The following is a 72,089-nucleotide window of genomic DNA, read 5'->3' as shown; positions in this document are numbered from 1 at the left end:
AGCGGTCCTTTGTTCTCTGACCGCTCCCCATCTTTCTCTTGATATTCCAGTCTGCTCGAGCCAAGGAGAGACCTTCCAGATCCTTTTACAAAATTCTCGGAGGTCGTTTAACTCTATAGTGACCCCCGCCTCCCTGCATTCCCTGTAAAGTATCTCAGCCCAGACCTCCTGTTCCTCTGGCTTTATTACTGGCAATTGATTCCCCATCCCTGCCCTTTTCCCATGGGTGTGGGAAGCTACTCACTCTTTCTCTCATTCTGAATCTAGGATTCAGGACTCACGTCTTTCACAGCCCCTTCCGGGTGTCCCCAACCACCCAGGATATCTGCGCTCCTGTCCCTGTTTGGATGTGCCAGCTGCCAGGCCTAGAGGCCTGAGGGCTACCCGAGTCTTACCTTACCTGTCCCAGGTCTTCGGTTGGCCAAACCGGATAAATGTATGAGAGAAAAGACTTTCCAGAGTTGAACAAGGGTTAGGCTTTATTCAGGGTCCTGGTTACATGTGCAGGGGGAGCTCTTCCTTAGGAGGGAGAGAGAAATCTCCCAAGGAGGCAAAGATCTTACAGTAAGAGATTGGAAGTAGAAGTGTAAGTGGGGAGAGAGGGGGAGGGGAGAGCGAAGAGAGGAAAAACGGAGCCTTCTGTCCTGTCAGGGCCCCTCTGCGCTAAGAGCTTTCAGGCTTTCCTGACCCTAATTAAGCTCTCCGGCCTCGTAGTTTGCACCTGAATACTGTGCCTGTTAGATAACAATAGGTGTGCCCAGATCCAGGACAGTCTCGAGGGCGGGGATGCTCCTCCCATCACGTTTCTCACGGGAAGAGGCGGAAATACACGAGATAGCTCGGTCTCACTCCTCGATTCCCTGCTGTTTTGTGGGGGGCCTCATGAGAACTCTAAGATTTAGAAGTTCCCACCTTTACCCGCCCGAGACTGTCCACATGGAATTGAGCTTCCATCCCCAACAGATATAATTGAATTAAAATTAATTGTTAGAGTTTAGAATATTTGGGGTGATAGAAAAGGCAAAGAACATGGCCCATCTTCAAATATACTTTGCTTGACTATGCATATTCATTTCAAGGGCTGTTTGTTTGTTTGTTTTTTTCCCTGAGTTTGGTGTGGAGGAGGAAAAATAAATGCTTGTTAACTGAAAACAAAATTAATTTTAAAAGAAGGCAACTAGAAAGATATGCCAGGAGGAATGCACACCCTTTACAGCTGGTTAATCTCAAATTAGACACAGAAACTGATTCCCAGAATGAGACTGCTAGTTCTCTTTCTCGAACTATCCAAGGACCCTCAAATCATCTCTGCTCTCTACCTGGGTTCTCCATGACCAGGCTGTCTAGACATAGCACTCAAGGTAAAATGGCTTTCCTAGGAATATAGAAATCTGGGATGTCTCTCACTGGGCACTGGCATTCCTCACTGTTTAACAACAAGTGAATGTTTTCTTCCCACTACATCCCTCCCATGACTTCATAATTCTCAAGCCAGTCTCCAGAATGCCAGTGGGTACTGGGGAGAGAAAGATCCTGCCTGGAGCTGGGAGAGAGGCGGCTGGAAGCAAAGCTCAAATACACCTATTATCCCTGTGGGCCTATTCAGCATGACATTCCTGGCTCTGATGAATCTGTCTGCTTTTTTCCCCTCCAGATTTATTTTTAGGATCAGCACAACAAATTGACCCTTTGTCTGCTGCCTTCTTTTGCTCATAGTTATTACTTCCCCATGAATGGCTCATCATAGCAGCAGTCATATTATAATCAGCTGGCAGCATGTTATTATTTATTATTTATAGAGCCCTTTTAAAGCTCATAAAGCTTGTCAGGCACAAGCAATGACACCATCCTTAAGATGAAGAACTTATTTTTCTGTTCGTATCCTTATCAAATGGATGAAGCTTAAGCTATCAAGGTAAGTTACCAAGAGGTAACAGCATCAGTGAAGAAGCCGCTGGTGGAATCCCAGAGCTTAAAGACTTATTTAGGACCAGAGTTTGAAGGACTCGAATAGTGGAGAAAGACGAGGAAGAAGAGGAATGTCCAGTGACCTGTCCAGGATTCTGTAGTGGAGAGTGTGATGCATGAAAGGAAAAAGGTATCTATCATGTCAGTAAAACTCCAAAAGGATGAGAGAGAGAGAGAGAGAGAGAGAGAGAGAGAGAGAGAGAGAGAGAGAGAGAGAGAGAGAATCACCCTGCCCAGGTGCCCAACACAGGAATTGACATTAATATGGAGCTGTTTATGCAGAACTAGAGGTACATGGAGGGTCATTGTCTCAGTACCTCTGGGAATAAGTACTAGATAAGAACTTGCTATCATTAAAAAGCACTGAGACATAATACTCCCAATCACTCTTGTTTCTATTTATAAGATGTGTCCTGATTGCTTGTTTTAATTAATTAATTGCTCATTAGTAAAAGTAGTAAACATTAGTAAAGAGAATTGATAAGGGACCTACAGTATGTGTAGATCACTATACTAAGCATACGGAAGAATCTAAATATTAGGGAGAAAAGTAGGATTTCTGCCCTCATGGAGTTTATAGCTTAGTACAGGGTATAAGCAATAAATACAAATGAGTATTATACAAAATTTATGTGATAAGTACATTACAGAGTGATAAACAAAGGTTTGAGATCCTAGTGTTACTAAGAGATGAAGGAAGGCTTCATGGAGATATACATGTATATGTTACTTTTGCTGTTGCTGTTTAAGGCACAAGAATGCAAACTGTGGACCAGTGAGTTTGACTTAAATGACTCATAAAATTAAATTACTCTCCTCTGCATCTGCTGATCTGCCTCGTGTCAACTACATAGAACAAAATGCATACATGCCATATTCCTCAATGGTCCTCTGTCCCATTTCCTGACTCCTTTGGAGCATTGTTTTCCCCCATAGATTGCAAAATCCTCAAGAACAGGAACTATTTTTTTATTAATTATATCTCTAGCACTTAGCACAGTGTCTGGCCCATCAGGAGCACTTTATAAATGTTTTTTGGATTAATTTGGATAAAATTCTAAGATACATTATTAAAGGGAATTTTTTTGGATATAAACAAAAAAGAGGTGACAATGACATAGAGTCAGCATGAGTTCTCTTGAACAGAACTTGCCAGACTAATGTCATTTCCTTTATTCCCCTATAGGTTAACTCAACTATTAAATCAGAAAAATGCCACAGATATAATTTGTCTGAATTTTAATGAACCATTTGAAGAAGGCTTTAATGTGCTGGTCCTGCAAAAATGTGGGCAAGATGACACCAGAGTTCAATGGATTTAGCATTGGTTCAATGGATAGGCCCAATGAGTAACCATTAGTTGTCTGATATTAACTTGGATAAGGATGTGTGCTTGGCGCTGTGTGGTGGAGTACTTTTTTAAAAAAAATTAATGATTTTGATTGAAGCCTGGTTACAATTTATATCATAAAACTTGGAGGAATAAATGATATTGAATGACAGTGATGATATGCAAAAAGATACTGACAAGCTATACCCACTGCACTGAATCTAAGAATGATCCATTCAGTCCAGATTAATAAAAAGTCTAATACTTGGGTCCAAACAATCAGCTTCAAGCAATGAGACTGGGAAGATATGGCTAAATAGATCTTTGTCAGAAAAAATATCTGAGTAGTTTATAATATTTCATTAAATGTTTGCCAATTATATGTAAACATTTTTAACATTGTTTTTTTAAAGTTTGAGCTCCATATTCTTTCCCACTCTCTGGTTGCTCCCTACTCTGTGAGAAGAAAATTTTATATTAATTATATATGTGAAATCATGAAAAACATACTTCTATATCAGCCGTGTTGCAAAAGAAAATATAGGCAAAAAGGAAAAAAAAATAAGGAAAAGAAAAACGAAAAGGAAAGTATGTTTCAGTCTACATTAAATTTCATTAGTTCTCTATCTCAGAAATAAAAAGCATTTTTCAACATAAATCCTTTGGACTTGTCTTGGGATATTGTCTTGATTAGAGTAACAAAGTCTTTCACAATTGATCATCTTTACTATATTGTTGTTATGGTGTACAATGTTTTCATGGTTCTGCTCGTTTCATTTTACTTCAGTACACGAGTCTTCCCAGGTTTTTCTGAAAGCATCTTATTCATCATTTCAAAAAATTAACTAATTAATTAATTAATTAGTTTTTAGTGTTCAACATTCACTTCTACAAGATTTTGAGTTCCAAATTTTCTCCCCATCTCTCGCCTCTTTCCACCCCAAGACAGCATGGATTCTGATTACCTCTTCCCCAATCTGCCCTCCCTTCTATCACACCTCTCCCTTCTCTTATCATTTTCCCATCTATTTTCTTGTAGGGCAAGATAGATTTCTGTACCCCATTACCTATATATCTTATTTCCCAGTTGCATGTAAAAACAATTTTTAACATTCGTTTTTAAAATTTTGCATTCCAATTCTCTCCCTTCCATCCTCCTCATGCACCCCCATTGAGAAGACAAACAATTCAACATAGTTATGCATGTGCAGTCAGGTAAAGCATTCCGTAACAGTCATGTAGTGAAAGACTAATTATAGTTTCCCTCCATCTTATCCTTATGCCCCCCCCCATTTATTCTATGCTCTCTTTTTATCCCATTCCTTCTCAAAAGTGTTTGCTTCTAATTATCCCCTTCTATCATTTTCCCTCCCTTCTATCATCCCCCTAGGCTTCATCTATCCCCTTTCCCCCTAATTTCCTTTAGCATAAGATAAATTTCCATACCAAATTGAATGTGCATGTCATTCCCTCGTTGAGCCAAATTCAATGAGAGTAAGATTCACTCTTTCTCTCTCATCTCCTCCTTCTTCCTCTCCATTGAAAAGATTTCTACTTGACTCTTTTATATGAGATAATTTGCCCCATTCTATTTCTCCCTTTCTTCTCCCAATACACCCCTCTGTCACCCCTTAATTGTGTTTTTATATAATTCATTCATATTCAACTCACCCTGTGCATTCTGTATATATATATATACACATATATATGTAATATATGTAATTCCTCCAACTACCCTAATACTGAGAAAAAGTCTCAAGAGTTACAAATATTATCTTTCCATATAGAAATGTACACAATTCAACTTTAGTAAGTCTTTTATGATTTCTCTTTCCTGTTTACCTTTTCATGCTTCTCTTGATTCTTGCATTTGAAAGTCAAATTTTCTGCTCACCTCTGGTCTTTTCATCAAGAATGCTTGAAAGTCCTCTATTTATGCAATGATGATCATTTTTTTCCCCTGAAGTATTATATTCAGTTTTCCTAGGTAGGTGATTCTTGGTTTTAGTCTTAGCTACTTTGACCTCAGGAATATCATATTCCAAGCCTTTGATCCCTTAATGTAGAAGCTGCGAGATCTTGTGTTATCATGACTGTGTTCCACAATACCCAAGTTGTTTCTTTCTGACAGCTTGCAATATTTTCTCCTTGACCTGGGAGCTCTTGAATTTGACTACAATAATCCTAAGAGTTTTCCTTTTGGCATCTTTTTCAGGAGTCAATCAGTGGCTTCTTTCAATACCTATTTTACCCTCTGGGGCAGCTAGATGGTGCAGTAGATAGAGCACCAGTGCAGGAGTCAGGAGGACCTGTGTTCAATTCTGATCTCAGACACCTGACACTCACTAGCTGTGTGACATTGGGCAAGTCACTTAACCCCAAATGCCTCATCCTGGGTCATCTCCAGTCATCCTGATGAATATCTGGTCATTGGACTCAGATGACTCTGGAGGAGAAGTGAGGTTGGTGACCTGCACAACCCACCCTCACTCAAAACAAAGCCAAGTGCAAGTCATGTCATTATTTCTCTGATGGCATGGTCTTCTTCAGCAATGAAGGATGAACACAAATTTTACCCTCTGTTTCTAGCATATCAGGGCAGTTTTCCATGATAATTTCTTGAAAAATGGTGTCTAGGCTCTTTTTTTTATCATGGCTTTCAGGTAGTCCAATTATTTTTAAATTGTCTCTCCTGGATCTGTTTTTCAAGTCAGTTATTTTTCCAATGAGATATTTCAGATTGTCTGCTATTTTTTCATTCTTTTGGTTTTGTTTTATAACTTCTTGATTTTTCATAAAGTCATCAGGTTCCATCTGCTCCATTCTAATTTTTAAGGAATTATTTTCTTCAGTGAGCTTTTGGACCTCCTTTTCCTTTTGACCAATTCTGCTTTTTAAGGCATTCTTCTCCTTGACTTTTTGAACATCTTTTGCTTTTTGGGGTAGTTTTTTTTTTTAAGTTGGTTTTTTCTTCATCATTTTGTGGGTCTTCTTTTGCAAGCAGTTGACTTGTTTTTCATGATTTTCTTACATCACTCACATTTCTCTTCCTAGGTTTTCCTCTATTTCTCTTACTTGATTTTCAAAATCCTTTTTGAGCTCTTCCATGGCCTAAGATCAATTCATATTTTTCTTGGAGGCTTTGGATTTAGGAGTTTTGACTTTGTTGTATCCTTCTGGTTGTATGTTTTAATCTGCCTTGTCACCAAGGTAAGATTCTATAGTCTGATTTTTTTTCTGGTTTTTGCTCATTTCCCCAGTCAATTACATGACTTTTGAGCTCTTTGTCAAGGTAGTTCTCTCCTTCCAATGGGGATGATGGGTGTACTGTCAGAACTCGATCCCCCCCCACAATCTGTGGACCCAGAGCTCCAGAAATAGTCATTGTCCCTACCCCTGCTGCTGCTGTGTCTGCTACAGGCTCCTTGGACTCCTCCACCCCCTCTACCAATCCTGGAACTGGGATCAGACTACTCTACTCTCTAACACAGGTCCTACAGGATTTTTCCACTGACCTTCCATTTTGTCCTCAGGCTTTTGGGGTCATCAAGTCTGGAAACTGCCACAATGGTGCCAGTGAGTCAGTCCTCCAAGGTTAGCTCATGTCCCATCTATGCAAGTGCAGGCCATGATAGACTACACTCTGTTCCCAGCCTAATGTGACAGACACTTCCTGTCAACCTTCCAGGTTGTCTTGGGTTAGAGATTTGCTCTACTCCATCATTCTGTGGGTTCTGCAACTCCAGAATTTGTTCAGAGTAATTTTTTACATGTATTTGACTGAGTTTCAGGGGAGAGCTCTAGCAAGTCTCTGTTTCTACTCCACCATCTTGGCTCCACTCTGTTCACCATTTCTTCTGGCATCATATTATTCCATCATATTCATATACCACAGCTCATTTCCAAATTGATGAGTATTTCTTTGATTTTCAATACTCTGCCACCACAAGAAGATGTACTATAAATATTTTTGTACAAATGGGCACTTTTTCCTTTTCTTTCATTTCTTTGGTATGCAAACTTAGCAGTGGTATTGCTAGGTTAAAAGGTATGCACAAAGAGTTTTATATCCCTTCAGGCATAGTTCCAGACTTTTTTCCAGAAAAAACACCAGTTCACCACTGCACTAACAGTGCATTTGTGTCTCAATTTTTCTACATCCTCTCTTTGGTCATTTTTGTTTTCAGTCATGTTAGTCAATGTGATAGGTGTGAGGTGATTCCTCAAAAGTGTTTTAATTTGCATTTCTCTAATCAGTAGTGATTTAGAACATTTTTATGTGACTATTGATAGTTTTCATTTCTTCTTCTGGAAACTGCCTATTCATATTTTTTTGACTATTTATCAACTAGCAATTACTCTTATTTTTTTTTATAAATTTGGTTATGTTCCCTATGTATTTGAGAAATGAGGCCTTTAGCAAAGAAATTTTCTGTAAAATTTCCCCTCAGTTTTATGCTTCCCTTTTAACTTTGGCTATATTAATTTCATTTGTGCAAAACACTTTTAATTTCATGTAAAGAAAATTATCCATTTTACTTTTTGTGATCCTATCTTTGTTGTTTGTTCATGAATACTTCCATTATCCAAAGGATCTAGCAGGTACAGTTTTCCAGGCTTCCATCATTTACTTATGTTGCAACCCTTTATGTTTAAATCATTATCTGTTTTAATTTTATTTTAATATATAATGTGAAATGTTGGTCTATGCCTACTTTTTGCTACATTATTTTCCAGTTTTCTCAGAAAATTTTGTCAAATGATAAATTCTTATCCCCCAAACTTGAATCTTTGGGTTTATCAAGCATTAGCTTACTTTGGTCATTTACTATGGTATATTGTGTAGCTAGTCAATTCCAATGATTTTCCACTCTATATTTTAGGCTATACTAAACTGTTTTCATGATTATTGCTATGTAATAGTTTGAAATCTGGTGCTGCTAGGCTGGTTTCCTTTATACATACATACATGCATGTGTGCATGCATGCATACACATATATACATATAGATAGATGTATACATACATATACATAGATACATGCGTATACATATATCTATGTGTATATACATGTGTGTATTGATCCCCTTGATATTCTTGACCTTTTGTTCTCCCAGATGAATTTCTTTATTTTTTCTAACTCTATAAAATGATTCTTTGGTATTTTTTTTAGTTTGCAACTTAATAAGCAAATCAACTTATGTAGAATTGATATTTTTATAACATTGTCTTCATCTACCCATAAACAACTAATATTTTTCTAATTGTTTAGATCTATCTTCATTTGTGTGGAAAATGTTTTGCATAGTTTCATATAAACCCTGTTTTGTCTTGACATGTAGACTTCCAAGTATTTCATACTGTCTACAGTCTTTTTCAATGAGATTTGTCTATCTCTTCCTTTTAGATTTTGTTGGTAATATTTAAAATTCCTAAAGATTTACGTAAATTAATATTATATCCTACAACTTTGTTAAAGTTGTTAATTGTTTCAACTTGTTTTTTTTTGTTAATTTTCTAGCATTCTCTAAGTATACCATCTTATCACATGCAAATAGTGATAGTTTTATTTCATCATTGCCTGTTTTATTTCTTCAATTTCTTCTTTTGTCTTATTGCTATAGCTAGGATTTCTAATATAATATTTAATGATGATGGTGATAATGGATATGCTTCTTTCACCCCTGATCTTATTTGGAGACCTTCTGTTTTATCCTCATTACACATAATGCTTGATCTGAGTTTTAGATAGATATTTCTTCTTATTTTAAGGAAGGTTTCATTGATTCCTGTGCCTTCTAGTATATTTTGTCAAAAGCTTAGTCTGCATTTATTGAAATAATCAAGCGATTTTTTTTGTTTTTTGTTATTGATATGGTCAATTATGCTTGTAGGTTTCCTAATATTGAACCAGTCCTATATTACTGGTACAAATCCTCCATAATTTTAGTGTGTGATCTTTTTGACATATTGCTTCAATTTGCAAAAAGGAAAAAAAATGTTTCAGTGTTCTCCTTTTGGCATTAGTATTTCGAACTCCTCCAAATCAGCCAATTAACTGAGAGAGGCAAGAAAAACTAGAAAAAAATGCTTATAATAATAAGCATAGTCAAGCAAATTAATTTATGCAATGACCATGTTCAAATATGTATGTTGCTATTTTCACCTCATAGTCATCATCTCTCTATAAGAAGGTGGGTAGCTTGTTTTATCATGGAAAAGGGAAAGGGGGAATGTAGGAAAACTCTTCTTGAATCCTTTGCCTAAGGAGAAGGCTCAGAGTAAACATCTCATCATTTCCCGCATGTGTACTCTCTGAATTTCATTATTGTCTCAAAAACTCATCTATTGCAAGATCACATCAACTGAAACTCACCTCTTCAGTATCCCCTGCCTCTCCTTCTTATTTGTGAGAATTCTTCCCAGATCTTTCGTTTAAAGAGATGAAACAAGATATCTCATCATTTCCCACCTTGGCAGAAGGAATACATCATGCCATTGAGCTTAATACCCTCATTCTCTTCCTACCTCTCTCCTCCCCTTGTTCTTTTCAGTTCCTGTTCTGTGTTTTCCTTGCCCATTACATTTGAGCTCCTTGAGAGTAGGTTTCATCTTTTGCCCTCTTTCTTTTAATATTCCCTAAATTTTATACAGTATCTGGCTCATAATAGGCAGTTAATGAATGTTTAATGACTGACTGAGAAAATTAAGGTTCAAAATGGATATTTCTTTCCCCTGTATTATACCATTAGCACTGATGATCTCCTAACTGATGAATTACATGGCCTCTTCTCTATCCTTAACCTTATTATCTATTTTATATCTAGTTAGCTCACAGTTATTTCCGTATTGTGTCCTCCATGAGATTGTGAATTCCCTGAAAGCAAGAAGTGCCTCTTTTTTTGTATCAGTTTGTCATTTAAAGTCCTTTACAGCCTAATTCCTTCTTATCTTTTTCAGTATTTTTTACAATTTACCTCCCTTCATGTACTCTGTCATCCAGAGACACTGGCTCTTTGTTGTTTCTTCAAACCAACACCATCTCCGAATTCTAGACAATGGCCTCTTTGATGTTTTCACAGGACACTGCACTATCCTTTGAAGTTGTTGCCCCTACTAGGCCTAGAATATCTACCCTCCTCACCTCAACCTCTTAGTTTCTCTAGTTTTATGAAAGTCTTATCTCAAATCCCATCTTCAGCAGGAGGCTTTTTTTGTGTTTCCTTAGCTGGTAACTCTTTCTTTTTTTTAGAGATTGCTTTTGTTTATTTTGTGTCTTGTATGTACATATTTATGTGTTTTCTCGCACATTGGAAGATGAGCTCCTTGAGGGAAGGAACAAAGAATTTTTTACCCACATTTATATCCCAAACGCTTTGCATGTTGTTTTGTCACATAGTAGTCATTTAATTGATAATTGTTAACTGATACACTGAATGATATTTTTCACAGATGATGAAAATGAGGCACAGAAAGACAAAAGAAATAAACTCTTTAGAATGTTTTAATTACTCAAGTGTATTAGATGAATTCCAAAATGAATAAACACCACTCTGATTTGGGTGACCCAGTAATTGCCCCAAAGAACATACCTAGAGATAGAAGGTCTGAACCTCTACTTTGGTGCTACAATTTAATTGTTATATAGACAGAATTTCTTCTTCAATTTAATCTGGGGCAAGAGAAATATTTCAGTCTATATGCTAGCTTGACCTATGAACTGGAGCCTGCCAGTTATGCTAGGCACTATCTGAAAATAAATCATTAATGACCAATCACAAAATGAAACTCAAATGAAAAGTGTTCACTCTACTAGTGGCTGGTGCTAAAGATTCTGAAGCTGCACTCAATCTCATTCCTAACAGATTGGTATATTATTGAAGGAGAGTGTTCACCAAGTAAACTTGAGATACTATACAAATCTTCAACTTTGAGCACCTGTGTTAATATTCTATAAACCCCACCCACTCCACTCAAATTCAAATAAAATAGCATCTGTGAATAATTCCTCTCACTTCCACAAAGTCAATGAAAGCCCAAACCAGCAGAGAAGGGACACAAATATTTCTGTGCCTTATGACGACTTCCCATACTCCCTCAAACCTAGGGCATATGTGATATTTCTGACAGAAAACAAAGCAAAATTTTAAATGCAGTATAGAGCCTATTTTAAAATACGGATACAAACAAAAACCTCCCTCCCTTCTGGGCAGTTAGGGTCAACTCAGAATGGAACAATAAAAGCCAGCAGAAGGTGCTGGAAAAATCTGAGTGGTAGTACAAATTACCAGTGGAAAAATCAATTGATACACCTCATTTAGAGTATATCTTGCATAGAAGAAAGTTAAATTGCATATATATCACCTCTTTCAGAAAGAAATAATAATAATCCTAAGAGTTCAGGTAATCAGGATGTAGGTTGGGTTTTGCTTGAGGCAGCAATGCTCAATGGAAATGGAAATACATTTTCTCTGGCTGGCCAAGCAGCATCACGTCATTTATTTTTTTTTCTTGCCCCAAAACATACCATGTGTGCCTAACTGAATGACCTTGACACTCAATCAGATAGTTCTCTAATTGTTTTCCAGGGACAAAAGGACTCATTTCTCTCTAAAGCTAATTTCTTGGGTCCTATTCTTGCTCAATGGAGCTGGCAGAAGTACTAGTGAAGAAGGGAGGAAGGAGGCAATGTCTGTCAAATCACACTTACAATGTGAATTTCTGAAATTGCCCTCCCAGAGCATCACCCCTGCACTACTGCTTCCCACTCTGGCTCACAGAGATGTTTGTCCTATATCTTATGACCAGTATAGGGCTACAGGATTGATTCTTTGTGGTCGCCTATGAACAGTTATTGAGGAGACATTTCATGAAGTTGTCTGGATGAGAGATGACCATTTGGGCTCACCATAGAAAGGGAGAAAAGCAGATTTAAGCGCAGACTTAGCTGCTATTTTCTTTACAGGTTCACAAAGGAGGGATTGAAATTTTATGACTGTCAATAGAAGATGGTTTTTGGTTGTTTTTTTGCTGGTCAGTTTTCTTTTCAGAAGGAGTCCATGTTTCAGCAAAAAGCTCTGGGGTCATTAAAAGCTCTGAAAAATTTCACAAATGCAATCTATCCTCATATTTACTTTGTGTTCAATTCTGGTTCCAACTGAGTGTACATATGCAATGTTTTCTTTTCTTTTCTAAAATATGTGTACTTATAAACCAGCACTATGAATTACACATCCAACTACGTATGCCTATCTTCTTTGGTGATGCCATATGGCTCCAGGTCACCCACATCCTTTGAAAAACTAAAATTGATGTCACACAAAGGACAATGGAGAAGATAATGACAGGCATGAGTAGACAGCAACCCATTACCAGAATAGGTATAACGATATAACCAGAAAGAAACATGGCCTGCAAAGAAGTGTTACATGGCAAGGGTGAAGGATCAAACAAATGTACATTTATTTATGGCTTGCTATGAGTCAGTCACTGTTCTGGGGTCATGGAGAAACACCAAGAAATATTAAATAGTCTCTAACCTGAAGAAGATTCCATTCTATGGGGAGAAAGAGCATGAACAGATGAAAGTATTTATAAGTATTATTATTGAGTCATTCTCTTCATAACCCCATGGGCCATTGCACACTATTCCCTTCTACCCATCTCCTTTACTTTTTGCCTTCGATCTTTCCTAACATCAGGATCTTTTCCAGTGAGTCCTGTCCCCTCATTATGTCACTTCAACTTTAATATTTGACCATTCAGTGAATAGCTTGAAGCAGTTTCTTTAAGTACTGACTAATTTGATCTCCTTGCTGTCCAAGGGATTCTCAAAAATCTTCTCCAGCAAAACAATCCAAAATTGTCAATTCTACAGGTTTTTCTTATAGTCCAACTCTCACAGCCATATATTACCACTGGGAAAAAAACATAGCTTTGACTATACGAACATTTGTCATCAAGGTGAGGTCTCTTCTTTTAAGTATGTTGTCCAAACTGGCCATAAATTTCCTTCCAAGGAGTCAATGTCTTTTCATTTTATGACTGCGGTTGCCAACTGCAGTGATCTTTGATTGCAAGAATATAAAATCTGATGATGCCTCCATTTTTTTTCTACCTCTTTTTGCCAGGAAGTGAAAAGACTAGTTGATATTATCTTAATTTGTTGATATTAAGCTTCAACGGAGTTTGAACACTTTCTTCTTTTACCCTCATCAAGACCTTCTTAAATCCTCTTCACTTTTTGCCATCAGAGTGGTATCATATGTATATGCGAGATTGTTGATATTTCACCTGGTGACTTTCATTTTGATTTTTGGTTCATATAGCCTTGTATTTAATATGATGTACTCTGAATATAAATTAAATAAATAAGGGAACAATATACAGCATTGTTAAACTTCTTTCCCCACCTTAAACCAATTATTCCTTGTTTGATTCTGTCTGTTAATTCTTGGCTCACATATGGGTTCCTCAGGAGATAAATAAGATGATCTGGTATTCTCATCTCTTTGAGGACTTGCCACATTTTGTTTTGATCCACACAATCAAAAATTTTAGTGTAGTCAATGAAGCAGAAGTCGATATTTTTTTCTGGAACTCCCTTCTTTTTTTTTTTTCTATAATTGAGTGAATGTTGGCAATTGGTCTCTATTTCCTCTGTCTCTTCAAAAACTAAGCTGATTTTTTGGTAATTTTGGTTCAAATATTGCTGAAACCTAGCTTACAGAATTTTAAGCATAATTTTGGCATGTGCAATTGGCACAATTATTCAGGAATTTGAACATTACTTAGCATTACCCTTCTTTAGAAGTGGGAGGTAAACTGATCTGTTCTAATTCAACGGCCACTTCTGTGTTTTCCAAATTTGCTGGCATATTGAGTGCAGCACTTTAATAACATCCTCATTTTTGGATTTTAAATAGTTCCACTAGGATTCCATCACCTTCACTAGCCTTGTTATTATCAATGCTTTATAAGGCCCCCTTGACTTTAATCTCCAGGATGTCTGGCTCTAGATCCATAATCACACCATTGTGGCTATCAGTGATGTTAAGATCCTTGTTGTATAGTTATTCTATGTGTTCTTTCCACCTCATCCTAATCTCTTCTATTTTCATTGGATCTTTACCCTTTTTGTCTTTTACATTTCCATTTTAGCATGAATTGTTGCCTTGATATCTCTCATTTTCTTGAAGAAATTTGTCTTTCTTATTCTATTGTTTTCCTCAATTTCTTTGCACTGATCACTAAAAAAAAAAAAAAAAATCATCTTATCTCTCTTTGCCATTCTCTGGAATTCTTCATTCAGTTACATATACCTTTCCCTCTCTCTAAAGTTATTATCTATTAGTTGTGAAATCTAATAACCTTTTCTCAATCACCATTCTCCTTGACCTCTCTGAAGTCTCTGACACTATTGATTATACTCCCTTCCTTGATACTCTCTTCTCTAACTTTTTGGGACACTTCTGATTTTCTTCTTACCTGTCTGCCCATTTCTTCTCTTCTACTTTTCTGGATCCTCTTTCAGAACACACCATCTAACTGTAGGTATTTCTCATGATTCTGTCCTGATCTCTCTTTTCTTCTCCCTCTGTACTACTTCACTTGTTGATGGTGTCAGTACTCATGGATTTAATTACTATTTCTATGCTGATAAACATCAAATCTAACCCTCTTGACACAATTTCTCTGCTGACCTCCAATCTTGCATCTCCAACTGCTTTTCTAAAATACTGACTTGATGTCCAGTAGACATTTTAAGCTCAATATGTCCAAAACAATACAATATCTTTCCCTCTAAACCCTCCCCCTACTCCTCCCTTATTATTTTCTAGAACAACACCATCCTCCCAATCCCTTACACTCACAGCCTAGGAATCATCTTGGAATCATTACTGTTCTTCATTGCACATATCCAAGCTATTGCCAAGGTCTGACTATTTTACCTTTACAACATCTTTTTAATATATCCTTCTCTCTTCTGACATTGCCACCACTCTAGTACAGACCATCATTACTTCATGCCTTGATTACTATAATAGCCTGATGATGGGCCTGCCTACCTCAACTCTTTTTCCCTTTCTAATCCATTTTTTCATTCATTCACTAAAGTGATTTTCCTAAAAAGTAAGTGCTATCACATGACCACTTCCCCCCACTCAATAAACTCCAGTGACTTCCTGTTTGGCATGCAAAGTCTTATATAATGTAGATCCCTCCTATCTTTCTAGAATCCTTTTACCTTACTCCTAAATATGTACTTTTGGATCAAGAAACATTGGTCTCCTGACTATTTCACGAAGAAATATGCTCAGTCTTTCATGTCTGTACATTTTCTGCTTATTGTCTGTGCCTAGAATGCTCTCCCTCCTCTTCTGTGACTACTGAACTCCTTGGCTTCCTTTAAGTCTCAACTAAAATCCCACCTTTTACAGGAAGCCTTTACTAACTCAAATTAATTCCAATGCATTTCCTCTTTTATATTTCCTATTTGTCCTGTACATATCTTCCTTTATATATTTGTTAGCATGCCCCCATTAGATGGTATGATCCTTGGGGGCAGGGACTGTCTTTTGGCCCTTTTTGTATCCCATGAGCATAGCATAGTACCTGCCACACAGCAGGCACTTAATAAATATTGATAGATTGATTGAGATTTCCCTTTATCTTATACTCTACACTTATCCTTCTCTTTTTCCCCCATACCCTCTTCCACAGTCTTTTGTTTTTCTTACTAATGCCTTCCTTAGTCTACCCTCTGTCTTATCCACTCTGTTTCCTTAGCCCCTTTCCTTCCTATTTTCCCATTGGTTAATATGTCTGTCAAGAGTCTTTGTATTTGTAATCTTTCCTCCTTTAACCAGTTGAGGTTAGAGTAATGTTCTAGTGTCATCTGAATCTCTCAATGTCCTTTCCTTATCATACAAACCCGTTTTTGTATTTTCAACTTCAGGAAAATATTATTCCCCATGATTTCTTCTTCTTCCTCCCTCTTCCAGTGCATTCTTCTTCTCTATACATTCCATTCTTCTTTTGAGCTCATTAATCACACATAGACTCTCTATCTAATTAGAGTCTCTCTGTGACACCATAGTGATGATGAAGTTCTTCTTTTTTTTTTATTTAACTTTTAACATTTATTTTCACACAATTTTGGGTTATAAATTTTCTCCCCTTTTATCCCCTCCCCTCCGCAGACCCAAGCTTTCTAATTGCCCCTGTGACCTATCTGCTCTCTCCTCTATCCTCCTTCCCTGCCCTTGTCTCCGTCTTCTCTTTTGTCCTGTAGGGCCAGATAGCTTTCTTGACCCCTTAACCTGTATTTCTTGTTACCCAGTGGTAAGAACATTACATTTGATCCTAACACTTTGAGTTCCAACTTCTTTAGCTCCCTCCCTCTCCACCCCTTCTCCTTGGAAGACAGGCAATTCAATATAGGCCATATCTGTTTAGTTTTGCAAATGATTTCCATACTATATTTCCCTCCATCCTATCCTGTCCCCCACTACTTCTATTTTCTTATGGTCCTTTCCCTCCCCATGAGTGTCGACCTCGTATTGCATTCTCCTCCCCATGCCCTCCCCTCTATCCTCCCCCCCACCCTGCTTGTGCCCTGTCTCCCACTCTCCTGTATTATGAGATAGGTTTTCCTATCAAAATGAGTGTGCATTATATTCTTTCCTTTAGTGGAATGTGATGAGAGTAGACCTCATGTTTTTCTCTTGCCTCCCCTCTTTATCCAAACACTAATAAGTCTTTTGCTTGCCTCTTTTATGAGAGATAATTTGCCCCATATAACTTCTGCCTTTCTCCTCCCAATATTTCTCTCTCACTGCTTGATTTCATTTTTTTTTAAGATATGATCCCATCCTCTTCAATTCACTCTGTGCACTCTGTCTCTATGTATGTGTGTGTGTGTGCATGTGTGTGTGTGTATGCTCCCACCCAGTACTCAGATACTGAAATGTTTCAAGAGTTACAAATATTGTCTTTCCATGTAGGAATGTAAACAGTTCAACTTTAGTAAGTCCCTTATGACTTCTCTTTGCTGTTCACCTTTTCATGCTTCTCTTCATTCTTGTGTTAGAAAGTCAAATTTTCTTTCCAGCTCTGGTCTTTTAATCAGGAAAATTTGAAAGTCCTCTATTTCATTTAAAGACCATTTTTTTCTCCTGAAGTATTATACTCAGTTTTGCTGGGTAGGTGATTCTTGGCTTCAGTCCTAGTTCCTTTGACTTCTGGAATATCCTATTCCATTCCCTTCTATCTCTCAATGTAGAGGGTGCCAGATCTTGTGCTACCCTGATTGTATTTGCACAATACTTGAATTGTTTCTTTCTAGCTGCTTGCAATATTTTCTCTTTCACCTGGGAATTCTGGAATTTGGCCACAATGCTCCTAGGAGTTTCTCTTTTTGGATCTCTTTTATGCAGTGTTCTGCGGATTCCTTGAATATTTATTTTGCCTTCTGGTTCTAGAATCTCAGGGCAGTTTTCCTTGATAATTTCATGGAAGATGATGTCTAGGCTCTTCTTTTGATCATGGTTTTCAGGTAGTCCCAGAATTTTTACATTGTCTCTCCTGATTCTATTTTCCAGGTCAGTTGTTTTTCCAATAAGATATTTCACATTATCTTCCATTTTTCGAATCTTCACGCTATGTTCTGAGATATCTGTCTTTCTCATAAAGTCCTTGGCGTCCATCTGCACCATTCCAGTTTTGAAAGATCTATTTTCTTCAGTGAGCTTTTGAATCTCCTTTTCCATTTGGTTAATTCTGCTTTTGAAAGCATTCTTCTCCTCATTGGCCCCTTGCACCTCCCTTGCCAACTGAGTTAGGCTAGTTCTCAGGGTGCCAATTTCTTCAAGATTTTTTTGGTTCTCCTTTAGCAGGGAGCTGATCTGCTTTTCATGCTTCTCCCTCATCCCTCTCATTTCCCTTCCCAGTCTTTCCTCCACCTCTTTAACTTGATTTTCAAAATTCCTCTTGAGCTCTTCCATGGCCCGAGCCCATTGGGTGGGCTGGGACACAGAATCCTCCATTTCTGTGTCTTTGCCTGATGGCAAGCATTGTTCCTCCCCATCAGAAAGGAAGGGAGGAAGTGTCTTTTCTCCGAGAAAATACCCTTCAATGGTTTTATTTCTTTTCCCTTTTCTTGGCATTCTCCCTAACCAGTGACCTGACCTCTGAATGTTCTCCTCACACCCACCTCACCTCCTGGTCCTCCCAGCCAGCGTTTGGGGACTGAGATTCAAATGCTGCTTCCCGCCTTAGGGTTTTTGGCAGGGGCAGGGCTGCTATTCAGTGCGAGAATTAAGTCCAGGTGGTCAGGGGCAGGGCCGCCTCTCTGGCTCAGTTCCCTCAGGGGGTTTATGCACAGACCATCCACAATGGATCCAGGCTCCCGCCCGTTTGGGGAGCCCCTGTCTGTAGCCGCCTCTCAGCTTCTATCTCCTGGTGGGGCCCAAGCCATGGGGGCACCCCACTCCCCTCTCGACCCGCCAAAGACACTCTCTCACCTATCCCCATCAGTCACCTGTTGGTGGGGGGGCTAGTGCCGCCGCTGGAGATTCCGTCTCTGGAGCCTTCTCGGATCTGTACCTCTCGGAGCCGCGGCCGCCGCCACCGCCGCAGGTCCGTGCTGGGCTCCGCGTCTGCAGCGCGATTGACCTTTTGCGAGAGGTTTGCAGGTCCCTCTGTGGGTGGGGTGACCCGCGGGGCCGCTGGAGATCCCATCCCCGTAGCCCTCTCGGATCTTTTCCTCATGGTGTCGTTGCCGCGGCAGGGCTGCCCTATGCTCCCTGTCCCGGCGCCCAGTCCACGGCGCGAAGGACCCCCCGCGAGAGGTTTGCAGGTCTCTCCGGAACAGAAATCTCCCTTGCTCTAATATTCCGTGGTCTCTGGGTGCAGAATTCGCCTTCGGTTAGTCCCCTCTAGCCGTTCTGTGGTTTGTGGGTTCGGAGCTATGTGTATGTGCGTCTTTCTACTTCTCCATCTTGGCTCCGCCCATTCTGGATTCCAACAATCTATGTTCTAAAGCTGCTCCCTGCTCTAGAACTTTCTGTAATCTTCAGTTATTTCATTTACTTTGTTTCCCTGGTGCTCTCCGTAGGAGAAGGGAACAAAGTTGCAACTTGCTTCCTGCGAAGGCAGAGGCGGGCACCCGATGATGAAGTTCTTAAAGATTATACGTATCAACTTGCAGCACAAGAATAAAATCACGTTAACTTTTTTAGTCCCATATGATTTCTCATTCATTTTTATCTTCTCATAATTCTTTTGACTACTGTTTGTATGTCAAATTTTCTGCTCATCCCTAGTGTTTTCTTCGGGAATTCTTGGAAGTCCTCTAATTTTTTTGTAAGCCTACATCCTTCATTTTTCAGAATATTATTTCCAAGCTGTTAATTTCTATATAGGGGCAGCTGATAATTTTTTTTTAATCCTGGTTGTGGCTCCTTGAATTCTTTCTTTCCTCTCTCTCTCTCCCCCCAAAATTTTTCCTTTCCTTTCAAGATTTTGGTTATGATATTGGTGGTAGTTTACATTTTGGATTTTTTTAAGAATTTGATCAGTGAATTTTTTTTTCAATTTTATTTTGCCTTCTGTATCTAAGATATTTATATCTCCTTGAACTCTTTTCCTGGTTAGTGTTTTTTCCTGTGAGATATTTCTTCTATTTTGTAAATCTTTTGACTTTGCTTTGTTATATCTTGGTTCCATTTGGCCAATTATAATTTTCAAATAGTTATTTTCTTTGATAAGATTTTGTACCTTTTTGTCCAAGCTGTTAATTATTATTTTCATGTTTTTATTCATTATTTCTGCCTCTTTTCCTATTATCTCCTCTACTACTCTCATTTGGCTTTAAAATTATTTCTTAACTCCTTCCTTAGGTCATGGCTTAACTACCCTATGAAATCTACATGAATTATTGTCCAAAATGTGTTTTTTCTTTGAGGCTTTGTTTGTAGATGTTTTCAAGTTTCTCTTGTGTTTATTCCTTGAGTTTCCATTTTGCCATAATAGTACTTTATTGTCAGATTCATTTTTGTTTGCTAATTCTTCCATACAACTTTTTATCTTTGGATGTTATATTAGTGCTGTGTTCTACATTGTGTGTTCATCCTTCATTTTCAAAGAAGATCATGACATCAGACAAATGATGACATGACTTGCACTTGACTTTGTCTTGAGTGAGGGAGGGCTGTGCAAGGTCACCAACCTTACTTTCTCCTCCTGAACCATCTGGGTCCAGTGACCAGATTCATCAGGATGACTGGACATTACCCAGGATGCAATGGGAGACTTTGTCCTTCTTAGGCTGGCCTTTTCATGTACTCACTTAGAGGCAGGTAATGTCCATTCAGAAGTAGTTTGTCTCTGTCTGTCTGTGTGTCTGTGTGTCTGTCTCTCTCTTTGTGTGTCTCTCTGTATCTCTATTTTACCTTTTATTGGTTCTTTTTCTTCTGCCCACATATATACCCATGTCTCCACCACACTTAAAATATTTCAATCCTATTATCTCTATTAGTTGGCTGCTTTTCTCTCTCTTCTTGCTTAAACTTCTTTGAAAAGGATTCTACAATCAATTTCTTCCAGGTCCTCCAATTTGTTGAAGGACTCAAGCTGATTATTATCCACTTCCCTCCTGACTCTGTTTTTAATTGTGTGGACTATGCCTCAACTGTACCAGCACATAGGAGATCCTCACCTTGACATACCTATTACCCCTTTCCTCTTTCTCAGCCTAAAACATCACTCTGTCACCACTGTGCACCTTTCTTCCATTAGATGAGTTACTCTTGGGGCCTCCATTTTGAGGAAGAATGTAGGACAGCTAAAATTTATTCCTTTCTAAAATTTACTTCAGGTTTGCTGGAGTTAGATAACATGAGTTTGTATGTGCGTGTGTGCGTGGCAGGGGGGGGGGTGCTCCACCATTTTGTATCCCACTCCCTACTTGGATTCTCATCTAATCATTACTTGAAGTTGTACTCTCCAAAATAACCTCTTTTCTCTGAATTGCCAAATTTAGTGGATTTTTCACCAACTCCCATCAGCTTTACCTGTCTGTAGCATTTGGCACTGTTTGTCACTATCTATTCTAGGATCTCCCTCCATTCAAGTTTCTTTAGATTCTGTTCTCTTTGCTTGCCTTCCACAAATCTCACCACTTCTCATCATGCTTTGGTTCTTTGTCTTCTAGGATAACCATAACCTAATAAAAATGAGGACTCAAGTCTTAGTCCTGGGCTCCCTTTCCTTTTCCTTCTATAGTAGTTTATATCATCAACTTTCATGGGTTAAGCCATCATTTCTATGTGTATACAATGTGAGTGGCTAGGTGGCACAGTAGATAGAGTGGTGGATCTAGAGTCAGGGAGACTCATCTTCTTTAGTTCAAATCTGACCTCAGACACTTACTAGTTGTGTGATCCTGTTTCCCTCAATTTCTTCATCTATAAAATGAGCTGGAGAAGGAAATGGCAAACCATTTCAGTGTCTTACCAAAGAAAACCCTAAATGACATCATATAGAGCTGGACATAACTGAAAAATGACTGAACAAAAAGAACAACAAAATGTAAATGATATTCAAATCTATTTATCCACTATATTTCCCCTGAGCTATAACCCAGCATCACCAGTCGCCTTTTGGAAATCCTTAATTTAATAGTCTTTATTCATCTCATATTCATTGTGTTTGAGACAGAAATCAGTATATCTTCCTCAAACTCTCCCATCTTAAAGTTTTACTATGACTGCCAAGGACACTTCTATCTTTGCAATCACCATGGCTAGCAAACCCAGTTTCACCCTTTAATCTTCATTCTAATTTTTGCCCTCCTCAAATTCAATCTGTTGTAAAATACTGTCATTGACACTTTCACAATGTCGCTCGTACATCTCCTTCTCTTTAGTCATGTTGTCACCACCTCCCTAATGGGTTCTCACCACCTACCACTAGCAATATTATAGTAGCTTTTGAATTGTTCTCCCAGCCTCAAAGATTTCCGTTCTTCACTCTATCCTTCACTTACCTGCCAAAGTGATTTTCATAAAGCACAGGTCTAACCATATTACCACCCTATTCAATAAAATCTAGTGACACCCTATTACCTCCTGGGTCAACTATAAAGTTCCCTTTTCAGCAACTGAAGCTCTTTATAACCTTATCTCTTCCCATTTTTCCATTATTAATACACTTTACTCCACTACACAATCTCTGCAATCTAGCTGAAGTCAGTTTTTTGTTTGTTTGTTTTCTCCGCATGACACTTCATCTTCTCTCTCCATGTTTTTCCACAGGTTGTTCCCAATTTCCAGGATGTTCCCCTCCCTCAGGTGCAACTCTTTGTTTCCCTGCCTTCCAACAAAACTCAGCTTAAATCCAATCTTCTGTAGGGGGTTTTTCCCTTGTTTTTCTAGCTGTTCTTTGCTTTTCTTTTTTCGTCATCTCATCTCTCATCTACTCTATATGGATCATCTATGTGCTTACTTATATGTTTTCTCTCTCATTAGCATGTGATTTGCTAAAGGGAAATCATTGTTTTATTTCGTTATTTGACATTTATTTGTATTCCTAGCATTTGGCACAGCTTGGCATATAGTGAGCCTTTAATAATTGCATTTTGGCTGATTGATCTTTGGAAGGTGTACCAATCTCAATAAGATTACTAATCTTATAATGTGTAACTATTCATTCACACCAAGTATCATTGATTTCTGGACTGTCACCTCCAATGCTTTGAATAGACATTAATCATACCATACTCATCCAAAAAAAAAAAAAAAGAAAGGGTGATTCAAGTTTTGTAGACTAGATCGATGATTAAGTTATCACTAATGGAGACACATACTTTGTTTTTGCTTCTAGTCACTCTGTGCCTGTGCATATATTTACTTCATGAAACCAGTGACAAGGAGCTTGGTAGACACCTGATTCAAATAAGTTGTATGAGATAAAATATGATTATCAGCATCTCATCATTCTTTTCCTCTCATGGTCATTTATGAATATGGGAAATTGTTTATATGTGTGTGTGTGCATGTTTTGCAAGGGTAATTTATCAGATGTGTTTATGTGTTTAATATAGTTTGGGTATGTATCTTATATCTGGATGACGTGTGTTTCTATGTGTGTTTGTGTGTGTGTGTATGCGTGTGCATGCATGCGTGGATTGAACAACAAGAGGTCCCTGTCCAACCACTACTTAATGGCTGTTTTCTGAGCCCTTCTAACTCAGAGTGAATACAAATAGTAACTGTGTCTCTTTTGGTCTGCAGCCCTAAGCATTTTCACCTCCCAGTTTTATTTTTCTTTCTTTTTTTCTTTCTTTTTTTTTTTTTTTTTGATTAAAGGGACTATCCCTTGGCTCACTTTTTAAAGAGGCCTATTCACTGAATGAGTGTTACCTCACTCAAAGTCAGAACCTGGAAAGGTCTTAGCCTAAAAGGGTCAGGGCCTCCTGTTGCATCCTGGGCCATTTCTTGTCATCCTGATGAATATCTGGGCCTGGAGCCAGATAGTTCTGGAGGAGAAAGGGATATTGGTGACCTTGCACAGCCCTCCCTCACTCAAATCAGTCAACTGCATGTCTTGTCATCATCTCTCTGATGTCTTCATGGTCCTCTTTGAGAATGAAGGACAAATACCAACAATATGTGTGTGTGTCTGTGTGTGTGTGTGTGTGTGTGTGTGTGTGTGTGTTATGTAAGAGAAGGTTGCTCTTGGGAGTCTGTCCAGAATGATTGTGTGAGCTTGACAGCTGGTTAATCATGCTAAAGAATAATGAGGATATCCTCTTGAAAGATATAATTTACTAAAAAGAACTCTTATGGCTTTCCAAAGGAACCAGATTTTTGCAACTATTAACATCTGCATAATCCTGCCTCATCTCAGGGAGAAGACTGCCCCTTCTATTCCCTTGTTTTAAGCAGGGGGTAGTATAGTATTCTCTGTCAGATAAAACCATATCTTCAACAAATTAAATTTCACAAATATTTAATTAGTTGCTACTGTGGAAAGTTTTGTACTATGAAAGGACAACTAAGAACTAGCCCTTGCTTTCAAGGATCCCCAGTTTCCTTATATGGAAATTAAGTGTGATAACAGTTTTACTTTCACCAGATCCTCTCCCAGTGACTCATTATGACTGTGCCAAGCCTGAGATGACTAGAGAATCAAGAAGCCCAAATTCTCTCAATTCACTATTTCTAACTCATCCAAGACAAGTCCATGATTAATATTCCTTCCATTCATCTACTATCACCATCTTCTCTGTCACTGCTCAGATTTCCCTCATCTAGAACAGTAGCTTCACTATCAGACTTCCAAACAGTAGGCCTTGGAGAGCTGAGTTAATACCTCCTGATTTAGGACTCATGCCTTTTGGCTGAACTATTCTGATTCCTGATTCTTGAATGAAGGTGTTCAAATTCACATACCCACTAACTTAGGCCCTTTATCATGCAAAGTAGCTATTCATTCTGGATATCTTCCCCTTCTTTCTATCTGTCCTGCCACCATATATGTGTTTCTGCCCTCTGTCCTCCACACTCTTCGTTTTTTTTTTCTAGAAACACTCATCAGGGCAACTGCCGCTTGACTCCACTCATCATTCCTGTGACTTGTGAGACAAAAACATATTTTCCTTCTACTGTTCTGCTATATGTTTTCTCTATCCCTACTATAATGTTAACTCTTTGAAGGTAGAGACTGTATTTTTGAATTTGTATCCTTAGTGCTTAAGACAGTACTCATGATATAACAGATATGATACATTTATTTACTTATTCATATATACAATCACTCATTCATTCATTATGCATTCATTCATAGAAGTAAACACAGATTCTCAGTGATGTATCAGCATAGTCAAAAGTCTGACAATTCCTGTGTATCTTGAAAACATTTGATTGCAATTCTGCTGAGTTCTGTTTCTGTTACCTCAGGATGAGACTAAGTATTTGCAAAGAGACTAATTCCACAGAAGACTGGCAATCCAGTGATGGCTTGTTTTGTTTTGTTTTTTCAGGAGTATCTGTAAAGGATGCCCTCTAAGGTATTAAAGAAGTATGTGATTAGAGACAATGGAAGAATACTTAACCTGTGAAGACAATTAACTGAATTGTAAGAACACATTATCTTTAAGCTGTAGAGTTATGAGATATATGGAACAATTAGACACTAGTTCAAGGGGTCAGCACTTTTTTCGAGTGAGGAGTAAATCTAATTTGATATCTAAGGAATATTGGGGACTCTACAGTTGAATACTATTACAAAAGTGATGATTAAATATGTATAAGCCTAGAATCCTTAAATCCATACAAGGGAGATGACTTTGGCGTTGAAGTTACCCTGTTAAACATTTCTGGCCTCATTTTCTTGACAATGGTCATATGACTGTCAAAGGATTTCAGGGAAATGAGCCTAACACCCTCTTCTCCGCCAGTGGCATTTCAATGTAAGTTTGGTTCATATTAAAGTAAGGGCTCACAATAAAAGCAGTTGTTATTTCTCTCTGTCGACTTCAGCATCTCTAATTTCCTGTGACTCAAAACAGAATACATGGCCCATGCTCCAGAGGCACATGCATTTGACTTGAAAGCGATAAGAATAATAACTTAGCTTCTCTATCTTTTCAGCTCCACACTCTCCAAAATGACTGAGGTGGCTGGGAAATAGACTAAGTAAACAGAGGAGGGGGAACAGTGGAAGAAGGGAAGTGTGGCAGGTTCCTTCCAACAAGAGTATGAGATGGTGTAAACTCACTCCAAAGCTATGGATTCAGCTTCTAGGGTCAGTGTGGTGCTGTGAAAAGTGTTTTGGTTTTAGAGTTTGAAGAGCTAGCTTCAAATTTGATTTCTACCCCTGCTTTACCCTGCAACCAACCTGAGGCTCAATTTCTTTATTGTGCTGAACTAAAGGTCTTCTGAGGTATCTTCCATGTCTAAATCTATGCTCTGACCAAAAAGATGGAACTGTGTTCAGTTGTTTAGTCATGTCCAATTCTTCATGATCAAGTGAACCATAGTCCCTGGGGTTTTCTTGGCAAAGGTCCTTAAGTGGTTTGCCATTTCCTTCTCCAGTGGATTAAGGCAAACAGAGGTTAAGTGGCTCACCCAGGATCACATAACTAGCAAGTGTCAGAGACTAGATTTAAACTCAAGTCTTCTAGACTCCAGGCCTGGCACCATATCCACTGAGTCACTAACTGCCTCCAAAATCTGAAGGTAGATATGTAATTATTGAGTAAAAATAGAGTTAATATGATTCTTTCAATTTTCAGACAAGAGACCATAGTTTTAATCTTGACTCTGACATTTACTACATATGTGATCTTGGGTAAGATAGTTTGTAAGATAAAGGGTTTAACCAGGTGATTTCTAAAGTTGCCTAAAACTCTAAAATATTAAGTGAAAAGGGAGTACTATTAAGGTGGTCACAAGGCAAAATCCTATTTGAGTTTGTTCTTTCATTTTTTCTCTTTCGTTCTTTCCTTTATTCAACAAATTAGACATTTTTGTTTGTTGTGTACACAGTAGTGTTATGATTATACAATTATTGTAGCTGTCACAGAAATAAAGAGAATCTTTAAAGGAAAATGACCCCTCTATCTTAGACTTTATATGGATAAGGAAACATTGCAAAAACTTTTAAAAAATATACTGGAATCTTATGAACTAAAACTCTGAAGAATGACATTCTGAAAAATATATATATATATATATATAGTGACAATATCAATTAGGCACTGTTCATATGATCTTTAATAAATATAATTTATTTTAAGCCCATGAAGTTTTCATTTAAGTAAACAGACAATGGAAAGGATATAGGAAAAGAATATACATTTACAGTGGTTTGAATCTTGATCATAGTTTAGTACAAAGATTCCTGCATTTAGTTTCAAAAGACCCAAATTTAAGCACTGTCTCTGCAGCTTACACTCGTGACCTTATGTAACTTAAAAATTTAACTTTTCTGGTTTTCTGTTTCCTCATTGAATAGTGGGTAGAATTCTGAAGTTGGAATCAAGTATTCCCAAAATTAATCCTAGGGAATTTTTTTTACTCCCTACCTATAGGAAAATGTGGCATGAGGAGAGGGAGCTACACTTGGAATTAGGAAGACCTAGATTCTAATCCTACATTTGACTCTACATGGTCCTCGCTCTGTGATGTACCAGAACTGATCATTTTTTCCTCACATATGGCATACCATGTCCTATTACTGGGCCTCTGTACTGGCCTTCCCATATTTACCTACATTTCATAGTATTCCTTCCTTCCTTTAAGATAGAACTGAATATCTTCTATGTGAAGCCTTTACTATGATATCAATTGCTAGTGCTCTCCCCTTAAACCTCCCTCATATTTAAGTACTTTGCATATATTTGAGATAATTTATTTTATTTTATACTATATATTTCATATATGTACTAGTCTCCTCCGAGAGAATATAAGCTTCTTGAGAAAAAGAATCATTATTTGTATTTGTTTCTATAGTGCTTAGTGCAATATTTGGCATATAGTAGGTATTTATTAAATACTTATATACAATGCCTATAGATATTTATTAAATACTTAAATACAATACCTATAGGACATGTATACCCCTTTAAGTCTTAGTTTGCTTCTCCTATACAATGGGTATAGTAATGTATTTTAGTACTAAAATAACAAGATTCAGGTGAGGCTCAAAAAAATCAACTCCCCAGACCCCTTAACCTGTGGTTTTAGTGGTAAAGGTAACTCTGTGGAGAAAACCCCTTCCATCCATACCAGATGGGACAAAACCTGAAAAGCAGTCTTAGAGAATTCCTAAATACTGAGAATTTAAGTCACTTGCCCAAGGTCACACAACCAAACAGAGCTGGGACATTTACGTACATCTTCCTGATTTCAAATTAATCTCTTTCTCTGTCTCTCTCTCTCTCCATGCTACTGCTCTGTTCTATGTTTCAGCTATTAATATCAGCAAAATAGAGGGGTTGATCCCTATCAGCTCCAACATCTACAAGTCTCAAGGCTGTGTACATCACTAGATGTCTCCACACAGTGGCCTGCTCTTCAGGGAAGTTCACAACACTATGTTGATGTCAAACTTGTTTTCTTTGAAATACTTTTCTCTTATTTCCTCTCTCTCATTAGCAAGAATGAGGCATAAGAGGAACATTTTGCTTCATGAATGGATTTGAGATAATTGCACGGTATGTTACATGCTCAAGTCACTGTAGCTTTGAATTTTGTTTGTGTGTCTTCAACAGAAGAAGGCAGAAAATGAAGAAAGAGATGGATGAGCCTTCTTGAGGAGGCGATCCCTAGATGCCTCTAGCTATGCTTTCACCTCCCTGAAAGTTGGAGGATAAATAATGTTTCCTTGCTTATAGGAAACAAAAGTGTACCCCAAAGGTTTAAAGAGTTTTCTCTTGGTCCATTTCTATTGCCTGGCAATTTAATTGCAGTTAGTTTTAACGGATTTTAAATTGTCTGCATTGAAATTGAAAGGATTTTTTTTAGGCTTTGTATCCATTTAAAGCCACATTTTTTTAGATGGGTTGAATTGGAGGCACTGGGAAATATATACTTCTGTGCTCCTTCAAGGACTTAATCTTTTAAAGTGTGTGATAAGAATTTTTACCCAGAATATATCGCCCCTTCCCCACCAAATCCAAGTCTGACTCCCTAGGAAGGTAGCATCCTTATTGTTATTTAACTTTTGTTCTCAAAGAGGATCATGACATCATAAAGTTAATGTCACCACTTGCAAGTAAATTGGATTTAAGTGATGTGGAGCTGTGTAAAGTCACCAACCTCAGCTTTCCTCCAGAGCCATCTGGATCCAGTGGCAAGATCTAGGTTAAGAGACATGGAGATAGCCCTGGATGCAGTGAAAGATCTTGGTCTTTTTAAGCTAAGGTAGCTTCCAGGTCTCAGTTTGTCTAAGAAAATGCCCATAAAGTGATTAAGGATAGGTAAGAAATGAGGAAAAGAATGACTAGTACATAGAGGAATTAGTATATCATGTTACTGATCAGGTTACTCCAATATTAAACATTTTCTGATGTCTACAAATTCTAGTGCCCTCCCCATGAGTCATACATTTATATTTTGGACATAGATGATAGATAAGGTAGGATAAGATAGATAAGTTATCTTGTCTCATAGAAGGTAACCTCCTTGAGTTCAGAAAGAGTTTTGCTTTTGCCTTTATATGTCCTGTGCTAACATAGAACACAGAACACCAAAAGTGTGTAAATTCTTTTTCATTGCTTGAATGGAAATAAGTTATTCGTTGTAATTTTCAAAAGGGGTGGAAGATGACTGACTCTTCATTAAAAGGAATCTAGGAAGTACCTGTGCTCTGGCTATCTTTTTTTTATAATTAGTTTTATTTATTTTCAGTGTTCTACAATCACCACCATAAAACTTAGATTATTATTTTCCCTCCCTTCTCTTCCATCTCCCCCTCCCTCCCTGAGATGGCATACAATTTTTATATAGTTTCAACACATACATTCCTATTAAATATATTTTCACTGTAGTCATGCCGTATAGAAGAATTAAAATGAATGAGAGAAATCATACAACAAATCAAAACATAGCACACACACACAAAAAAATGATCTGCTACATTCTGTGATTGAATTCCATAGTTCTTTCTCTGGATGTGGAAGGAATTTTGCCTTAGAACACTATTGGGAATTTTTTTAAGTCCTTGCATTGCTACAAAGTTCCAAGTATACCAAAATAAAACTCTCACACACTGTGGTTCTTGCTGTGCACAAAGTTCTCTTGGTTCTGCTCCTTTCACTCAGTATCAGATCATATAAGTCTTTCCAGGCCTCTCTGAAGTCTTCTTGTTCATCATTTCTTATGGCACAATAGTACTCCATTGCATTTTTCGTATACCATAATTTATTCAGCCATTACCCAATTGATGGGCATCCCTTTGAGTTCCAGTTTTTGGCCACCACAAAGAGTGCTGCTATAAATATTTTTGTACATGCGGGACACTTTCCCATTTTTATGATCTCTTGGGAATACAGTCCTAGAAGCAATATTGCTGGGTCAAAGAGTATGCATATTTTTGTATCCCTTTAGGCATAGTTCCAAATTGCTCTCCAGAATGGTTGGATCAGCTCACAGCTCCACAAACAATGAATTAGTGTTTTAACTCTCCCACAACCTCTCCAACATTTATCATCTTCCTGGTCTGTCATGTTTGCCAATCTGATAGGAGTGATGTGGTACCTCAGAGTTGTTTTGATTTGCATCTCTCTAATCAGAAGTGATTTAAAGCATTTTTTTCATATGACCATAGATACCTTTAATTACTTCCTCTAAAATTTGCCTGTTCATGTCCTTTGACCATTTATCAATTGGGGAATGATTTATATTTTTGTACATTTGACTCAGTTCTCTATGAATTCTAGAAATGAGGCTTTTATCACCAATATTAGTTATAAAAATTCTTTCCTAGTTTTCTGCTTTCCTCCTAATCTTGGTTGCATTGGGTTTGGTTGTGTGAAAACTTCTCAGCTTAGTGTAATCAAAATTATCCATCTTGCACTCCATAATGTTTTCTATCTCTTCTTTAGTCAAAAATTCTCACCTTCTCCATAAATCTGATAAATGCACTATTCCTTGCTCCACCAATTTGTCCATAGTATCAATCTTTATACTTAGATCTTGCACCCATTTAGATTTTATTCTTCCATATGGTGTCAGGAATTGACCTATGCCTAGTTTCTGCTACACTGTGATCCAGTATTCCCAGCAATTTTTGTCAAACAGTGAGTTCATATCCCAGAAGATGGGGTCCTTGGGTTTATCAAACAGTAGTTTGCTATGTTCATTGTCTACTGTGTCTTTAATACCTAGCATATTCCACTTGTCTATCCTTCTGTTTCTTAGCCAGTACCAAGTGGTTTTGATAATTGCTGCTTTATAATACAATCCGAGATCTGGTAGTGCTAGGCCACCTTCCCTAGCATTTCTTTTCATTAATCCCCTTGATATTCTAGACCTTCTTTCCTTCCAGATGAATTTTGACACTATTTTTTCCAGCTCTGGAAAATAATTATCTGATAGTTTAATTGGTATGGCACTAAATAAGTAGATAAATTTAGGTAAAATTATCATTTTTACTATATTGGCTCTGCCTAGCCATGAGCAACTGATGCTTTTCCACTTACTTCGATTTGACTTTATTTCTGTGAAGAGTGTTTTGTAGTCGTGTTCATATAGTCCTTTGGTTTGTTTTGGCAGGTAGACTTCCACATATTTTATAGTGTCTACGATATCTTTAAATGGTATTTCTCTTTCTATCTCTTGCTGTTGGGCTTTGTTAGTAATATACAGAAATGAAGAGGAATTGTGTGGGTTTATTTTGTAACCTGCCAAAGTTGTTTATTACTTCAAGTAGTTTTTTGCTAGAACCTCTGGGATTTTCTAAGCAGATCATCATATCATCTGCAAAGAGTGATAACTTAGTTTCTTCTTTGTCTATTCTAATTCCTTCAATTTCTTTTTCTTTCATTGCTACAACTAACATTTCTAGTACCATATTAAATAATAGTGGTGATAATGAACATCCTTATTTCACCCCTGATCTTATTGGAAATGCACCTAGCTTATTTCCATTTTATATGTTTGCTGAAGGTTTTAGGTTGATACTGCTTATTATCTTGTGGATGATTCACTTTATTGCCATGTTCTCTAATATTTTTAATAGGAATGGGTATTGTATTTTGTCAAAAGCTTTTTCTGCATCTATTGAGACAATCATGTGGTTCCTGTTAGTTTTGTTGTTGATATCATCAATAATGCTAATAGTTTTTCTAATATTGAATCAGCCCTGCATTCCTGGTATGAATCCTACCTGATCATGATTATTCTCATGATAAGTTGCTGCATTTTTTTTGCTAAAATCTTATTTAAAATGTTTGCATCTATATTCATTAGTGAAATTGGTGAATAATTATCTTTCTCTGTTTTGTCTCTTCCTGGTTAAGGTATAAAAACCATATTTGTATCATAGGAAGAATTTGGGAGTACTCTCCTTCCCCAATTTTCCCAAATAGCCTATATAATATTGGAATTAACTGTTCTTTAAATGTTTGATAGAATTCACTTGTAAATCCATCTGGCCCTAGAGATTTTTTCCTAGGGAGTTCATTAATGACTTGTTCAATTTCTTTTTCTGAGATGGGCTTGTTTAAGTATTCAACTTTCTCTTCTGTTAATCTGGGCAATTTATATTTTTTAAAATACTCATCCATCTCATTTAGATTGTTAAATTTATACACATAAAGTTGGGAGAAGTAATTTCTAATTATTGTTTTAATTTCCTCCTCATTGTTAGTGAGTTAACCCCTTTCATTTTTGGTATTGATAATTTGGTTTTCTTCTTTCTTTTTTTAATCAAATTGACCAAAGGTTTGTCAGTTTTATTAGTTTTTTTTTCATAAAACCAAGGATTACTTTTATTGATTAGTTCAATGGTTTTCTTAATTTCAATTTTATTGATCTCTCATGTGGTTTTCAGTATTTCTAATTTGGTATTTACTTGGGAATTTTCAATTTGTTCTTTTTCTAGCTTTTTCAGTTGCATGCCCAAGTCATTGATCTCCTCTTTCTCTATTTCATTCATGTATGCATTCAAAGACATAAAACTTCCCCTAAGAACTGCTTTTGCACTATCCCATAAGATTTGGTAGGTTGTTTCATTATTGTCATTCTCTTGAATGAAGTTATTGATTGTTTCTATGATTTGGTGTTTTACCCACTCCTTTAGGATTAGATTATTTAGTTTCCAATTAATTTTTGGTTTATCTTTCCATGGACTTTGACTACATATAATTTTTATTGCATTATGATCTGAGAAGGATGCATTGACTATCTCTGCCTTTCTGCAATGGATTGTGAGGTTTTTATGTCCTAAAACATAGTCAATTTTTGTATATGTGCCATGTACTGCTGAGAAAAAGGTGTATTCCTTTCTATCCCCATTCAATTTTCTCTAGAGATCTATCATACCTACCTTATCCAGAGTTTTATTTACCTCCTTAACTTCTTTCTTGTTTATTTTAATGTTAGATTTATAAAGTTCAGATAGGGGGTGGTTAAGGTCTCCTGCTAGAAATGTTTTGCTGTCTATTTCTTTCTGCAATTCCCCCAGTCTTTCGTCTAAGAATTTCGATGCTATACCACTTGGAGCATACATGTTTAGTAATGATATTGCTTCATTATCTATAGTGCCTTTCAGCAGGATATAGTTTCCTTAATATCTCTTTTGATTAGATCTATTTGTGCTTTTGCTTTTTCTGAGATTAGGATTGCTACTACTGCTTTTCTTACATCAGCTGAAGCACAATGTATTCTGCTCCAACCTTTGACCTTTACCCTGTGTGTAAATCCCTGTTTTGAATGTGTTTCTTGTAAACAACATATAGTTGGGTTATGGCTTTTAATCCATTCTGCTATCCATCTCTATTTTATGGGAGAGTTCATTCCATTCACATTCGCAGTTATGATTACAAACTGTGTCTTTTCCTCCATTGTCTTTCCCATCATTTGTGCTTTTAGTTCTCCTGTCTCCCTTCCCCTCCTTAATAGAGTTTTCACTTTTGACCACCACCTCCCAGTCTTGCCTTCCTTTTTTCAGGCCCCTTCCCTTTTACTCCCCTTAACTCTTACTACTTCTTCCCCCTCCTGTTGGCTCACCCTCCCCTTTCTTCCCCCTTCCCAGCCTACTGCCTATAGAGCTAGTTAGAGTTATATACTTAAGTTTATTGTTCCCTCCTTGAACCAAATCAGATGAGAGTAATTCTCAAACAATGCTCATCTCCCTCCCCTTTTTCCCTCTACTATAATATGATTTTGTACTTCTTCCTGTGATGCAATTTATCATTTTCTGCTTCCTCCTTTTTACATCTCCTATTACAATTCCTTCACATGAGTGAATCACATTTTTATCATCATATCATTTACTTTACACCCATTCCCTCTGTCTATGTATATCCCTTTTATACTTTATAATACTTGTACACTTTTTAAGATTAACAAATATCATTTTCCTTTATAGGGATGTAAACAGTTTGCCCTAATTGAGTAACAAGTTTTTCTTTCCCCCATTTACCTTTTTATGCATCTCTTAAGACCTGCTTTTGAAAATAGAATTTTCTATTGAGTTCTGGCCTTTTTGTCAGGAAGGTCTGGAAATCCCTTATTTCGCTGAATGTCCATCTCCTTGACTGAAATGTTATGCTAAACTTTGCCGGGTAATTGATCCTTGGTTGTTGACCCAGCTCTTTTGCCTTTCCGAATATCGGATTCCAAGTCCTTTGACCTTTTAATGTAGAAGCTGCAAAGTCCTGTGTGATTCTTACTGTAGCTCCTCAATATTTGAATGGTGTCTTTCTGGCTGCCTGTAGTGTTTTCTCCTTCACTTAATAGTTCTGGAATTTGGCAGCAATAATTCTTGTTGTTTTTAGCTTGGGATCTCTTTGGAGAGGTGAACATTGAATCATTTAGATTGCTATTTTGCCCTTTGGATCTAGCACTTCTGGGCAGCTTTCCTTGATGATTTCTTGGAAGATAATGTTCAGACTCTTTTTTTTTTATCATGGCTTTCTGGTAGGTCAATAATTCTTAAATTTTCCCTCCTGGATCTATTTTCCAGGTCAGTTGTTTTTCCAATTAGATATTTTACATTTTCTTCTATTTTTTCATTCTTTAAATTTTGTTTGACTGATTCTTGATATCTCATAGAGTCATTTGCTTCTACTTTTGTGAAGTGAGAGCAACTACTCACCTAAGCTCTTAGACAAACTCCTTCAGATACCTCTATAATTCTAATTTTCATGAAATTGTTTTCTTCAGTTAACTTTTGCATCTCCTTTTCCATCTGTCCAGTTATTCTTTTTAAGGAATTATTTTCTCCAGTTAGTTTTTGTACTTCCTTTTCCATTTTCCAGTGTTCCCAGATAGGTTTTGTGCTTCCTTTTCCATTTGTTCAATTTTCCTTTTTAAAGAGCTGTTCTTTTCACCGAATTCTTTTTTTTTTACAAACTTTTAAAATCATTGGTCAGTTTTTCTTCTGTTTCCTTCTTCAGCTGTTCCAGGAGAGCTGTTTGTGTATGTGAACAGTTCATAGTCCCTTATGAAGTTTCAGATGGGAGTACAGTCTCAATTCTGACTTCTTTGGAATTTGTATTTTGGTCCTTTTCCTCATAGAAAGATTCTATGGTTTCTTTATCCTTGCTTTGCTTTTTCTTGCTCCTGATGGTGAGGCTTTGTGTGTTGTGGCCTCTGGTTCTTTCAGGTAGAAGCTGGAGAACTTGATGTTGAGCTGACTGGTGTGAAAAAGCTAAGGGCAGGTGCCTTTTTTTCATTTTTTTTTTTTTGTGTGTTTCCCTGATCAGCCCTGGGGCTAGCTTGTTAAGTGTCAAGGAGGAGTGGTCTGGTCCTGGGAGATCTCAGCTGAGCTAAGGCAAAGGAGAGCTCAGGGAATGATGATCCTAGCTGCCCTATTGTCTTCCCCTTACTCCTGGAGCACTGAGGCACACCTGGGTCCTAGTGTGAGTTTCCACACACACCCCCCGGGGACTCCTGTCCTTCCTGTTTGCCTCTGCCATAGTAAGAGGAATATTCTTTAGTGATTTTTCCAGCCTCAGGTGCTATGAGACTGTTTGCCCCTTCTACTGATACCACCAATCCAGGATTTTTCTGGGGAAATATTTTATGGTTCTTTTGAGGTCAATAAGGGCAGAGGGAGAGAGCATTTACCAATCATTCCACCATTGTGGCTCCTGGAAGTCCAAGTAGGTGACTTACAGATGTTTAATCTGCTGGCTGAAAGTCTCAGGAGCAGTGGGGACTGATACTTGGGGCTTGGAGGCTGTCACTCCCTCAGCTCCCACTTGTCTCCTACCCTGGGCTGCCACTCTGGCCACGCTGGGGGTTTTCTTGCTCTGCTATGCATCAGTGGGACACTCTGCATTGTGTACTGTGGGCTCACCTCCCCAGAACAGGTGCTTCCTGTGGACCTTCCAGTCTGTCTTGTTCTATGAATCTGTCACTGTCTGTCTCCTATTGGATTCTGCACTTCCAAATTTTGGTCAGATTTTCTTTATAGAGGTATCTGAAGGAGTTTGTCTAAGAGCTTAGGTGAGTAGTTGCTCTCACTTCACCATCTTAGCTCCACCTCCACTATTTTCTTTCTTAAACTCGCTCCTGGGCCATAATCTCCCATCCCTCAAGTAAAAGGGGGGATTTAAATTAGAAGGTGGTATGAAAAAACTTCTTGTGATTCTTATATGCTATTGTATCTGGCTATCATCCATACCACTCACTTCTGGCTTCTATGTTTCTGCTGCATCCTTGCACCCCAATTTCCAACAAACATTGTAGCCCATTTATATGGATACATCATCTCTGAAACCAATCCTGTTCTACACTCAGGAGGCACTTGTTGAATATTGTCCCTTTCTCTTCCATTCTGTAGCAGAGACAGAAACAGATCTAGAATTAATGCAGGGCTGCAACTAGGGAAGTCTCTTCTTCTGAATCCTTTTCCTTTCTTAGGCAAAAAGGAACCATGCCCTTAGTCTTCCTATTGTTTTCTCCCAGGAGTCAAAGTAGTAGGAAACATAACAGCTTTCACTTTTTCTCTTTGGAGAGACTGGAACATAGAAAGGGTAACATGAGTTACTTTGTGTTTTTCTCTGTCTTCTTCTGTTTCTCAGTCCCTGTCTCTGTCTTTGTCTATGTCTTTCTTTCTGTCACTGTTGTATCTCCATCTCTCTGTCTCTCTCTATCTCTCTGTGTCTCTTGTAGGAAATGAGAAATTCATGAAGTTTTATCTCAAAGAATTTTCAGGTCTAGACTCAACATTGGAATGATAAATATAATTTCTTAAAATTCCTATATTTTTATTTTAAATTAAAAAAATTCTTCAATTTATTTGTTTCTTAAAACTTCCAGTGTCATTTCTTAAAATAATACTGCTATTTCCCTTATCTTCGGTACATAATATAGTCTCTTATAAAAGTGATTTGAATGGTTTTGTATGTATTGAGCTAGAGTAGTAGGGTCAGTGAAGTTGTATAGATAGAAAGGAACTACAAAGACTGATGAGATTATTGTATAAGGATGTCAAATGTATTCTTATGACTTATCGTTCAATTGTGTCTGACTCTTTGTGATATCATTTGGGGTTTTCTTAGCAAAATTATTGGAGTGGTTTGCCATTTCCTTCTCCAGCTCATTTTACAGATGAGGAAACTGAGGCAAACAGGACTAAGTGACTTGCCCAAGGTCACACAATATGTAAGTATCTAAGGCTAGATTTTCACTCAGTATTTCTGACTCCAGCTCCTGCACTTCATCCACTGAGTCATCTAGCTGCCTGATTCTTATGGCATCTCCTTATCTTTCTATTTCTATAGAAAAAAATATTTTGTTTAAAAAAGGCACAATGAGCATCCTATTATTCACTACTACAAAAATTTGAAGATACAGTATCTATTGACTCTAAAAATATTTGGGTATACTAATTGTTTTCTTTCTCTTTTGTTTTTGTTTTCTTTATTTTTAACATCTTTTAAAAATTTTTTGAGTTCTAAATTCTGACTATCCCTCCAGTCCCACCCCTGGTCATTGATAAGGCAAGCATTATACTTGGTTATCCCTGTATTTTGTTTTCTTTTTTTTTTGGCATTGCACTTTTTAATTACACTGGTAGTCTTAAATAATAAAATGAAGATATCACCTCCCCAAAGTCAAGCTCACATCAAAGAGTTCATATCATCAAGCATTCACACAGTAAATTTCTATAACTTTATAGAAGATTTCTTCTAACTCTTCACATTATCCAGCTGTAGAGAATGGAAAAACAAACCGCTCAAAGAGGGTTTTTTTTCTGCTTATACAAGCAAACTAAAGGACTTTACTAAATAGTCAAAACATAGCAAACAGGAAGGGGAGGAAAAAGCTAAAGAGTCAGACCTTAACTTCCTATCTTATTCTGGTGGTGGGATATAATTGACAAGGTAAGGTGAGTCCAGCCTTGCTTTGGACTGCAAGAGTTAACTAAGGACTACCCTCAAGGTGCTGTAGCAAAGTTTGGCCAATGGACCATAATACCTCAGAGACAAATGGCCCACTCCACCACCACCAAGGCCATTCATTGCTTTCAGACTGTGGGTGCACTACAATGATTTGGAGAACAAGTGAACAATACTATTTTAGACACTGATCAACTGAGGAAAGAGTTCATTGGCAAAAGTGTCCTTCCAAGAGTACCCTCTGCTGACGGGAGAGAACATGTCATTGAAAGTGGAAGAAGAACCCTCATAGCCAGAGTCACTACAAGCATTTAGCAGGCATGGAGAAGACTTTGGGCAGTGGCTTGGAGGAGAGCAGGTTCTCGATACCAAGCTCTGGGATGAAGCTGTCCTCAACGAGTTCCTCTTTTACAGACACTGTGAATGACTTAGGTGGAGGGCTGGGGGGCACTTCCTCAATTTTCACCAGCACAGTGCCTGGACCATCTGTTTCTGGGGGAATCTCCAAGGTGAGTGGCTTGGTGTAACACGTGGTCAAACCATATCAATTCATTAATGGTTTTCAGTTTGGCTGATGGGGCCTCACCAAGGGAGAAGGGGAGCTGGTAAGGAATCAGGCTCCTTTGTGGCCACTTCTTTGAGCTCTTCTAGGCAGTACTCTGGGTTAACATACTGGAAGAACATGTCTGGGTCCAAGTTGTCCAGAATACCCAACAAGATATCAGACTCAGAGTCTGAAGAGTCATTGCTGTCAGAGTCCACAGGGACATGATTGGGAAGGGTGACAGCTGGGCCTGCGCCTGCTGTGGACTCAGCAGACCCTGCTGCCAACTGGACATCATTCATCTTGGACTCTGTTTCCTCCTCAGTTATTAGGGCATCTATGCCCAAGCACTGTTTTAACTCTTGATTTTCAATCACAGGCCTGTGGGTTTTTGATTTTCTTCTTCCAAATTCACAATTTGTTGCTCCAATTCACTCATTTAGGCTTTCTTCCTATCTCGAGCCATTTGTGCTGCTACTCTGTTTTTCAATTTCCTGTGCCTTCTCCTCCAGGCTCAGGTGCATCAGGCACTGCAGCTTGTGGCTTGTCTTTGGCAGGACCCTGGGGCTAGGGAAGGCCTGGAACCAGCTGGGCTTGGAGGCAGCACAAGGGGCAGGGTGCGGCCCACTGTGGGGGAAGAGCTGGGCCTGGGGCTTCCCAGACTACAGGAACAGCACCTTGGGTGCGACCTGGGCTAGAGCCAGGGTCTGGACCACTACCATGGCTGTGCAAACGCTGCTCATGCCTATGGAGCCTCAGGGACATATGCCTCCTGCACAAACTGGCTCCAGCACCCTTTCTTGCTTTTTTATTTTTTAATGAATGATGGAGAACAATGTCAATTTTGTACTCTGGAGTCGTACTGAAATTTCTGTGGACTAAAATCTTCAGATCATTTTTTTTTCAAAATCTATTGTCCAGATATGTCTTTGTCATTCTGTATCTGTGCAGATGATTTCTAGTTTTTATTTGACTTTCTAGGATTCACTAAGTATACCATCATGTCATCTGCAAAGAGTGATAGTTTTATTTCCTCACTGCCTATTCTAATTACTTCAATTTCATTTTCTACTCTTATTCCTAAAGCTAACATGTCTAGTAAATATTGAATAAGTGGTGATAACTGTAATCCTTATTTTACCCCTCATCTTATCGGGAATGCTTCTAGCTTAACCCCATTACATGTAACACTTGTGGATGTTTTTGATAGATACTGCTTATCATTTTAAGGAAAACCTTTCATTCCTATGCTCTCCAGTGTTTTTAATAGAAATGGGTGCTGTTATCTTTTCAAAAGATTTTTCTGCATCTATTGTGAGATACATATGATTTATGTTAGTTTTGTTATTGATATGGTCAATTATGGTTATAGTTTTCTTAATATTTAGGCAGCTCTGAATTCCTGGCCTGTGCCCTCTGTCTATACACACACACATACACACATACATATATACATATGTGTATATATGTATGTGTGTATACATACATATATATGTATGTGCGTATACATACATATATATGTATGTGTGTATACATATATAAAATATACATATACGTGTGTGTATGTGTATACGCCCTCCAACTACCCAAATACTGAGAAAAGTTTCAAGAGTTACAAATATTATCTTTCCATGTAGGAATGTAAACAGTTCAACATTACTAAGTCCCTTATGATTTTTCTTTCCTGTTAACCTTTTCATGGTTCTCTTGATTCTTGTGTTTGAAAGTCAAATTTTTTATTCAGCTCTGGTCTTTTCTTCAAGAATGCTTGAAAGTCCTCTATTTCTCTGGATGACAATTTCCCCCCTGAAGTATTATACTCACTTTTGCTAAGTAGGTGATTCTTGGTTTTAATCATAGTTTCTTTGACTTCTGGAATATCATATCCCAAGCCCTTCGATCCCTTAATGTAGAAGATGCCAGATCCTGTGTTATCTGGATTGCATTTCGACAATACTCAAATTGTTTCTCTTTGGCTGTTTGCAATATTTTCTCCTTGACTTGGGAACTCTGGAATTTGGCTACAATATTCCTAGCAGTTTTGCTTTTTGGATCTCTTTCAGGAGGTGATCGGTGAATTCTCTGAATATTTATTTTGCCCTCTGGTTCCAGAATAACAGGGTAATTTCCCTTGATAAGTTCATGAAAGATGATGTCTCAGCACTTTTTTCAATCAGGGCTTTCAGGTAGTCCCATAATTTTAAAATTGTCTTTCCTGGATCTATTTTTCAGGTCAGTTGTTTTTCCAATGAGATATTTCACACTATCTTCTATTTTTTCATTCTTTTGATTTTGCTTTGTAATTTCTCGGTTTCTCATAAAGTCATTAGCTTCCATCTGTTTCATTCTAATTGTTAAAGAACAATTTTCTTCAGTGAGCTTTTGACCTTCCTTTTCCATTTGGCTAATTCTGCTTTTTTAAAGCATTCTTTCATCATTGACTTTGCCTCTTTTGCCATTTGGGTTAGTCTACTTTTAAGGGTGTTATTTTCTTTAGCATTTTTTTTGGGGGGGTCTCATTTAGCAAGCTATTGACTCACTTTTCCTGATTTCTTGCATCACTTTCATTTCTCTTCCCAATTTTTCCTCCACCTTTCTTACTTGATTTTCAAAATCATTTTTGAGCTCTTCCATGGCCTGAGACCACTGAATATTTTTTTTGGATGTTTGGGATACAGAAGCCTTGACTTTTATGTCTTTCCCTGGTGGTAAGCATTGTTCTTCCTCATTCAAAAGGATGGAAGGAAATACTTGCTCACCAAGAGAGTAATCTTCTATTGTCTTATTCTTTTTCCCTTTTTTGTGCATTTCCCCAACCTTTTACTTGACTTTTGAGTTCTTTTTCAAGAGGAGGACTCTGGGGACTTGTAAGTTCTTTGTGCCTCCAATGCAGCACAATCAAGGGAGAGGAGTTTACTCCTCTCCTGACCTGTACTTTGTCCTGGGAGCAACTACAAACACTCTTTTCCATGAGTAGAATTCCTTCTTTATCTCTTTTTTTATCTATTATTTATCTTTTTATCTATTTTACTATTTATTATTTATCTCCTTATCTATTTTATCTAGTATTTATCTCTTTATCTATTTTTGCTTTTGCTTTGTTGGACATAAGGATTGCTACCCCTACATTTTCTTTTCTGCTTTGGCTGAAGTACAGCAGATTCTGCTCCAGCCTTTTACCTTTACTCTATGTGTATATCTCTGATTCAAAGGTGTTTCTTGCAAACAACTTATTTCAAGATTATGATTTTTAATTCACTCTTCCATCTACTTCTATTTTATGGGAGAGTTCATCCTGTTCACATTCATAGTTATGATTACCAACTGTGTGTTTTGCTCCATCCTATTTTTCACATTTATATTTTTTTCTCTATCATTCCACCATGTCCATATACACCAGTGTCATGCTTCTGACCACTGTATCTCTCATTCAGCCCTCTTTTTTTTTTATCAGCCCCATTATTTTCTTTCCCCTTTTCCATTCTACTTCCCTATAAGGTAAGATATATTTCTATACCCAAATGTGTGCATATATTATTCCCTCTTTGAGTCAAATTGGATGAAAGTAAGGTTCAGATGATGTCCATTCCCTCCCTTCTCTCCCTCTACTGTAACAGGTCTTTTGCTCCTCTTTCTATGATGTAATTTACCCTATTCTGCCTGCTCCTTTCCTCCCCTCCCAGTATAACCTTTTGTTTTACCCTTTATTTTTTTATATCATCACATCAAATCAATTTATCTTCACAACCTCTGTCTTCCTTCTAACTACCCTAATAGAGGTACAATTCTCAAGAATTAAAAGTGTCATCTTCCTGTGTAGAGGTGTGTAACAGAAAGCACCCCAACAAACACATGAGAGCCTGCTGTACAGGCTATTAGATCTGCTTTTGAAAAAGGAAAGCAACTTTTGAGGGGGTCAACAATCACTTTAATCAAGCACATATATCATTCATTTAGTTCTGGGGCAAAAGTCAGCAGTGTGAACTTCAGAGAAAATAAAAACAGAGAAACAAAGATCAACAGAAAAGGCTTTCAACTGCCTCTAAGTGTCTGACCATACATACATAGTTACCAGAAAGAGAAGCATCAACATCAGGGTTTTCAAATCTGGGGACTTCTTAATGGATGACCAGAGTCTCATCTGGTCAAACACTTCCAATGAGTAATCCTCAAAGTAAAACCTCACCTCAGAGTATTTATATGCTTTTCAGAGCAGGAGGGCTGGACCCTCTGATCCAATGACTCAATAGAAATTAACAAAATATATTGGGGCCTATTAAAGAGTGGGAAATATCTTTAACTCTCTCTCCCCTCCCCCACTATTAATCTTAAATTACCATCACAGGCTATAAACAGTTTAATCTTTTGAATAACATGTTGTTGTTGTTGTTGTTGTTTTTCTACCCATTATCCTTTTGTAGGCTTCTCTTTTATTTGAAAGTCAGATTGTCTGTTCAATTCTGGTCTTTACATCTGTAAATTCTGAAAGTCCCAATTTTATTGAATGTCCATTATTTCCCCTAAAAAATTATAGTCAATTTGACTGGGTAGTTGATTCTTGGTTGTAATCCAAGCTCCTTTGTCTTCTGTAACATATTTCAAGCCCTCCAATCTTTTAGTATAGAAGCTATTAAATCCTGTATAATCCTAACTATGACTCCTTAATATTAGAGTTGTTTCTTTCTGGTTGCTTGAAATATTTTTCTCCTTGACCTTATAATTTTGGAATATGGCTACAATATTTCTGGGAATTTTAATTTTGAAATCTTTTTCATGGGGTGCTCGGGGTCAGGGCCCGAGCCCCCTGGATCCCCCGACCCACGGGCCTCTAATCTGTGGGCCCTGAAGGAAGGAGACCAGAGACAAGATGATCCAGGCAACAACAACAACTTTATTCATCTGAGGGTTAGGGTTTATAAAGGCTGTATCCACCAATCACATACATGCTGAGCTCATCCCATTACTTCATCATCTCATGACTATTCCTTACATCCCCAGTAAGTAAGGAAGCTTATCTTGTTCCTGCAGCTAGTTCCTGGGTTCCCAGGCTCACTTGTAACTTTACTGTACAGAGCACCAGTATCTGCAGGAACATCAGGTTCCAGGGTCACACAGAGCTTCTGCCAGGGTGTGCATCAGCACCGTTCCCACAGGAACAGGTTTTGCCTCTGACTTTCATGCCCTGGGACCCTCTGGGCCCCTTACAATGGAGTGATTGGTGGATTCTTTCAGTGACTATTTCGTGATCTGGTTCTAGGATTTCAGGACAGTTTACCTTGATAATTTCTTGAAAGATGCTGTCCAAGCTCTTTTATCGATCATGACTTTCAGGTAGTACAGTGATTCTTAAATTGTCTCTTCTGAATCTAATTTCCAGGTCAGTTGCTTTTCCAATGACGCATTTTAAATTTTCTATTTTTTCATTCATTTGACTGATTCTTGAGGTCTCATAGAGTCATTAACTTCCACTTGCCCAATTCTAATGTTTAAGGAGTTATTTTCTTCAGTTAGCTTTTGTACCTTCTTTTCCATTTGGCCAATTATCCTTTTAAAGGAGTTATTTTCTTCATTGGGTGTTTTTTTTTTCCATTTGGCCAATTCAATTTTTAAGGATTTGTTTACTTTAGTCAGCCTTTGTGCTTTTATTTCCAAGGTGTTAACTTTCTTGTGAAGTTTTCAGTGGTATTATTTCCTCTTGGAATCTTAGGAAACTTTTACCCTGGAAAAGTCTGAAAAAAATGGAACAGAATAAAAGTGGGAGAGAGAGAGAGAGAGAGAGAGAGAGAGAGAGAGAGAGAGAGAGAGAGAGAGAGAGAGAAAGCAATAAATACATATCCTGTTGATAACCATAAATAATTATTGTTGATTTCTGTATGATTTTGGTAGAAATTTGTCAGCTCTCCATCCACACAGAGATTGATTTTCTTCCTGTACAGCATGTTACAGTATAAGTATAATTACCTCCTTCCATGTCTTCCCACAAGTTTTCTTGGCATCTCATCTTCAGTGGTAAATGAACTCAATTTTGGCTCTTTCTTACTCTGGTTAAGCTCAGAGATTACTTACACCTTACCTCTAGAAATGAGGATTGTTTTTTAAAAGATAGAATAAGTTTTTATCAAAATTAATCAGCATAGTTAACCAGAAATGAAAAATACTTTAAACGAAATTTCTTGAGTCTTCATTAGTAGGGAAGACTTGTCTTTGGATAGCAATCTGAAATATTGATTCACGTATGTACTTTCCAGGCACAACCTTCAAAAAATTACAATGAAAAGTCCATCAGAGAAAGATTTTTGCAGAGGGAGTATTGCAATAGATGTTATCACATAAATATTGGAAGAAGGCTGTAAATCACAACTCATTTATATCTTTTCATTGTATTCAACTCTAGTCCAGGACCTCTTAAACTTTTTTTTCACTTACATCCCCTTCAGTGCTTCTTAAACACAGTTTGCAACAATCTATTTTGTTTTACCCCTACTACTTAATTTTGAGTCCTGTTCAGGGTCCAGTAGTAATAGCTATTCAACATTATAGAGTAGTTCTTTGTTGATCTATACATTTACTAATCACAATGTGGCTAATAGTCATCCCTCATCCATTTTGGTTTCCTGCATGGCTAGTGAAGTCAAACTACTTTCAATAGGTTTAGCCACTGTAATATTCCAGAGCTTAATGAGATCAACAAAATCATTCCATAAAAGTAATATCTGAAGGATTTTATCTCTGCTAAGGCATCATTCTGTTTATTCTCAGTACTGGATGTCTCTCCTGAAAATGGGAAACGTTCTTGGCAAACAATGTTACAATCAGTCAAATGACATTATGTTTATTGTTTCATCTTTCAAAGAATTGCTTTCAATAATATATGTAAATACTTCACTGGGAAAGAACTTTTAAGGTAGGACTGTTTTCTACTAAACTTTTTTTCTTAAGAGTCAACAAACAATAAGTACTGTGAGATATTATATTCTTTATACCTTTCAGTCAATTCTGTAACTTTAAAAATATGGTCTGCTATAAAATATTATTTTCAAAAGCTGACATGTTCAGCACTCATACTTTTATCAAGATAGAAATTGACAGGTGTATACCTTATTTTCATCAATATTTTGTAGAGATAAGAAAATAGATATATGAGTCTGTAGTTACTAATAATTTCTTGATCACTTTTTTTCTATAAAGACAGCATCCTTGGCGTTCCCAAGCTTTCAGAATTTTCTTTTCTTTCAGGTAGCTAGAGAATCAGTCCCTCAACAACCTCTAAATTGCATCACCTCTAGCATATATTTCTATGAATACTTGATCTATTCCAACCAATTGTTCTCCATAGCTTTCTTTTCTTTGTTTATATTTCTCCTTTATGAACCTGTGATTTAACAGGACAAATGAGATGACTCTCTTGTCACTCATAGAAAAAGTAGTTTCTATGGAAATCTTTACTTATCTTTTCCATTTTTTTTTACCGGTTTACTGCCCTCCTCCAAGTTTTATCTTTGAATGCTATCTTGAATGACATATTTTAAATATCGTTTCTGGCTTCTTATATGTACTTTTTTTTACCTTAAGGATAAAATCTAGTAGGTACCATCTGCAGGAGGGAGATGAGGTTAACATGTAAAACATAAATTGCTAAAGGTCAGTGATTACACTACATCTGTTAATTCTTTCCTGTTCTCTACTTTACCTGACAAAGGTCTGCACTTTTTTTTCTAAAGTCAAGTAAATATTTGTCCATTTTCAATAATCACTTAATGACTTGCAGAGTTGGATTCCCCCTATTATTTACTCTCTTAGGGAAAGGGAATGCATGAAGTTTCACTTTGGGATAAATAGACATAACCTTAAACCTAACATCAAACAATGAACTAACAAGTATAACAAGGTGCCTTCTTTGTGCTAGACAACTCTCTAAGACACAGAGCTATAGAGAGCATGCTGATCGACATATATATAGAGTCTATTTGTCCTCAGGAATCCAGAAGACACACAGAAGCCTACAATAGGAAGGAAAGATCATTGAAAAAATATATCAGATGAAATATCTAGCATGGGAAGGAATCTTACTATCTGTCTACTAAAATCACTCCATTTCACAAATGATGAAACTGAACCCCAGGGAAGTTTAAGGATTTTCCTAATATGGTACAGAAATATGAAAATATAGAAGAATGGTGGGTTTGAGAGAAAAGTTAATGAATTCTGTTTGGTGGTGTTGAATTTAAGATATCTCTGAGACATAAAGTTTGAAAAGTCCAACAGAGCATTGGTGACATAGAATTAGAGCTCAAGATATTAGGATTCGAAATATAAATATCTGAATCATTCACAAAGAAACGATAATTAAACTCATGGGAGATGATTCACTTATCAAGAGAAAGACTTCAGAGAAAGATGAAATGAGGCCCAGAATAGAACCTTGGCTAATATCCACACTTAGAGGACATGATATGGATGATTAGTTAGCAAAGGAAACTTTAAAGGAACAGTCAAATAGGAGTAGTGTTGGTTTTAAAGTAACTTTACACCAAAACTTAATCCCAAATCCACAGATGATATAGTTATTCAAGTACTGAAAGTGAAATCAGGAAAATCTGGGTCCAAACCTTGTCTTTTATACTTCTTAGTTGCTTGAAACCAGAAAAGACACTTAATCTCTCTGAGCCTCAAAATGAGAATGATAACTCACAACCTTATTGTGAGGATCAAACAAAATACAACAGGAAAAAAGTTCAGTGGAGAAATGAAAAGAATTCTAAATTTGGAGCCAGAAAGGCCAGAGTTTTAATCCTGCCCCAGATATGTATGGCATATCTATTCATATGTAGGCCACTTTCACTTCTTCATCACTAAAATTCAAGTGCTGAAGGATATAATCACTAAATTCTCTTCTGATCACATCCTTAGATATAGCATAAGCATAAGATCATTTCTTAACCATGACGCTAAGCAAAACCCCAAGCTCAAACTGAGCTCCATTATTAGGAGTAGAAACCACAGAGGAAGTACCCTACATCATTTTATAGATATTCTAATATCTATCCATCCACAAATGTTAATAAAATTGGAGTCACAGTTTTGCCTGGATCACATCAAAGCCATCCAGAATGACACAATGAAATATTAATTTCAGGAACTGTAGAGATTTTGAGAAGGAAAAACATAGGAAGATATATTCAGCTTAGAAACTCTTCCCCCAATTTCTCTAATTCCCCCTTTTTATTAACAAAAATGTTTATTTCACACAACAATTTATGTTTACCATCAGGTCTCTGTATGCAGCAAAGACACATAATGTGATTAAAAAATGCTTTTGGAAGTTGACACGAGTACCCTTAGTCTGAAGATAAGCCCTGAAACTCCATAAAGTTTAGCAAATTATTTAAATGGGCAAAAAGATATACCAACTACAGCAAATACTGAAAGGTAAAAAAAAAAACAAAAAAAAAACCTTCCATTTATACAAGGCACAAAATATTTCACATGAAAAAGTGAGTTCACAATAAGTAATTTTCCGTAAGACAATATTTGTCTTTCATAGATGATGTAGTAATTTTTAATCTTTGAACATTGGAAATACAGTTTTAGAAATACAAGGTCAGTTACAGGTCAGTTGCTTTTTCCAATGACGCATTTTAAATTTTCTATTTTTTCATTCATTTGACTGATTCTTGAGGTCTCATAGAGTCATTAACTTCCACTTGCCCAATTCTAATTTTTAAGGAGTTCTTTTCTTCAGTTAGCTTTTGTACCTTCTTTTCCATTTGGCCAATTATCCTTTTAAAGGAGTTATTTTCTTCATTGGGTGTTTCTTTTTTTCCATTTGGCCAATTCAACTTTTAAGGATTTGTTTACTTTAGTCAGCCTTTGTGCTTTTATTTCCAAGGTGTTAACTTTCCTGTGAAGTTTTCAATGGTATCATTTCCTCTTGGAATCTTAGGAAACTTTTACCCTGGAAAAGTCTGAAAAAAATGGAACAGAATAAAAGTGGGAGAGAGGATGGAGGAGAGGGAGAAAGAGAGAGAGAGAGAGAGAGAGAGAGAGAGAGAGAGAGAGAGAGGGAGAGAGAGAGAGAAAGCAATAAATACACATCCTGTTGGTAACCATCAAATAATTATTGTTGATTTCTGTATGATTTTGGTAGAAATTTGTCAGCTCTCCATCCACACAGAGATTGATTTTCTTCCTGTACAGCATATTACAGTATACATAACTGCTGCTCCTGCTGCTCCTGCTGTTCCTCCTCCTGCTGCTGCTCCTGCTGCCGCTGCTGCTCCTGCTGTTCCTCCTGCTGCTCCTGCTGCTATTCCTCCTCCTGCTGCTCCTCCTCTTGCTGCTGCTGTTGCTGCTCCTGTTGTTCCTCTTCCTGCTTCTCCTCCTCCTCCTGCTGCTGCTCCTTCTCCTCCTGCTGCTGCTCCTGCTGCTGCTCCTGCTGCCACTGCTGCTCCTGCTGTTCCTCCTCCTGCTGCTGCTCCTGCTGTTCCTCCTGCTGCTGCTGCTGCTATTCCTCCTCCTGCTGCTCCTCCTCCTCCTGCTGTTCCTCCTGCTGCTCCTGCTGCTATTCCTCCTCCTGCTGCTCCTCCTCCTCCTGCTGTTGCTCCTGCTGCTGCTGCTCCTCTTGCTGTTGCTGCTCCTGTTGTTCCTCCTCCTGCTGCTGCTCCTTTTGCTGCTCCTGCTGTCACTGCTGCTCCTGCTGTTCCTCCTGCTACTCCTACTGCTGCTCCTGCTGCTGCCCCTCCTGCTGTTCCTCCTCCTGCTGCTGCTCCTGCTGCTGCTGCTCCTGCTGTTGCTCCTGCTGCTGCTCCTGCTGCTTCCCCTCCTCCTGTTCCTCCTCCTCTTGCTTCTCCTGTTGCTGCTGCTGCTGCTCCTCCTCCTGCTGCTGCTCCTCCTCCTGCTGCTACTCCTCCTCCTCCTCCTGCTGCTGCTGTTGCTGCTCCTGCTGCTCCTGCTGCTGCTGCTGCTCCTGCTGCTGCTGCTGCTCCTGCTGTTCCTCCTCCTGCTGCTGCTCCTGCTGTTCCTCCTGCTGCTGCTGCTGCTATTCCTCCTCCTGCTGCTCCTCCTCCTCCTGCTGTTCCTTCTGCTACTCCTGCTGCTGCTCCTCCTGCTGTTCCTCCTCCTTCTGCTGCTCCTGCTGCTCCTCCTGCTGTTCCTCCTCCTGCTGCTGCTCCTGCTGCCGCTGCTGCTCCTGCTTTTCCTTCTGCTGCTCCTGCTGCTGCTCCTCCTGCTGTTCCTCCTCCTTCTGCTGCTCCTGCTGCTCCTCCTGCTGTTCCTCCTCCTGCTGCTGCTCCTGCTGCTGCTGCTGCTCCTCCTCCTCCTGCTGCTGCTGTTGCTGCTCCTGCTGTTCCTCCTCCTGCTGCTGCTCCTCCTCCTCCTGCTGCTGCTGTTGCTGCTCCTGCTGTTCCTCTTCCTGCTGCTCCTCCTCCTCCTGCTGCTGCTCCTTCTCCTCCTGCTGCTGCTCCTCCTCCTCCTGCTGCTGCTCCTCCTCCTGCTGCTGCTCCTGCTGCCACTGCTGCTCCTGCTGTTCCTCCTGCTGCTCCTGCTGCTGCTCCTTCTGTTCCTCCTCCTGCTGCTGCTCCTGCTGCTGCTGCTGTTCCTCCACCTGCTGCTGCTCCTCCTCCTCCTGCTGCTGCTGCTCCTGTTGCCACTGCTGCTCTTGCTGTTCCTCCTCCTGTTGCTGCTCCTCCTGCTGTTCTTCCTCCTCCTGCTGCTGCTGCTGTTCCTTCTGTTCCTCCTCCTGCTGCTGCTGCTGCTCCTGCTGTTCCTCCTCCTGCTGCTGCTGCTGCTGCTGCTCCTGCTGTTCCTCCTCCTCCTGCTGCTGCTGCTGCTGCTCCTGCTGTTCCTCCTCCTGCTGCTATTCCTCCTCCTGCTGCTCCTCCTCCTCCTGCTGCTGCTCCTGCTGCTGCTCCTGCTGTTTCTCCTTCTGCTGCTTCTCCTCCTCCTGCTGCTACTGCTGCTGCTCCTCCTCCTCCTGCTGCTCCTGCTGCTGCTCCTCTTGCTGCTCCTGCTGCTGCTCCTCCTGCTGCTCCTCCTGCTGCTCCTGCTGCTGCTGCTGCTGCTGTTCCCCCTGCTGCTGCTGCTGCTGCTCCTGCTTCTCCTCCTGCTGCTCCTGCTTTTCCTGCTGCTCCTCCTCCTCCTGCTGCTGCTGCTGCTGCTCCTGCTGTTCCTCCTGCTGCTGCTGTTCCTCCTGCTGCTGCTGCTCTTCCTGTTGCTGCTATGGCTGCTACTATTCCTGCCATTACTGCTGCTGTTGCTGTTGCTGTTAGTACTAATTCTACTACTGGTCTTTCAACTGTTACTACTACTCCTGCTGATGGCTGGGGTGAGCCTGGTCAAGGTTCAGGCCCATTTCCTCCCTCACTGCGGTGCCTGAGGGTAAAGCCCAGATCTCAAGCCAGCACAGAGATGAGTGTCCCAGAATGTGAGTAGGTGAAGCTGTTGGGTGCTCACTATCTTTTCTGACCTTGGCATATTAATGACATATTACTGCCCTGTAAAGTAAGAAACAGCAAACAAGATGGATGCAGAGAGGCACCAGCAGACTTATCTGGATGGATGCATAGTGGGCCTGAAGGACCAGGCAGACACCAGACATCATCAATGTAATCATGTAAATGTCACAATTGAAACAAGAGACTGTCCAATCACCACAGAGCTTAGCCTCAAAGCTGAACTGAGACAAGGCACCTGCCTACCCCCTTCCCTCACTTGCAGAGCTGGGGGATTATGGGAGAGGAGCACTACACATAACATTAGACATGTCCAAATCTTGGTTAGCTCTGCCCAACTATGTGGTTTCCTGCCTTTTTCCCCTCTTCAGAGTTCTCAGAGACAACCACAGCCATCGCAAGAGAGAAGTCAATTAGTTGCTTAGTTTGGTCAGTTTTATCTGGGAAATATCACTTCCACTTGCCCCCTCTCCTCCAATTTCTCAGTCTCTCTGAGCCCTTACCTGAACCATTGCCTCCTAACTGTTCTGCATGCTTCTGTTCTCTCCCCTCAGTACTTGGTGCACAGAAGGAGCCTAATCAATGTTTATGGAGGGATTGACCCTTCAACCCAACCTCCTCCTAGCTGTCAAAACAAACATCCTACTGGAGATTTCCCTGACCACCTCTCACCCCTGCTCAAGAAGGGTTGGAGGCTCTCTACTACCTGTAGAATGAAATGTACCCTGTTGACCCTGAAATTTTTCCAACTCCCAACCACCTTCTCAAACATCTCCTATCACCCCACTCTGCCACACTCAAAGTTCCAGCTAAAGGGACTTTTGGCCGCTCCCTGGACATGCCATTCCATTCCCATCCCTTGCTCTTTGCCAGGCTGTATTACATTCCTGGAACACTCTTCTGACTCCCAGAGTCCTTGGCTCCAGCCACAGCACCATCTCTGAGGTCGTGTACTTGATCTTTTTGCAGAGGAAGAAACTGAGGCTCCCAGAGGGGAAGGGCCCTGTGTCATCCATCCGTAGTTGCATATACTTTGCTCAGGCTGGAGTAGACCTCCACATCCAGGACCCTCTGGGGGCGGACAGTGCCTCACCTGGGGGGCTTCTGGTGCTACAGCGTATCTTCATAGTCCTGCTCTGACTCCAGGTCCTCGCCATCCTTGCTGACCCCTCCACAGGTGTCCAGGATCAGTTTGATGTTGACGAGGACTATAAGCAGAAACACTATGGCCCTTATCTGGCCGAGGCACCATAAGACATGCTGCTTCATCAGCCAGTACTTCCAGGCCACGTACTAGCCCAGCTTCTTCCTGACCTCAAAAGACTGCCAGGAGGGGCCAGGCTTCCACTCATTCAAGCCCGGAGCTGCCTGGGGGCCCGAGCTCCCCACTGCAGCCTCTTGGAGGCCCTTCATTGCACACCCAGGGGCATTGGAGCAGGGAACCCTCCCTGGGTTTAAACTTACAGATTTTAATGGATTCCCCCTTTCCTGTCCCTTTTCCTCTCATTCCTTCCATACCCTCTTTTGCTGTCTCTTTCTCTTTCCTCCCCACCATCCACAATGATAATGCTGTTTTAGAATGTGTGTAAATAGCTCAGTAAGTTTTCAGGTTTTAAAAAGAAATGTGGTTTTGGCCATTTTAAGGTGAAAATTAATTTATTTCTAAGGCAATCTGCTAGTAGTTTGGTCTTCCAAGCAAAAAGAAATCCATCTTTGCATGGAGAGACTCTGTAGAGAGAGAGTTGACAAATGTTAGAAATGGATGGCCTTGTTTTTGTGTTATACTCCAAATACACCTGTGTGCATCTGAATAGTTCATTTATGACTGAGTGGCTGTTCCCAGCAAAGCATTCTTGATATTTCCCTTTAATGTCCACTGAAGGAATTGGGGAGGAACATGCATTGATCACTACTGCTAGGTTATCTTGCTTCATATATTCTTGTAAAGAGCACAACTTTGGCCAAAACAAACTGAAAAGAAATGCAAAGCTCAACGGTTACTTCTGCCTACCTTTCTGATCTCTTTTCCATCTCTAATCTCTTCAGATCTAACCATACAGATGCATCATGGCATAGGAAAGAGCAGGATGAATTTGGAGTTAAGAAGACCTGTATTAAAATTCCATTTCTGACACTTATTACCTATGGGACTATAGATGCTGAAGTTATATGAGCATCTTTTCTATGAAATGGTAATGATAATATATGTAAATAAATGCCTCAAAGAGTTGTATGAATCAGATGAGATAACAGAGAAAAGCATTTAAAAACATTAAAATAGTATAAAAAGTTTATTATTATTTCTCTTTGTCTCTAGTTCATGGTCTGTCTCTAACAGAGCTATAACTAAGGTTAGATGGATAGGTTTTGTCCCAATGTTCCAAAATTTAGTTTAGTACTTTAGTACTTTAGTTTTTAGTACTTAAAGTATTTTAGTACTTTAGTTTTTCGGGATATGTATTTAACATTGGAAAATTCCACTTGGTGTATCCTGGTGGGAGGGATGTCTTCCCTGTCGTGTTTCTGTGGTATTCCCAGTCTCAGTCAACATTTTTTTTAAATATTGTCATTTATCTCAGGAACACATGATGCTACTTGCCCCGTTTACCAAACTGATTAGTTACAGATCAGTCCTCCATACTTTTTTCTTGCACTATTTCCCTTTTCCAGATTCCCTTCACTTCTGTTCCAAACTATCAAAACTGTGCCTTACCTTTGAAACCCAGCTCAAAACTACCAGCTCTGAAGATAATCTCCCAGTTTTTCTCCTGCTTGCCTCTCCTCTCTTTTTCAAATTTTCTTTGCTGACTCATCATTTATATCATATTCTCAACTGTGGTTATTCCTTAAGGATCTTGAAGATGTTCTTTTATTCTTTGTACTCTTTCTCTTATTGACCTCATCAGTCCTGCTACCCTTGTATTGTTATAAGATGGATTGTTAATGTGATTCATAAAGTATGCACAATATATTGCTTTTCAGTATAATCACTTTGATTGTTCTTTTGACATCAGGGCGCAAATCTTACTTATTTCAGCCTCATTCCCCACATCACCTAATACAAGATCTCTTCCCATTGAGGTACTTAATAATAGATTGTGAAGACATCCTTTGGGAGATGCCAGTGAAAAATGAAGACTGAGAGTTTGAAAAGGAAGCAATTATATTTTTATGTAAAAAGAGTTGAAATGTTCATATTTTTTCATTTTGGCTATTTGTGGTTATTAAAGTGATGTTCATAGGTAATTTTTTGTTGTTTGTTTCATTGAATTCTATTCCAAAAACCTGACTGAGATAGAGAAGGTCAAAGAAGGATTCATGGAGAAAATGGTAATTGGCATTGGATTTCAAAAAATAAGAAGGGTTGGAAAAGTAGATTATACTTTAAGTTTAGGAAGTGCTAAACATGGATTGATTACTTTGATCCCCAAAAGATTCTTATAAGTTGGATGCTAGAGGTACTCTTATTTCAATCTTGCAATTGAGGAAACTGAACCCTGAAGAAGTTATGTCTCAATCATACAACTAGTAAAGGTCATAGGATAAAAATAGAACTGTGGTTTTTACTGGCCCCAATGGTCAAAAATCATAGCGTCATATAGTTTTAGCCTGAAGGGACTTTATATCTTATCTAGATCAACACCCCTCACCATATTTTGCAGACTCAGAGTGGTATAGTAAATTCCCAAAGTCACAGAGAAAGTAAATGGCAGAGCCAGGATTTGAAGACAGGTCATTTTATCTCTAAATTGAAATCTTTTCCTTTCACTATTCTGTTGTTTACAAGGAAAGAGAAGAAGGAAATATAACAACACACTAACTCATATAATATACAAATAATCCTATACTTGGCTCTGAGCCACCTTGCATCACCTTGAGTGATAAGTTTTCCTATGCATGGACCATTGGGAAGCTCAGAGTCATGCTAATCAGATACTTCTGCCTTCTAAGACTTCATCATGACTAACTCCAAAACACTCAGTTGAATCATGGGGATTAGCATTAAGACTTAATGTGATCTCAGGGCTGCATGTAGCAATAACTTGATTATTGAACTTAGAAAGAAGAATTTCCAGATTCAAATATTGTCTCTACCCCAAGGAATGTAAATGTTAATGATAATACATCAATACATCCTCAAAATGAAATCTGGGAATTTATTATCTCTATGTGTTGCCTCCTTATGCAGATATTCTTTCTCACCTTGTTCCCTAAATAGAGCTTGGTATGAAGGAACTGTCCAAATTCTCTAGTAACCCATCCCTGAAAACTTGAAGGACAATCTCATATTGCTCTGTGATCTCCCCCCACGCCCCAGGAATAGACATTCTCCTGCTGACTTATCCCACTAATACCCAGGACTGTTGTTATTTTTATATGCTTGCACTAACGAGTGAATCATACTGTTATTTCACTTCATCTTCATCTGTCCTCCCAGCACTCACACCCTGCTCACAAGACACTTTGATCCTAGTAACCAGAAGCTGGCTTCCTACTATATGTCTTCCAACGGGTCAGCAAAACATTCTAACACTTTTTAGTTAGGGTGATGGCCAGTAATTGTAGCTAAATGTGTGGCATTTTCACCTTCTATGCAACCTTAGGTTCTCAAAGGTTATGCCAATGGAAAACACACATTTTAACAAATCATACCTTTAAACTAAAAAGATTTCGAGTACAGATCCAGGAACCAAATGCATGTCTACTATCTGAGAACTTATTATTATTACTTGGTCATTTATTATAAAGTACAAGTCTGGCACAGGTATCAAAAGATCTGGGTTTTCATTCTCTGACACTTATCTCTGGGAGCCTGATCCAGTAATTTCATCTCTAGGAGCTTTAAATTTCTAATTTTAACTATGACAAAGTTTGTATAATGAACTCAGGAACGCATGGATTCAGATCATAATGGCTTAAGAGAACTGATTGTTAAATTTTCAATGTGAGCATTTACACCTTGAAAATCAGCATCTCACCTCATGGCTTGATTAATTCTATTGTTGTCTAGGCTTTTAAAAAAAAATGATGAAGAGAAGGTTAATAATGCGAATTAAACTAAAAGTGTGTCTTCTACATTTTTTTTTATTTCGGAAAGCAGGTTGTTAAGCATTTTTCAGCACATCCCTGGCCATACCTCATGGTGTGATTGTGAGAGAAAGTGCCTTGTAAAACTTACAACAATACTGGATTACAAATAAATCGTTTGTAGGTAAACTTTGAGGTCATCTATGCCACCCTCCATTTCACATTAAGGTCCACAGAGGTGAAGTCCTTTGTCTATTCCTGGGTTGGAAATCAGATCAACAAACTCAAAATTCATGTTTTTCTAGCACACTCCAAGCTGGTAGACAGCCTGCCTTAATAGATTGAGAACCAAACTTAAAGTAAGGAAATCCTGTCTTCAAACCATGTCATGGAAACTTATTGGCTATATGCAATAACTTTTCAGTATGGGCCACTCCAAAGACTGTCCATGATAGATTCAAACTGCCAATTTGAATCCTGGGAAGAGTTTTTACTCTGGAAGTTCTGCCACACTGATGAAATACTATATTCAGTCTACCTTCTACTTTCATAACCTCTTCCCCTCAAATGTGTTTCAGGTGTGTGTTCCAGAGTTTGAATGTAATTGCCATTTTACAATCTGGTTCTCACAAGAATTTAGTTTCCATCAACATGTGTACATGGTGCATCACAAGATTAAGGGGTAGAGGTGAGTGTGAGTAAGGGACATGAGAGCATTAATAACTCCTCATAGCAACAATGTACCTTTAAGGATGGCTAAGTTGACCTGTGGAACTGGGGCTATCCATGATGCTGGTAATTTGAACTTGTTAATTCATTTGTGTCTTAAAATCAAAAGACATATAACTCCTTGGCAGGCATAAACGAGGCACCCAAATGGAAAAAAATGCTGGGGTTTGAAGGTAAAATGCTGCTTCATTGGCCAAGAGCCATAGTACAAACAGGCACTTAATTATGCATATTATGAAAAATCTGCATCATAATCCAGGTGTTTTATGAAGTCGGGTGGGGGGGTGGTGGGGAACAACTTGGAATAGCCAGAAAAACATTGAATTCTTAGTAGACCTGTGCATCAAGTCTTAGTTATGGTCCTTTATATGTCTATCAACTTGGTCAAGGAACTTCATTTCCATGAGCTACAAATCCTTCATTTGTCAAAGGAGAAGGTTGGGTCTGATAGCCAACTTTAAATTATTATGATCCTAAGTCACTCATCCTCAATTTGCTCATCTGTAAAATGGGATCAGAGAGGAAATAAAAAAATCTTCTGATTGTACCACATGATTTTTTTGTACACAAAATGAGAAAAGGAAAAGAAAACACATTGTCATGTATAAAGCAGACCATAAGAGAGGATTCTATATAAAATAATAAATTCACATTTCAAGAAAATCTATATAATAAATAATACACATTTTTAAAGCTGCCCAGTTTTTCTTTGTTTTCTTGTTGATTTTCTTTTGTTCTCTGCTGTGCACTTTTAAAATTTTTTTCCCTCCCTCTTCCCCCCCCACTCACATAAAGAAGGTTATAATTCAGCATGGATGTGTATGTATATACACACAAATGTATACATATATGCTTGCATGCATGTATATGTACATATGCTAGTGTATATATGTATATACATGCATGTGTACATGTATATGTATGCACATATATGTATTTGTGCATGTGTATATATACACGTATGTACACATGCATATATGCACATATTATAAGACTGTACTATGTTTATGTCCACCTGTTATCTGCTTCTCTGAAGGCGGACAGCATCTTGCTTCATAAGTCCAAATCTATGTTTTTTTCTCTAAATCAACAAGCTTATCATTTCCTAAACTACAGCAAAATTCCAACCCAATCACATCCTAGCTGAGACTTTGTCTATGAAAGTTCCCCCCCACCCCGGCTTTCTGCATTCTTTCTGTTCTTGGCTACATAAGTTTCATTTATTCCAAAAAACTGAATTAAAAATGGTAACATTACCTATTTTTTTTTTTTTTTACATTTCAACAATGCTCTCACCTTGTAATCTATTGTAAGGTCTGATACTGCTGAATCTACTTCCTTTATATCTTTTTTCCCTTGGTTTTTTTGAAGTTCCTGACCTTTTGTTCTTCCAAATGAATTTTGTTATTGTTTTCTAACTTAGTAAAATAAATTTTAAGTAATTTAATTGAGATGACATTGAATAAATATATTAGTTGCATAAAATTGTCATTGTAAAACTATATTGACTTCACTTACTCATGAAGAATAAATATCATTTTAATTATTTAGATCTGAGTTTATTTTTATAAAATGTTTTATGTTTGTGTTCATATAATTCCTGTGTCCATTTTGGCAGGCACATGCTCAGGTATTTTATACTGTCTGAGTATTTTAAATACTCTAAAAAAATATTGAATAACATTGCCGACATATGTAGCTTCTCTATTTTTCACTTTTGATTAAATCTATTTTAACTTTAAATTTGTATGAGATCATGATTACTACCCTTGCTTTTTTAATTTACACAGAAATTCTACTCCTGCCCTTTGTTTTATCTTTGTGCATATCTTTCATTTTTATAATGTTTCCTGAAAGAAACATATTGTTGAATTCAAAATTTTAATCTGTTATCCGTTTCTGTTTTATTGATACATTTGTTCCATTTACATTCTTAACTACATTTACTTGTTGTGTATTTTCTTCTCCCTAATTTTCCTTGCTATCCTTCTCACCCTATTTACCCTAACCCTCCTCATTCGTCTACCCACTACCCACTACCCACTACCTTGCTCTCCTATTCCTTAACCTACTCACTCTTCTCAGAGTCCCTCCCTTATCCTCCCCCCACCATATCCCCTTGCTCTCTTATTTCTTTCCTATTTTAGAAGACCTTTATATTCTTTTAGGTATGTATGTTGTTCCCTCTTTAACCCATTTCCAGTGAGAGTAAGGTTAGCACTACTTACCCTTCATACCATTAGCTTCTTCTGTATCAGTTCTTCCTTTTATGCTTCATTTGTATGAATTAATTAGTACTTTTTATCTCTCCCTACAAAGTTTTATTTTTTAGGATCATCCCGCTATACTCAGCTACCACTTATGGTTTTTAAAATTGGCTTAGAGTACACAAAATAAGCAGACATACTGGATGTTCTGTTTGTTTTTTTGGTCCAGTACTTAATTTTATTAGCATAGAGAGCACTTGGTGAAGAAACTTTCTCCACCAAAGTAGGATGGCAACTGCCCTACATCTGAGCATCATAGAGAATTAAATTAAGCACTGAGTTGCTAAATGACTGTCCCAGGGTCACATAGTCAGTATAGTGTCATGGGCATGTCTTAAGCCAATATCTTTCTGATTCCAAGATAGCTCCTTATCCCCTGAACTATGTTGCCTTTCTAGTTGGTGACTAAAGAAATTAGAACTAAAATTATGAATGTTCTAAAAATCTGTGGTAAATTTCTTTTTGCACTTTGTCCTAATAGTTCAATAAATCTCACGGAGGGATCATCAATTCCAAATGGCCATGAGTAGGGTGTGTGCTAGAAAGATAGGAAATGAAAGGGCATTGATTTAGGATGGACACTGAAATATTTCTTTGGCAATGTAGTTGCCACAGTGAACTGAAGCATCTAGAGGCCTTGTCATCCTCTTGTCAAATGCTGCTTACATAGTTGGACCACTGGAGATGATACTACAGTTCTGCAGATTTACAAATGATGAACAGTTAAATTGAGAGAAGCATTGATTCATTGTCAACTTGACTCTCAAAAGGAAGTACCAGTCGATCAGTTTTTGACCCTGTGCTGGTTATTTTTTTAAATTAGGGATGTGAATAGAGTTGAAGATAGTAAACTTATAAAATTTAAAGATGACTCAAAATCAAGATGAATAGTTCACATATTGAAAGAAGTACAATTCTAAAGTGTTTAGATAGATTAGAACACTGGATTTAAAAAGATAGACTCAAAATGGAGAAATATAAAACCTTACATTTGAGTTAAAGTAATGAATTTTCAAAGTATAAGATTGGAAAAGAATGATTTGATTGAAGTGCATCTGGCAAAAATATCTAAGGGTATTATTGAGATGCAAACTTGTTATGTCTCAAGAATTTCACAAAGCCATCCCCCAAACTTATGATATTGGGTTATTTTAAGACTGGTGCAATTGGAAGGGCTAAAAGTGGGAAATTTCTACTGGATTATGCATTGTTTAGATCCTATTTGAAGTGTTAAATTTGGTTTTTAACAATCAATGAGAAAGCAATTATTTAACTCTTACCTTTTGCCATACAAGAAATTTTATAAGCTAGAAAGCTCCCTGAGTATGATCAGTAGTTTGACAAAGGATCTGGAAATGGTTGTTCACCTAGTCTTAATATGTGCCAGTATTTTGAATGTTTGCTGTTTTGGCATTTATCTGATAGAGAGTCAAAATGAAAGAAAACTTGAAAATGACACATTGCAGAGAGTAGAAAACATAGCAGAGCCAAGAGCAAGCATGTGCAGGCCCTAGGCAAGGTCTGAAAAACATATCCTTTTATGTGCTTTGGTCCATCAGGGCTTTGAGCCTCCACCATATTACATGTGACTTAACTTATCCAACAACAAATCCCCAGGAGGCTTTAAAGGGTATATTTTTCTAGCACTAAATACATGTATTTATTTATAAAAATGAATTTTAAAAATGACACTCATTATGCCCCTCCATGGTATGCAGTCCACTCACATTTCCTAATCTTAGGCACAGCTCTGACCCAGGGACACTAATCATTATGACTTTTGTACTAGAAATAGAGCAAATTGTATGTAAGATTTTAATGAGTTTCACTGGCAAAGAGACAGAAGAGATTAGTTGTGGGCATGGGTAGAAGTGGATATATTGTGAACCACAGCCTGTTTGCTGTAAGAAGCACTGGTAATGATAATAATAAAGGAGAGAAGAGAAGGAGGAGGAGGATGGCAGCTCTCATCTACACAATCTCTGTGTGATGTACAAATTGCAATCCTGTGAAATAGATAGTATAAATTATATCATCCCTGTTTGCAGATGTACAAATTGAGGCTCAGAGATTTGGAGACCCATCCAAGGTCACACAGCTACTAAAAATAACTGAAAATTTGTGTAGCACTTTAATATTTGTGCAAATACTTTCCAAACAGCATCTCATTTGAGCCCACAATAGACCCATGAGGCACACATTACAGTGGTCATTTTACAGTTGAGGAAGTCGGCTTAAAGAGTAAAGCAGCATGGTAGAATGGATAAAGCTCTGGATTTGGTGAATCAGATCCTGGGTTCAAATCCTGGCTCTGTCTGTTACTACTTATACGACCTTAGACAATTTATAAGCTCCTTCTGTGCCTCAGTTTCATCGACTGTAAAATGACAGGTTCTACTAAGTAGTCTCTAAGGTTCCCCTGTGACAAGAAACATGCGATCCTGTAAAGGTAAATTGTTCACACTAACACAGATAGCAAATATCAAAGAGGGTGACATGAAGCTAGGTCTTCCTGATTACCTGTTCCTTCAATGAAAACAAGAGGAAAATCACTTTTGATATCCAAGGAGGTGCTATCTAGGAAGGCTCTATTGCATCTAGGGAAAAATATCTATTAGAAAGAAAGCTAATTTAGGAATAAGTTCCAGCAACATTGATGAGATGAGAATCTTTACTCTTTGGTCTGTATCAAATGCTATGAGAATAACCTCTGGAGGGCTCTGGACGTTCAGTGAGACAAACTGAAGCAATTTGTTGTTAAATGAATAGGAAAGCAAGCAGTCACACTATCTTCAAATGGTAATTAAGAGTCTGAACTCTCAATATAAAATATGAGCCTTGTTAATCAGCTTGGCTGATGAGTTAGGAAGCACTTTGGCTGGTAAGTCCTTCAGGTAAAGTGTTACCTAAGTGTGAATTATTATTATTACTATTATAATTATTATTTTTATTGTTCTTTTTTGCGGAAAAGTTATTGAGATAGGCTTTAATAATAGGATTAACACCAAAAGATTCTTCAGAGATCATCTAATTTAACCTCTTGCATTACTTAGTACATTGTAAAGAGCATTGACTGTGGGGTCAGTGAAGCAGATAGCTTCCATCCCTGATACTTATTGCCTGTGTGACCCTAGGCAAGTCATTTAACTTCCCTGGTCCTCAGTCTTCTCATGTGTAAAATTATGAGTTTGGTGTAGATGACTTGTAAGATCCTGTTCAACTCTATTCTTATGGTATTTCAAATGAAGAAATGGAGAACAGAGAGAAAAAACTTCCCTCCCAAGATCATGGAGCTAGTGATAAAACTGAGATCTCATCTTGTACCTGCTGAATCCAAATCAAATGTTCTTTCTTTTCTGAGATCATTAATTTACTTTCTTCTCCTTTATTTATTCATTGGAAGGAAGATCCATACCTTTAGTAGAATGGAATGTTTGCTATTTTCAGAGAAGCTTACCATTGCAATTATTAAAATCATAAACTTCAGAGCTGAATGAGAATGCATTGACCAGTTAATTCATATAACTCCATTGGATAGACTGGGGAAAAAAAGGTTAAAAAATGATTTGTCCAAGATCAAACAGGTAGTGAAGATTAAAGTTAGAATTTGAACCTAAATGACCTGTACCAGCCTGTGTGGAAAATTTTGGAAAATTCAAAAAAAAAATAATTTCTAGACTTCAAAAAGTATAAGTTATCAATCTTATAAAAGTGAATATTGAAAACTAAATCTACCTATTTTTTACAATCTAAGTTGTCCTAAATGAAAGTCAGATTGCTATTTTTTCTTTTTTTCTTCATTCATTCATTCATTCATTTTCAGTTTTGAACATTCACTTTCACAGAATTTTGAATTTCAAATTTTTTTACTCATCTCCTCCATCCCTCTACCCCAGGACAGCATACATTTTGATAATCTTTTCCTCCAAAACCAGAAAAATCAGATTATAAACTCTGACTTTGATGACTAGTAAAAAATAGCAGACAATGTGAAATATCTCATTGTAAAAACAACTGACCTGGAAATTAGAGAGAGACACTTTAAAAATTATAAGACTACATCAAAACCATGATCAAAAAAAAGAACCTGGACAACATCTTTCAAGAAATTATCAAGCAAAACTGTCCTGATATTCTAGAACCAAATGGCAAAATAAATATTGAAAGAATCCACCGGTTGCCTCCTGAAAGAGAGGACAAAAGGAAACCTCCTAGGAATATTGTAGCCAAATTCCAGATCTCCCAACTCAAGGAGAAAATATGGCAAGCAGCCAGAAAGAAACAATTTGAACATTGTGGAAACACAATCAGGATAACACAAGATCTAGCAGCTTCTACATTAAGGGATCACAGGGCTTGAAATATGATATTCCAGAGGTCAAAGGAGCTAGGAATAAAAACAAGAATCGTCTACCCAGCCAAACAGAGTATAATACTTCAGGGGAAAAATTGTCATTCAATGAAATAGAAAACTGTCAAGCATTCTTGATGAAAAGACCAGAGCTAAATAGAAAATTTGACTTTCAAACACAAGAATCAAGAGAAGTATGAAAAGATAAACAGGAAAGAGAAATCATAATGGACTTACTAAAGATGAATTGTTTATATTCCTACATGGAAAGATAATATTTGTAACTTGAGATTTTTCTCAGTATTAAAGTAGCTGGAGGGATTATATACATATAGACAGAGGGCACAGGGTGAGTTGAATAGGAAGGGATAACGTAAAAAAATAAAATTCAGGGGTGATAGAGGAGTATATTGGGAGGAGAAAGGGAGAAATAGAATGGAGCAAATTATCTCTCACATAAAAAGGTAAGAAAAAGCTTTTTTAATGGAGGGGATGAGGGGGGACAGTGAGAGGGAAAATATTAACCCTACTTTCTTCACATTTGGCATAAGGAGGGAGTAACATACACACTCAATTTGCTATGAAAATCTATCTTACACTACAGGAAAGTAGGGGAGAAGGGGAAAAGTGGGGTGTGGGGGGATGATAGAAGGGAGGGCAGTGGGAGGAGGGGTAAATAGAAGTAAACACTTTTGAGGAGGGTCAGGGTCAAAACAGAGAATAGAATAAATGAGGGCAGGACAGGATGGAGGGAAATGCAGTTAGTCTTTCACAACCTGACTTTTATGAGGGTTTTTTGCATAACTATAAATGTATAACATATATAGAATATCTTGCCTTCTTGGTGGGGATGCATGAGGAGGGAGGAAGGGTGAGAATTTGGAACTCATTTTAAAAACAAATGTTCAAAACTGCTTTACATGCAACTGGGAAAGAAGTTATACAGATAATAGAGTATAGAAATCTCTCTTGCCTTATAAGAAAAGAGAGGTGATGGGGATAAGGGGAAGGGAGTAGTGTGATAGAAGAAAGAGCAGATTGGGGGAAGGGGTAATCAGAATGCATGTTGTCTTGGGGTGGATGGAGGGAAGAGATGGGGAGAAAATTTGGAACTCAATGTCTTGCGAAAATGAATATTGAAAACTGAAAAAAAATAAATTTTAAAAAGTATATCAAAAAATACATCAAAAGAAATGGAAGACTGGGAGTAAAGGAGTGGAGGTACTAAAATAAGAGGACTGGAATGAGGAGGAGGGCAAGATCACTAGGAAATGATGGCAGTACTGAGATGAGGAATGAGATCTTAGAACTCAATTTTGGAAGCACATCAGAAACAGTGAATACATCCACCCAATAAACTTTTCCCAGTTTACAGGGTTTGACCTGAGGAATGACCTGAGAATTGACCTTCTCTGGTTTCACTTTGCTATTTTAAGTTGGATGCTTCACTTTATTTCCAACGGAACTCATTTCTGGAATAATTAAGACAGTATCTGTGGCCTCAGGTTGCCTTGCAAGAAGTAGAGACATTTCTATGTATTTACTTTCTAGTCTGAAAACAAACATTTTTTGCCTCTCCCTGGGAGTCCAATAATGAATAGTAGAGGAGATTCTGTGAGCATCCTACAGATGAAATTACCTCTTGCTTCCTGGACTGTGGAATATCAGAACTAGTATCCTGGAAACCACATATTTGTTTCAGCAGTGCAGGGGGGCAGTTCTCTGGTTGCGCATTAATAAGGCAAATTATTTCAAGCTGGGATATGGTGGAACTGCAGATTCTCATCAGCTACTGTTGTCCAATCACAACGTTTCCTAGGTATATGGCCTACTACCTTTCAAGGAACTTTCAACAGAAATTTAAAGGCAGGTGTGAGATACAATTTATTAAGCAACCTGCCTGTATAACTATGGTACCTAGTGAAGTCTTAGGTCTCTGCTGCCCAGTTATACCAAAGTTAAGTTTAGCATTCATTTCTCTTAAAAATTTTTCTTTTACTTGTTCTTCATCACTCATTTAACAACTAAGTAACCACAGAATATATGTTCATGTATAGATTTGTATATTTTATAAGCATATATATATTTGTTGTTCAATCATTTCAATTGTGCCTGACTCTTTGTGAGCCCATTTGGGGTTTTCTTGGCAAAGATAATGGAGTAGTTTCTAATTTCCTTCTTCAGCTCATTTTGCAGATGAGGAAATGGAGGCAGAATGATTTGGCCAGGGTCACACAGTTAGTAACTGTGTGAGGCTGGACTTCAACTCAGGAAGATGATTCTTCCTAACTCCAGGTCAGGGACACTGTATGTATGTATATGTATTTATATGTATGTATATATTAGGCAGCCAAAAATTATTAATTGTCTACCTAAATTAATTTACTTATTCAGTGCTATACCAAACTACCAAAAAATTATTTTCTAGAGCTAAAAAAAAATAATATCAAAATTCATCTGGAAGAATAAAAGGTCCAGAATATCAAGGGAATTAATGAAAAGAAATGCTAGGGAAGGTGGTCTAACCCTGCAAGATCCCAAATTGTATTATAAAGCAGACATCATCAAAACAACTTGGTACTTACTAAGAAATAGAGGGGTAGATCAGTGGAATAGGTTAGGTGCACAAGACATAGTAATCAATGAGAATAGAAGTCTACTGTTTGATAAACCCAAGGACCCCAACTCCTGGCATAAAAATTCACTATTTGACAAAAACTGCTGGGAAAACTGTATAACAGTGTGGCAGAAATTGGGCATAGACCAATTCCTGATACCATACACAGTAATGAAGTCCAAATAGATACGTGATCTAGGTATAAAGTCTGATGCGACAAACAAATTAAGGGAGCAAAGAATAATGTATTTGTCAGATTCATGGAGAAGGATAGAATTTATGACCAAACAAGAGGTAGAGAACATTGTGAATTGCAAAATGGATAATTTTGATTACATTAAATTGAAAAGTTTTTGCACAAACCCAATGTAACAAAGATTAGAAGGGAAGCAGAAAAGTGGAAAATAATTTTGCAACTAGTGTCTGTATTAAAGGCCCCATTTCTAAAATATGTGGAGATCTGAGTCAAATGTACAAGAATACAAGTTATTTCCCAATTGATAAATGGTAAAAGGATACAAACAAGTAGTTTTCAGAGGAAAAAAATCAAAGCTACTTATAGTAATGTGAAGAGACACTCTAAATCACTATTGATTAGGGAAATGCATATTAAAACAATTCTGAGGTACCACATCACACATATCAGTATATGTTGGAGAAGATGTGGGAGAATTGGAACACTAATTCATTGTTGGTGGATCTGTAAACTGAGCCAACCATTCCTGAGAGCAATATGTAACTATGTTCAAAGGGCTACAAAAATATGTATACCTTTAGAATCAACAATATCGCTTCTAGGAATGTATCCCAAAGATCATGAAAATGAGAAAAGGTCCTACATGTACAAGAATATTTATAGCAGTTCTCTTCATGGTGACCAAGAACTAGAAATCAAGGGGATACCCATCAACTGGGGAATAGCTGAACAAGTTGTGGTATATGAATGTAATGGAATACTATTGTATTATAAGAAATGATGAACAGGAGGACTTCAGAGAGGCCTGGAAGGATTTATATGAAGTGATGCTAAGTGAAATGAGCAGAACCAGGAGAACATTATAAACAGTGTGTGAGGAGAGTTTCTGATAGACTTAGCCCTTCACAGCATGCAAGAACCTAAAACATTTCCAAAGGACTGGAGGCAAAACGGCATCCACATCCAGAGAAAGAACCATGGAATCAGAATGCGGAAAGAAGTAGACTATTTTCTTTTGTGTTATGTTTTGTTTTGTTTCCTCTCATGGTTTCTCCTATTCTTTTTAGTTATTCTATGCAACATGACTAATGTGAAAATGTGTTTTATAAGAATGTATGTTTAGAATGCATAGAAAACTGCATGCTCTCTCTGGGAACAAGAGAGGAGGGAGGGAGAGAAAATTTAAGACTTATGGAAGTGTTTTTTGAAAACCAAAAACAAATTAATTTATTAACAATTATTAATCGCCAATTATTTGTCAGACACTAAGTTAAGCACCAGAATACACAGACAAAAACCACAACATTCCCTGGTAACAAGGAGCTCAAAATATAATGGGAGGGGTATATCATGCAAATAATTTTGTGTAAACAAGTTATATACAGCATAAATTGGAATAATTAACAGAGGGAAGGTAGTAGAATTAAGAGGGATGAAGGACTTCTTATAGAAGTTGAGATTTTATCTGGGACTTGAATGAAATCCAGAGAAGCCAGAAATTTGAAGATGAGGAAGAAGCACATTCTTGTTCTTGTTCAAAGAACATCATGGAGATCAATGTCAGTAGATTGATAAGTATGCTGTTAAGGGAGTAGTGATAAGTTATAAGAAGATTAGAGATTGAGGGAAAGGTATTAAAAGGAGTTTGAATACCAGAGGATTTCACATTTTGCATTTAGAAGAAGTCATTGGAGTTTACAAAATAGGGAGGTGACATGATGAGATGTGCTCCTTAGGAAAATCACTTTGACAACTGAATGGCTTGTGGACTGGAGTAAGCAGAGACCCACCAGCAGGCTATTAACTTGCACCAGGGTGGTAGCAGTTTCAGAACAGAGAAAAGGATGAATGAATGAGAAATTATGAAAATAAAATCGACAGAAAGACAGAGAAGATGAGAAAATCTAGACTGTGAGCCTCAGTTTCTGGAAGAATAGTATTACCTTCAATTGGAATAAGAGAACTTGGAAAGGGTAAGATTTGGTGGGCTAAAGATGATATAATGAATTTAGTTTTGGACATGTTGAATGTAAGTATTATAAATATAAAATACATTTTAAATGTAATGTTAATTGGTGTTATAATTATCCTGCTCTCATGCTTTTCAAGGAAATTTAGGTAGAGACAGCCCTGAACAAAGTCATTATCCTGTTATTTTTTTTTATATTTTATACTCTGTGAACTAATGTAAACCATGATAAAATAAACATTTTTGATAGTTGAATAAAGTATTAGGATATAAATGTATTTTTCATAGACCCATGAAAAGATCTTCAGTATAACTCAAGTACAAGACAGGATGACTGGAATGAAATGTACCTCATCCTATTCACATATGATTATAATGTTCTCTACAAGATCTCTTTATTATGAAAGTTTTTATTCCACAAAATTTGGAAGCTAAGAGTATCTGGCATGGCCACATTGATTAAAAATGTTGCTGAATTTTTGAGGATTAAAATTATATCCATACTGCTGGGGGCAGTAATTTATTCTGTGAAAATTCTCACATTTAGTGTAATTTATTGCTTAAACTTTCAAAGATATTTTGATGCCTACATTTTTAGTATAAGTATTTCTTACTGTTTGTGTATAGAAGACAACAAATGTCTAATGTATAATTTTAGCCATCAGGTAAATATTGCTAGGTATCTGGTTGGTCCTAAAGATTTTAAATGCTCAGTAATTAATTTCCTGAGTTTTACTAGTTTTTTGTATAGTCTTCATTGATCACTGATTATGACCTCAAGGATATGCCTTCGTTAATTTATTTTGGTGATGGTCTGTTCCATAATTAACATAATAAATCCCATTTACTCCCCATAAAAATGTCTTTATGGCATAGACATTTTGACATTTCTTTGTCTACGTATTTGTTTTCTGAGTATATGTAGATGTAACTCATGGAGGGTCTTCCGATTCCTCCTTTAGAGCTTAGTGATTTTGGAGTCTTGATCTAGTTTTCTAAATTTATTTTTTATTTTCTGTCGAATTGTAGTCCAAAATTATATATCTACATGCAGATATAGATATGTAGATATGTGTGCATATTTCACAGGATCCTTACTCAGAAACCATGAACAAGAGCTAAAATGCCTTCAGTCCCATTAAAATAATTCCGTGCAGTATATCTTTTCTCAGCCTTTTCCATCATGGACTCTAAGAATATCTACTAATCATCTTCCTCATTTCAGCCAAAGTTATGTTCATTTTTTTCTAGGACTGACTTAAAGTCATGGACCCTGTTTATCTTTAGTCTTATACATAGTTTTGTTTGCATACTTTCCGAATTCATTATACATCTCCTAAAATGCACATGAAAACTAGCTTTATATAAATATAGATAATAACACTAATAGCAATAATGTAGTGATTTCAAGTTGTGTGTTTTATGTGTATTATCTCCTTTGATTCTAATTGTGTTGTGTAGGTTCTTCCATTTATCTTTGATTTCAGGATGCCAATAAGTCTCTTAACACAATCAGACATAGACTTTTCAACAGTTTAACATTCAGTATTTCTTATTTGGACAAAAACAATAAGGCATACGTAAGTTTTACATTTATTTGTTTGATTAATATGATTCCAAATTCAAGTCATCTCTTCCTTTGGTATACATTACAAATTTGATGCTTATTTAATCTAAGTGATATTTGGGGGGAATCTGAAAAATTAAGGTAGCTATTTTTAATAGTATTTTATTTTTCCCCAGTTACATGTCAAGAATAGCATTCACTTTTACAACTTTTTGAGTTCCAAATTTTTCTCCTTCCCTCTTTCCTCTTCACTATTCTGAAAATGGTAGGCAGTTTGATATAGTTTATACAAGTGATATCATGTAAAAATATTTCCATATCAGTCACCATTGTGACAACAGAAACAGATGAAAGTGGAAAAAGAAACACAAGAAAGAATAAAATAAATGAAAAAATATATACTTCAGTCTGTATTCAGAGTCCATCAGTTCTTTGTCTGGATATGGATCACATTTTCATTCATAAGTTCTTTGTACTTGCCTTGGATCATTGTGTTGCTGAGAACAGTTGCATCAGAGTTGAACATCACACAATTTGTTGTTACTGTGTACAATGTTTTCCTGGTTCTGCTCATTTCACTTTTCACCAGGGTGTGCAAGTCTTTCTAGGTTTTTGTGAAATCTACCTGTTCATCATTTCTTAGTGAACAATGGTATTCCATTACATTCAAATATCACAGCTTGTTCAGCCATTCCTAATTGACAGGCATCCCTTAAGTTTCCACAAAAATGGCTGGTACAAATACTTTTGCACATGTAGGTCCTTTTATCTTTTTTATGATCTCTTTGGGATACAGACCTAGTAGTAATATTGCTGGATCAAAGGGCATGCACAGTTTATTTGCCCTTTGGACATAGTTCCACATTGCTCTTCAGAATGATTAATTCAGTTCACTACTCCAACAGTGTATTAGTGTTCCAATTTTCCCACATCTCCAGCATTTATAATTTTTCTTTTATGTCATATTAACAAATCTGATAGGAAGGAGGTCGTACTTCAGAGTTATTTTAGTTTGCATTTCTCTAAGCAAAAGTGATTTAGAGCACTTCTTCAAATAGCTATAGATAACTTTGTTTTCTTCATCTGAAAACTGCCTGTTCATATCTTTGAGCATTTATCAATTGGAAATGACTTGTATTTTTTTAAATTAACTTATTTGTTTTCCATTTTCTACAATCATTTCCATAAGTCTTAAATTTTCTTTACCTCCCTCCTCACTCCCTTACTAAGATGGCATGTAATCTTCTATGGCTCTACACATACATTCTTATTAAACACATTTTCACATTAGTCATGTTGCAAGGAAGAGTTAAAATGAATGGGAGAAACCATGAGAAAAAAACAAACTACAACCTTGAATTCCAGTTCTTGACCACCACAAAGAGAGCTGCTATAAATATTTTTGTAAATGTGGGACCTTTTAGCATTTGTATGATCTCTGTGCAATACAATCCAAGAATTGATATTGCTGGGTCAAAGGATATGCATAGTTTTGTATTTGAGCATAGTTCCAAATTGCTGTCTAGAATGATTGGATCAGCTCACAGCTCCATCAACAACTGACATTTGTTTTTAGAACTTTGAGTTGCAAATTCTCTCCCTTCTTCCCTCCCCACGCAGTCTCATTGAGAAAGCAAGCAATTCAACATAGGTAATGCATGTGTAGTAATGCAAAACACTTCTATAATAGTCATATTGTCAAAGACTAAATATGTTTCTTTCCATCCTATCCCCTCTACCTATTCTATTTTCAAATTTGACTGTGTCCTTTTCCAACAGTGTTTACTTCTAACTATCCCCTTACACAATCTGTCCTCCCTTCTGTCATCCCACTGCCCTTTCCCCTTACTTTCCTATAGGATAAGATACCTCATTAAGTTTATATACTGTTCCTTCTTTACGGCAGATCTGATGACAGCAAGATTTATTCATTTGCTTTCACCTCCCTTCTCTTCCCTTCCATTGTGAAAAACTTTTTTATTGCCTCTTTTA

General features: G+C 37.7%; 1 pseudogene; it reads right to left on the bottom strand.

Moving 5' to 3' along the window:
* Positions 1–38,560: 38,560 nt before the first annotated feature.
* LOC140515721 (uncharacterized) lies at positions 38,561–52,389 on the bottom strand (annotated as a pseudogene).
* Positions 52,390–72,089: the final 19,700 nt, after the last annotated feature.

Source organism: Notamacropus eugenii, chromosome 1, assembly GCF_028372415.1.
Source record: "Notamacropus eugenii isolate mMacEug1 chromosome 1, mMacEug1.pri_v2, whole genome shotgun sequence".
Classification (NCBI taxonomy): Eukaryota; Metazoa; Chordata; class Mammalia; order Diprotodontia; family Macropodidae; genus Notamacropus; species Notamacropus eugenii.
Note: the sequence above shows the minus strand (reverse complement) of the source record. Positions and strands in the feature narration are given on the sequence as shown.